Source organism: Zalophus californianus, chromosome 13 (genome assembly GCF_009762305.2).
Source record: "Zalophus californianus isolate mZalCal1 chromosome 13, mZalCal1.pri.v2, whole genome shotgun sequence".
Lineage (NCBI taxonomy): Eukaryota > Metazoa > Chordata > Mammalia > Carnivora > Otariidae > Zalophus > Zalophus californianus.
The window spans coordinates 94,054,601-94,125,285 of NC_045607.1; the positions used below are offsets into that span (position 1 = coordinate 94,054,601).

The 70,685-nt window shown below is 54.5% G+C and overlaps 1 protein-coding gene across 3 annotated transcripts; it reads right to left on the reverse strand.

Annotated features, from left to right (window-relative positions):
• Positions 1–6,822: 6,822 nt before the first annotated feature.
• On the reverse strand, positions 6,823–29,436 carry LOC113934024. 3 transcript variants are annotated; one of them, XR_003523573.2, is made up of 4 exons: positions 29,071–29,436; positions 22,764–22,881; positions 9,920–10,047; positions 6,823–8,078 (listed from the first exon to the last, which is right to left on the reverse strand). XR_003523573.2 is itself a non-coding variant. In XM_027614481.2 (3 exons), the coding sequence occupies exons 2-3, from the start codon at positions 9,989–9,991 to the stop codon at positions 7,767–7,769; spliced, it is 645 nt and encodes a 214-aa protein (XP_027470282.1). In that variant the 5' UTR covers positions 9,992–10,047; positions 22,764–23,140; the 3' UTR covers positions 6,823–7,766. The 3 variants fall into 3 exon arrangements, 1 of the variants encoding a protein (XP_027470282.1); XR_004819507.1 differs by lacking the exon at positions 29,071–29,436 and having other exon boundaries at positions 22,764–23,140; XM_027614481.2 differs by lacking the exon at positions 29,071–29,436 and having other exon boundaries at positions 6,823–8,339; positions 22,764–23,140.
• Positions 29,437–70,685: the final 41,249 nt, after the last annotated feature.

Consider the following 70,685-nt stretch of genomic DNA (forward strand, 5'->3'; position numbering starts at 1 on the left):
GGCCCCCCTGCTGCCTTCCGTCGGTCAGGGGGCCGCGCGGCCCGTCCAGATGTGAGGGGAGGAGTGGCTGTGGGGACAGAGGAGGCCGCAGGCCTCTGTTGAAGACAGAGGTGGGGACAGCCTTACCTGAGGGCAGAGACAACAAGTTCACAGGGTCTTCGGGGCCCGTGTATGGTGGGGCGGAGTGAGGAGAAGCAGAGGGACTGCCTGCTGTGGGCTGCAGGCTGCCCCCAAGTCCGCGCGCTGGGGCCCCGGCCGCCATGGGCCGTCTCAGACGCCCTGTGAGGTGGCTCGGAGTAGGCGAGGCCGGAGGGGCAGGACCCTTACAAGAAGAGACACCAGGGCTCTCTCCCCACCCGCGAGGGGACAATGAGAAGGCCCGACTGCAGGTGGGCAGAGGGGCCTCCCAGACCCCAGCACGCCTGCCCCCCGGCCTCGGGCTCCAGCCCCCAGAACCGGGAGGAGTGAACATCTGGCACTCGTTAGGGTGGCCGAGCCGAAAGAGACAGGGACCAGAGGGTGGGCTCTGTGGGGGGGCTCCTTCCCCGACACCATCATGGGGGAGACCCTTGCAGGTTGGTGGCCACCACAGTGTGTGGGGCCCCCACCTCTCCCCTTTGGCACCCCCTCCATTCCCGCTCCAGAACTGGTGGAAGTGACCTTGGCCCGCACTGGTCCCCGCACTGCCCTGAAAGTCTCCCCTCTGACCAAGTTCCTCGCGTACAGTTCTCTTAATGGTCGTCACTGTGCTGAGCGTTGGGTCCCTAGAACTTACTCAGCTGATAGCCGAACCCTGGTACCCGCCGCCCTTTCTCTTCTCTTAGATTATGGGGTTGGGGGCAGCGTCCACGAGTAAAGGCATCCTCTCTACAAAAAAACGAAAACCTTACAAGTTAAGATTCCTGTCCCCACGAGGGCCACACCCTCCTGGCTGCTGCCCCCTCCATGGACGTCCACCCTTGCCTGTCTGGAGCACATCCTTCCAGACACTGAGACATCCTTGCTGTTACATGCGTGCGTATGTGTGGAGAATATATAGGATGGCTTGATGGGGCTTAAGCAAGTCTCAGTTGGGGATTTTCAAATAGAATGGTATAAAGAGCCTGTGTCCCCAGGGCACAGCCCCACAAACCCCCGTCAGGGCCACTCTTGACACCTCTGTGCCCCCTGCCCCAGTTCCAGCCAAACCCCGGGAACAGGGTCTTATCGCTGTCCCCGAGGTAGCGCTCCTCTCCCCGGTACCTGCACCATCCCAACAGCACGCTTAACAAAGTGAGCAGGTTTTCCTTAATGTCACCAAATGCCCCGTCAGTGCTCAGAGCAACCTGCTCGTTCCCCAACATCCTGCTGTGGTCCACGTGTTGACTCGGGATTTGCTGGGCTGTCAAGGCGCCAGGGGATCATGTTTCTGCACCTCACCATGCAGGCCACTTCCTCCAGTGTGTCTCGGAGATCCGTCCTGTCCAAACCTGCAGGGAGCCTCAGAGGGCTTCCTAATTTATTTAGTGACACCTCTATTCACGAAGACACATTGAGGCTGGTCTGGGGTTTTGCTACAAAAACAAGGCTGCAATTAACATTCTTGTCCCACTCTCTGCGTCTTCTGAGTGTTTTTCTAGGGATGACGGCTGGCTCTTGGGCAAACCACTTCTTTCTGAGCCTCGGTTTCCCCTCGGTGAGGGCAGGAATGCACAGATATTCTAGGAGGCTCCCCGAGGTCACACCTGCTGAGCCCTCATTGTTCTCTGTGAAGGGAGAGAAGGCACTGCTCTCTAGCTTGGAGGGGAATCACCGCACGGCCCTGTCTCCCTCTGCTCTTTGGCAGAGATCCGTGGCTGATGAGGCTCCTTTCAGTTCTGGGCTGTTTTCCGTCCCGGCCTCTCCGGGCTGATCTCAGTATGGGCAGACCTGGGCATGGGGTCGGCGCTGGCCGACAAGGCGAAAAGGAGGCCTAGGGTCTGTACTGGTTTCTCATGGTTGCTGTGGGAAAGCACCACCAGCTGGGGGCTTTTGACAGAAACGTAACTTCTCCCAGCTCTGGGGCCGGGAGTCTGAGATCGAGCTGTTGGCAGGGCCAGGCTGCGTCCGGGGGCTCCCGGAGAAGCTTACCTCCAGCCTCTTCCTGCTTCTGGTGACCCCAGTTCCCCGGGCTTGCGGCTGTGTCCCTCCAACCTCTGCCCCCACGGTCACAGGTCCACCCTCTTCCCGTGTGTGTCCGCCTCCTCATCTCTTCTAAGGACACCTGTCACTGGATTTAGGGTTCGCCAACATAATCCAGGATGATCTCATCTCAAGATCCTTAGCTCATGACATTTACAAAGACCCCATTTCCAAATAAGGTCACATTTACAGGTGCCCGGTGGGGGTGTGTGTGACATCTGGGGGGGACACCCTATTCAATCCCTACAGGTGGAAGAGGGACCTCTGTGTGTCTTCAAAGCTACAAAGGTGCGGCCACATACCTCGTGGCCTCGACAACACAGACTGACAACGCCACAGTCTCGGCCAGGGGCCCGGCGGCCTCTCCACTCCCCCTGTGGTTGGCAGAATTCAGTCCTGTGCAGCGGGGGAGTTTGGCAGTCCTGGAGACCACCCCTGTGAAACAGTTCACACCATGCTGTCTGCACCCCCCAGGCCATGGCGGGGCATCTCTCTGACGGTTCACCTTCTTGAAGCTGCTGCCCCCCATTAGGTTAGGCCCACCCAGTACAGTCTGCTCAGTGATGTGGTTAGTCACAGGTCCTGCCACGGTCGCAGGAGGGCCCGGGAGTGGGCCCTGCACCAGGAGGAGGGGCAGTCGGGGAGCGGCGGCTGGCGGGGCAGAAAGAGGTGGCGTAGTCTGCTGGAGGAATCACAGAAGGGGTGTCTCCCACAGGCCGGCAGGCATGCCCTGAGCTGCCAGGCTCTGATAAGACCATCTGCAGGAGGCTCCCAGGCACCTGGGGCAGGAGGGAAGGTGGTACCAGAGCATTCAGGCCCCGCAAGGCGAGACGCTGGTTTCCGAAGTGAGGCTTGGTCTGCAGCTAAGCACCTCCATCCTGAATGAGGGAACAGGAGTTCTGGAACACACCCAGGTGTGGTCAGAAAATACCTCCTCTTCACTTTCGCTGTCACATGAGAGGAGGACCCTTCCCTGGCCCCCTGTGCAGGCCCAGGGCTTGTGAGGGGCTCTGGCCAGCACCAGGTGGGCAGGACAGGTGAGTGTCTTTCCCAGCTTGACCCCAAACCTCCTGCACCCTCTATCTCCTGTCCTGTCTTGGCCCTTGCAGGAGACCCGGTGCTGAGGCCCTGAGATGTGTCTGGAGCCCGGGCAGGAGGCTGGGTCCCCAGGCACCACATGCCCGCGGGAAGGAGTCTCCACAGACACGGGGCCTCGCAGGTGCAGCACCAGTAGGAGGGACGACCCCAGGCCTAGACACACAGCCCCGGAGCAGCCCCTGCCTCCTCTCCTCATGCGGCATCCTGCCCCTGCAGAACAAGACGACCCAAGAGTGACCAGAGATTAAGGAGCCTGCCTGGCATTTCCTGGGCTGGTCGGAGGGCAGTGGGGGGGATGTCAAAGTTGCTGCAGAGATGGGGGCCCGTGGCAGCCCCTACTCTGAGCCCACAGGACAGTAGCTCCCCCCGCACTGCCGAGTCTTGCCACGGAGACTTGGAAACCCTACAAATCAAGGTCGCCCCCCCCACCCCGGGGAACTTGTCCGGGCCCAGCTCCGAGGCCATGTCAGGGCGTCACTGGTGGCCCAGACACAGACACCTCTGCTGTTCCGTCTCCCACACTGGGTGGTAACCATGAGCCAGGCAGTGTACTCCCTTTCACGAGGCTCTGAAAGCTTCCTTGACTTACGGAACCGTGTCACCTGCAGGACAGAATGACGCCTGAGGCCCATGGAGCGGGTGGTCCCGAGTTGCCACGCTGTCTCCTGCAGCCCTCTGCCCACCTGCGGGCTGCGGGGGCGGGGGGGGGGGGCAGGCTCTCTCCAGGACAGCCTCTCTCCTGCCCCGCCCGCCACATTCCCTTCCCCTGACATCACCTGGCACAGGCAGGTGGCAGCCCAAAGCCTCAGTGGCAGGCGGACAAAGGGCAGGGATTAGGCCTGAATGACAGGCCCGACAGCGCCTTGGGTAAATCCTTGCAGGGGCTGCTCCGCCCCGAGAGACGTCTGTGGTCGCTCCCTCCCAGGGTGGCCCCAGCCTCCTGGAACGCTCATGTCCTCACCCGGCCACCTGCCGCCCCCATGGTCCTGCTACCTGTGCCGGTCACCTGGCTGGAGATGGGCAAGGACAGGATCTGAACCCGGGACCGACCCCGAGGGCACGACTCCGTGCCGCCCTGATTTCTTCTGGAGACCCCCCCAGGCAGATGAGCAAACGGAGGCGGCCCGGCCTCTAGGTGTGTCCGTGGCACCTGCTGAACAGAGGCCAGGGATCCAGGCGTCACGGCGCTAGAGGGTCCTGGCGTGCCATCGGGAGCTGCCCCCCCAAGCATGTCCATCCGGCCCTGGGGGATGTGCTCCCGAGGGAACCCGGGGAGCCCAGTGGCCCCTTCAGCACTGAGTCGAGCCTGTGATGGGGAGCGCTTCTCCAGCTCCCCAGGCTGGGGTTCAGGTCAGCCTCTGAGACCAACTGCTGCATTTATGGGGGCCCCAAAGTCCACCCATGATAGCCTGGGGGCTCCCAGGTCTGTGTCCCTCTGTAAAGGGGGTGGCCATTCCTGCTTCGCTGGGCCATGGTGGGGACAGCCAGGCTGCAGACACAGGGCCCAGGGGCAAACAGGTACCGGGCCAGGGGGTGCCTGCCGCCACACCCAGGGCCTCCTGCTCCTTTCGCTGAGTCTGCTGGTCCTCCATCCCCCTCCCCCGACTCCTCCATGTCCTCCTCCCCCGTCCTTCCACACCCCCTGCAGCCAGTCTTGAGCTCAGACGTCCTCCTGGCTGAGCACCCCACCGTCTACGGTGAAGCTCCCTCGTGGGTCCCCAGACCCCAAGCTGGCAGAGCCATAAGGACTCGAGTAGCCAAGCCAGGGCCTGCGGGCAGGCCTGGTGGGCACGGGCATGTCCTCCCAGGAGCCGCACCACGGCCTGCGCTAGCTCTGCCCCACACGGTCCTCAAGGGCCCCAGCTCCTTCCCCAGGGAGGCTCTGCCCACCTCTCTTCCTGCCATCCCTGTGCTCAGCCGGCAGATGAGCCACACGGGGCGTGTGACTGAGCTGTGGAAGGCCTGGGTGCTGCCCCTCAGGGGCAGGGCCGCCTCTCTCCCACCGGGCACCTCTCGTACCCGTAACCAGCCTTCTCTGCGTGGGCCCAGCAGCTGTCTGGCCAGGGTGCTGATGCCTGTGAGCTGTGGACTGGGCCTGGAGGGGTCACTTGGTTTGGCTGCCCTGAGGGCAGGACACGCCCAGCCCCACCTCCCCGGGATCCCGCTTGGGGACACACCTGCACAGCCACTGGGACATGGCCCAGTCTAGCTCCTGGCCCTCTGCTCGGGACCTCGGGCCCGAGCTCATGGAACTGAATTCTGCCAGCAGCAAGGATGGGCTTGGAAGAAGGCAGCTGGGCCGGCATCTCAGTGCAGCCCCGGGAGATCCTGGGCAGAGGACCCAGCCGCACCACGCCAGGCTTCTGAGCTGCAGAACCCTGAGCTGACAAATGGGTGTTGTTTTAAGCCGCTAAGCATGGGTGATTCTTGATGCAGCAGAGAAACTGAATAGAGCTCCTGGCCACAGCCGCCTCCGTGGGTCCAGCCAGGGTCCGTGGAGACTGCGGGAGCGGCTACCATAGGCATACAAGCAAAAGGGAGCCCCTGTTGGCTTGCACCATCGAGGTCTAGGTACGCGTTATACCACAGGAGCTGGTAGGGCTTGTTAGCACCTGCCAGCCAGGAGAGAAGGCTAGAGGGACGCAGGCTGGGGAAGTCCACGGGCTTTGAGGGTGGAGGGTAGAGGGTGGGGGTCAGGCAGCTTCAGGTGGTGTGTCTGAGCTGGGGGGGAGGGGAGAAGGGAGGTAAGGAAGGCGGGGGGGGGAGGGAGGGCATTTCTGGCAGAAGGAGGGGCCCCTGGAGGACAGGAGGAGATCATGGCCTTCGGAGAGGAGTAGGAGGCAGATGAGCCTGCTGGTGGGCAGAGGCAGGACCTCGAGGGCTTTGGGGGACCTTGTCCCCAGGGTGGCAGTGTCAGCACAGGGACAGGCCATGTCAGGGGACCATGGGGTGAAGGGGAGACAGTGACATGGGGGACCAGGCTCATCTTGACAGCCTCCTCTCCAGGGGCCCTGGTGAAGGTCGGTGGTAAACTGAGGCAGAGCTCTGGGGGTGGGAGGGGTAGAAGAGAGAGGGAGGCCGTGACTGAGGATCGTGGAAGGAGGGTCTGGGCAGCAGTGGGACACCTGCCCAGGGTGGGCTGAGCTTCCCAGGAGGAAGGGGCTGCCTCGGGGGTCGGGCTCCAGCTTGAACCGCAAGCCGGGTCTTCCCAGGTGAGCTAGGAAATGGAACCGCAACACACCACTGCCCCGGCCGCTGAGAAGGGGCAGACGCACAGAAGCCCCTACCAGCATTTTACAGTCGGGGAGACTGAGGTCCGGAGGTTGGGTGACCTGCCCAACATCAAACACGGCCTGGAGCGTCCAGAGCGGCGGGGGTGGCCCGGGGCGCACGGCGCGGGGCTGGTGAGGCTGTCCTGGCGGCGGCACCCAGGCCGGCTCTGTGGGAGGGGGGAGAGGGGCCGGCGCCCCTGGGATGCGCAGGCTCCACCCGAGTGTGGGACCAGCAGTGATGTAATGGTTTGGAAAGCAGGAGACCACACGAGAAACCAATTTTTGCCTCCACTTAGTAAAACAGAATAAAATGAAGTAACCCAAAGCATTTGAAGTTCTGCCTGCCTTGGCTGCTTTGCCCGCGGGCTGGGTTGGCACGGCCTCAGACTGGGGTCCCCGAGCACCCTTCCCTGCGCCCCGCCCCTGCCCGGCCCGGCCGGAGCCGGCAAACCCGCTCCAGGTTCAGAGACTCACCGTCAGGTGTTGGGGGGCAGCGCCCGGGAGCCTCAGGAAGCCGTACAGCTCCCGGCCTCGTGAGAGGGGGCCGGCGCCTCGGCCGCCGCTGCGGTGTCCCCCCGCCACGTAAGCGAGCGGCGTGCGGCCGGAGTAGGTCCTGGCCAGCCCGGCTCCTGGCTGCCCGCGCGGACACGCTCCTCTGCCATCAGCCACGCTGCCTGCTGGCCGTCTGGGAGGGTCAGGAGCCCCGCGCAGGCGCTGCCTCAGTTTGCAGCTGCCGGTGGTCCAGTCCCCAGACTTCTCCCTCCTCCCCCACCTCTCCTTCCTCCTGCTGCTTCTCCCGGTGCCGGCCTGAGCTGTGTCCCGCAGGACGCGTGGGTTGGAGTCCCAACACCCGCACCTCTGATGGGACGGTGTTTGGAGACGGGGCTTCACAGAGGCGATGAAGTTAAAATGAGGCCGTCAGAGTAGCTCTGATCCAACAGGACCCGCGTCCCCGTGAAGAAGAGCTGACACAGACACTCACGGAGCCACGACCGCGTGAGGACACGGACACGCACAGAGCCACGACCGTGTGAGGACGCGGGAACACGTGTCAGCCCGCCAGCAGAGAGGCCTCCGGGGACACCGGCCTGCCCACGCGGGACCTCGGACTTCCGCCTCCAGGACCAGGAGAGGATAGTTGTTTAAGCCGCTGGGTCTGTTTCTCGAACAGCCCCAGAAACGGATTCTCTCCCCGCTGCCGGCCTTGGGATAAAGCTGCTCCGTGTCCCACGTTCCTCACCCCTCCTCGGCGTCTTGAGCTGAGAAACACCTGGTCCCGTGAGACTTGCAGGCAGATGGTCTGGGCGCCCTCTGCTCCTTTGCCGTCCGGCCCGCCGTCTGGCCACTGCACCGCCGGTTCCAGCCCCAACTCCGGCACCCGCATCCCCATCCCCTCACCCAGAGCCGCTCAATCCAGGCCGTGCTTGCCGCCATCAGCACGTGGGCCACCGTCCCTCCAGCTCCACCTGCTCCTGCCGGACCCCGACGCCAGCGCCACGCACCCCCAGGTCCGGCACCAGTCCTCTCCTTGGTACCAGCCGGGTTCTGCTGCAGGAACAAATGGTTTTCAGGCTTCAGCCCCGAAGGCTTATTCTCACGCACGCTCCACCTTGCACACAGCTTGCTGGGGCCGCAGGCTGCCGGCAGCAGCACCACAAACAGGAGGAAGCAGAAGTGGGGCCTGGCTGCACTGTGCTCCAGCCCAGAAGTGACACCGGTCACTGCCTGCCGGCCATGGGCCAAAACCGGGTCCTGACCCAGGCCTGGCCACAAGGAGGCTGGGGATTCCGAGTGTTTGCTGAGCTTGAGCTATTTTGTGTGGAAAGCCAGACAGACATCCACAGAGGCAAGCGGGGACACCGGGGTAGCCCGTCTCCCGTCCGCACCTGCCCAGCATATATAGGGCCCAGGGCTGCCCTCCACCCGCCCCAGCCCCTGCCCCTCACCTCAGACTTCTGGGTGTCAGGCCTGGCCATCAGGAGCCTCAGCTCCGGATCACGTTCAAAACAAAAGCCAAATCCAAAGGCCCACACAGGGTCTGCTTTCTGAAGCCCAGGGCCGCCCGCCCGCTCCTGCCCTTGACGGGGAGACAAGGGGCTCTGGGGGGAGGGGATCTGCAGGGCACCTGGTCCGCCCGCCCCCAGGGACTGCCACAGGCCCCGGGGCTGGAGTCCACACGTCCCTCCTGCCCGTCCCCACGGAGGGGCTGTGACCCCACTCTGCAGACGCAGACCTCCGCGTGTGTGGTCCGGGGCCCCACGGGGCGCCGTGTGCACGTTCTCTGTGCACTTGACCCTCAGGCTCCCTGGGAGCTTGCTGTGATGCACGAGGGGCTGTCCTGGGCCACAGCCAGCTCCAGAGGCCTGTTCCCATGCCGTGCCCTGCCTGTCCGCCCCAGGCTCTCCCTGCCCCCTCTCCACCCCTCCCTCCAGGACCCTGTACTGTGTCAGCCCCTGTGCTGGTTCTGTCCCCCCAAAGCCCTGATAGTGGGAGGCAGGGCCACTCACAGTCCTAGTGCCAGGAGGGCAGAGGTGGGGGCTCCTGGGCTGGCCCCTGGAAGGCTTCCTGGAAGAGGAGGGAGTGGGCCCAACCAAAGGGTGAGCAAGAGGGGCCCTGCACAGGGGTGGGGCAGGAGGGAGGGAAATCTGAGTGGAGCAGAGAGCACGGGTCCTCCAGGAAGAGAGACCCCTGCGTCTTGGCAGATGCCTCCTCCTGCCCAGGGCCCTGACACTACCTCCCACCAAGCTCCCCAGGCCCCCCAGCTGCCCCCGCCCTAGGTGCCCCTCTCAGCTCCAGACTCACCTGCTGTTCCTTTGCCTCTTGCCACCGTGGGCCTGGTGCCCCCATTCAAGGGACATGCGGCCTCCCCTGTGCCCATCTGGGCTCCTGCCAGGACCGGGACTTCAGCCCAGTCCTTCCCCCGAGCACGGCCCACCCGGCCTGGCCCCCACCTGCAGAGGGGAGATGCACCCACCCCTGGCTCCATGGGCCTCCCCCAGGCTGCGGAAACTGCCCATTACACCCGGCCGATAATGGCCCCTCAATTGAATTAAGAGAGTTCACGGGAAGCCCAGGCATGAAATCTGTTTCCGTGAAAGTCCAAATTTGGGAGAGCAGTAGGAGCAGGGGTGGGAAGGCACTGTGGATCCACCAAAGAAAACACCCCCGTGCATTTGTTTCCAATTGCCTTCCAGCACGCTCGCGCCCTCCCTGCTTGCCCGAAGACCTTGGGCGTGGGGCCAGACGCTGCGTTGTAATTCTGCCTCATTAATGGGTAATTTCCCCTTGAGTGGAGGAGGAAGGAGGAAGAGCCTTGAGGGAGGAGGAGGCAGGCAGCACGCGGCCCTCCCACGGGGAGCCTCAGGACCCAGTGGGCACAGCCGACTCACCTCTTGGCCTGCTCCCACTGGGATCCCGATGAACACATGGGAAACTGAGGCAGCCAGCGGGCGGCTTGGCATTCTCTGAGTTCTGTGCTGTTAACAGTGCCAGGAAGCAGGAGAGAGGGACCAAGAACCTAGGAAAGGTGCAGAATGGTCAGATTTCCAAATTACCCGCCTCAGCGCCTGAAACCATTCTCCGTGTGGGATGGAGAACCGCGTGGAGGCCCCGGGCAGGAATCCCGGCTCCCCTCAAGGGCTCTGGGCAGCCGGCTCGCCCACACTGAGCCGTGGCTTCTCCGGGGGGCCTGCCCCTGGCTTGGCTGAGTCAGACCGCATGAGGCTCCTGCCACCCGGGATGCCCACAGTTCAGGCTCTGGGACATCTTCCCCTGCCCACTACTCACCACCCCAGAGCCCCACCTGCAGCTTTGCAACCGTCACCTCCAAAGACGCTCAGGAAATGGCCATGGGGAGCCCCGTGTGCATCCCGTGGTGGGTGTTGTGTGACACACACAGGCCGGAGCTGGGAGCAGGCAGGAGAAGCCCCACAGGAGGGGCAGGAAGGGGCGCAGAGTGCCGAGCTCAGAGCCTGTCCAACATTGGTGGACCAGGCTAGGTGCAGCCTCCCACCCAGTGCAGACCCATTTTGGAAACCAAGTGAGTGCTGTGGATCACTGTCTGCCTGAGACAAGTGTCCCGCCTGCCCGTGGCCAGTCTGGCCTGTAGACTCCTTGGCTTCTGGGCCCCAGGTAGATCCCTGGCGGGAGGAATGGGGGACACGTAGGGGAAGCTATTTAAGCCAGGCTGCAGCCCAGCCCGGCTCAGCCCAGCTCCCAGGGTGGCCCAGCTGTGACTCCAGACGGAGGCGCCAGGCCTAGAGCCCTTGGCAGGGCCAGCCTGGCAGTCGCAGGGCAAGCCAGGGCACGCCGGAGGACACTCTGAGACCCGCCGTGGACGGGCAGTCTCCTCCCCTGGCCAGCCTGATAGAGTGTGACTAACGGGCAAAACGTGAGGCTAATGGAAAGCAAACATGGTCGGACAGGCAGCCCACACGGTGTTTACTCAGCAGCTTGCTGCGCGGCCGAGCGGCTGGGCCACGGGCTGCGGCTCTGTCAATCACCGGCGACTGTTTGTCTAACCTCACCAAGTGTGTTTCTCTTTATTAGCAGAACACAGATAGGGAAGGAGATCTCCCCCCAGATGCGCGGCTGCAGAAATGCGCCCTCCCAGCAGAGCAGAGGGCAGCGGGAGGGGCCTAGGAACAGGGGACCCCTCACCTGCCCCGGCTGCTCTGGAGGCCCATGGGCTCTGCTCTGCTGAGCGTTCACCTGGCCAGGCTCTGGGAAGGGCGTTCTACAGGTGCTCCCTCTGAAGCCTGCACACCCCCAAGGGGCTGTCATGTGACCACATACAGCAGGATGCTGAGCTCTGGTGGGCATGTGGCCCACCCAGAGACACACAGCCAGGAGGAAGTGGCGGGCACTGGGGATGCCACCGATTGCTGTCTCTTCACCAAAATCAGCGTTCTGTTCCCAGTGCCGTCAGGCTGACCCTGGCCTGAGTCGGCTGGCTCCTCGGTCGTTCCAGGTGCATCCCAAAGGCTCTGTGCCGGGGAGCCTTCCTCCTGTGCTTGGGCAGGGCCAGCACGCTTCTGTAAAGTGTTTTGCGTGTCAGCTTCTCACAACTACTCACTTTGCTTTTGTAGCATTAAAGTAGCCATAGGGTGACTGTAAACAAAAGTGTGTGGCTGTGTCCCAATAAAACTTTATTCGTACAAACAGGCTGTGGGCAGAGTCCCTGGTGCTAGATTGATTGCTAAAAGTTCTTCAGGCTTTCCTGTGTCCACGTCCTGTGCAGGGCAATGCTCAGCGCCTCCCAAGGAGAAGTGGAGTGTGAGCCCCAGCTACCCGCTGGAAATCTGGGCCGCCCTCACGTGCTTGGTCCGCAGAGGAGACAACAGAGTGTTGGATCCAAGCCCAAACCGCAGGGACTGGCCCACACCCACCAACGTCCTCACATCCTGCCAAGGGTGCCCCTGTCCACACGACTCCATACGCCTGTTGGAGCTGGCCTAGACCAGCTGGCTGAGCTGGTTGGGTGTCTCTGCTGGAAGACCACCTTTCCCCTTTCCACAGTGAGCTCTTTGGAAGGAAGTCATTTTGTCAGTTTACATCGAAGGGTTGGGGAGTCCTGCCCCCGTCCTTCAGGGCAGACTATCTTCAAAAATTATTTGAAATTCTCCTGCACGGAAGGTTTGTAGCTCTCCCCACTTACTAATTCGCTTACTATTCGTATCGTAATGACCGCATGGATATTTATCTTATAGTTTGGGTTACAACCCAGTGCTGCAGTCTTCATCCTGAGGCTCAGGTTGTCCCAGCTTTGGCCACTGGGAGCTTTTCCAGTTGGCTCCTGTGCTTGCACCTTTGAACGCTCATGTGTGCGTGCGTGTGTGTGTGTGTGAGCACGTCCTTGCTTCCTCCCACTGCAAGATGCTCCAGTTACGTCTTGTACATTTCTCGCCCCAGCCTTCAAATCTCTCCTTTCTCCAAGGCACCCTGGTTCTTCTTCTTGGAGGATGGCATTAGAAACCCAGATCCGAGTGCGCGTGCTCGTTGCTGCTGGGGCGTCATTTCTCTTGGGCCCCCTCAGGTGACAGAGCAAACTGTGGATGTCTTCATACTAACGGTGTGTATGCACACATCTATAACTATTTCTCTGTGGACCAGCATATCTATATCAAGTCAAACATGAGTTCGTACTGACGGCTTCCACTCAAATCCGTCACCACGCGGACCGTTACAGCCGCCGCCCCCTGCTTATCTGTAGTTCACCCCCAGTGAGGCTCCCGCTCCCCCACCCACAGCGGTGTAGTCAGTACACTGCAGCGCGCATGCAGAGCCCCCGGGAGACAACCCTGCGGACTAGAGCGTGGCGCTCACGCGCACTTCCTGTGCTTTAGGCCGCTGTGCTCTGTTCACTTCCAGGCCAGCACCTCTCCCCGCCCCTTCGGTGAGGCTGTTTCAAGCATTTGTGACACAGTCCCCTCATCAAGTCTGCGTTCCGTCCTGGGATCCTCGACATCCTAAATGACTAAACATTCTTTTCCACATGTGAAGATTCACTCTTTGATGTGTCAAGTTCTGTGGGTGTGACAAACGCATAGTGTCTTGTATCTGCCATTACAGAATCATACAGAATCAATTTATTGCCCTAAAAACGCCCTGTCGTCCATCCCTCTCCTCACTGTCTCTTGACACCTCCCTGGTTCTGCCTCTTCCAGACTGCCCTACAGGTAGAATGATATAGTAAGTGGGTTATATTATTTCATGACCTCCATCACCCAGTTCTGGGCGCTCCAGGGGTCTTGCTAGTGCAGCCACCTCTGCACTGGCTTCCCTCCCTCTGTCCCTTGCTTCCTGTGTCCACTCCACACAGCCACCAGAGGCAGGCCACCTTCCCCCTCTACTCAGAGTCCCCCCTGAGCCTCCTCTCTGTGTCTGGAAGCCCCGCAGGAACCACTGTCTGACCCCACATCCAACCCCTCTCCCCACTGTTCCCTGTGCTCCAGCCCCTCTCCATCTGCCTCCGGGACTCTGCACTGGCTGTTCCTTCTGCTGTTCCCACCGACACCCTCCCAACTCACTCCTCACCTCCCTCAGGTCCGTACTCATGTGCCAAACCTTCAGAGAGGCTTCTGCTCCCCTTCCCTTGCTTTGCTTTCTAATGGTGTATTACCATTGGAAAAACTATATAGAGAAAATCTTATTGAGATAGAATTCATATAACATTCAATTCACCCATTTAAAGGGTACAATTGAATGGCATGTGACATTTTTAATTCTTTTTAAACAAGGGCAATATACATAAAATTTGCCATTCTAACCATTTTAAGTGAACAAATCCATGACATTAATTACATTCACAATGTGCAATTATCCCCACTGTCTATTTCCTGAATTCTTTCACAGACCGTACGGAAGCTCTGCCTCATTGAACACTGATTCTCCATCTACCTGACCCAGCCCAGCCCCCGGCAACCTTTAAACTATTTTCTGTGCCTATGAATTTGCCCGGTGTAGATATTTCATATAAGTGGAATCATTCAATATTTGTCCTTTTGTGTCTGGCTTACTTCACTTAGCGTAACGTTCTCAAGGCCCATGCATGGAGTAGCAGGTGTCAGAAATTCATTCCTTCTGAAGGCTGAATAATATTCCATTATATGATGATATCACACTGTGTTTATACATTTATCTGTTGACACACACTTGCATTGTTTCCGCCTTTTGGAAAAGGCGGATATTGTGGATAACCTTACAATTAATATTAGCATACAAATATCTGCCTGAGTCCCTGTTTTCAATTCTTCTAGGGATATGCCTAGGAGTGCAATTTGTAGGTCATATGGCACTTCTATGTTCAGTCTTTTTAAGAACTGCCTAACTACAGTTGTCACACCAATTTACATCACCACTAGCAATGTACAAGGGTTCCAATTTCTCCACGTCTTCACCAACACTTGTAATTTTCTGTTCTGCTTTGATTATAACCACCCTAGTAGGTGTGAAGTGGTATCTCATTCTAGTTTTGATTTGTTTGTATTTCCCTAATGTCTAATGATGTTGGACATCTTTTCATGTACTTATTCAACCTTTTAATATCTTCTTGGATAAGAGTTCTTTGCCCATTTTTATTTATTTATTTTTAAAGATTTTTTAAAATTTATTTGGCAGAGAGAAGGAGCACAAGCAGGGGGAGTGGCAGAGGGAGAGGGAGAAGGAGGCTTCCCGCTCAGCAAGGAGTCTGATTCGGCGCTAGATCCCAGGACCCCGGGATCATGACCTGAGCCGAAGGCAGACGCTTAGCGACCTAGCCACCCAGGTACTCCCTTTACCCATTATTTAATTGAATTGTTTGCCTTTCTGTTGTTGAGTTGTAGGGTTTTTTTTAAGTATATATTCTGGATCTTAAACCATTTAATATGTGATTTGCAATATATCTTCTCCTATTCTGTAGGCTGTCTTTTCACTTTTTTGATAATATTCTTTGATGCACAAAAATTTTTAATCTTATTGAAGCCCAGTTTATCTATCTTTGTATTGCTCACACTTTTGGTGTCACATCTGGAATCTATTACTAAACAAGATCATAAAGATTTACCTTTGTGTTTTCTTCTAAGAGTGTTATGGTTTTAGCTCTTATATTCAGGACATTGATCCATTTTGAGTTAATTTTAGATATGGCATGAGATAGGGATCCCACTTCATTATTTTGCTTGTAGAAATTCAGTTGTCCTAACACCATTTTTTGAAGAGACTATCCTTTTCCCAAAAATGGACTTGGCACCCTTGTCAAAAGTCAATTGGCCATAGGATTATGGGTTTACTTCTGGACTCAAAATTCTTTTCCATTGGTTTGCACATCTATCTTTATGCCAATGTCACACTATTTTGTTTACTATAAATTTGTAGTCAGTTTTGAAATTGGGAACTGTGAGTCATGCAAATTATTCATTTTCAAGATTGTTTTGGATATTCATGGCTCCTTGCAATTAATGTGAAATTGGGGATCAGATTTTTCATTTCTGCAAACCAAATGCTATGGAATTCTGATAAGGATTGTGTAGAATTTGTAGAGTCTTTGGGCAGTATAGACATCTTAACAATATTGAGCCTTTCCGTCAAAGAACACAGGACATTTTTCATTTGTTTAGATCTTCTTTAATTTATTTCAGCAATGTTTTATAGTTTTCAGTGTATAAGTCTTTTACCTCCTTGGTTAAATATATTCTTTGGTATTTTATTCTTTTAGGTACTATTATAAATGCGATTGCTTCCTCAATTTCCTTTTTTGGATTGTTCACTGCTGGTATATATAAACACAACTGACTTTTTTTTTTATAAAGATTTTTATTTATTTATTTGACAGAGAAAGAATGAGACAGAGAGCATGAGAGGTAGGAGGGTCAGAGAGAGAAGCAGACTCCCCGCCGAGCAGGGAGCCCGATGCAGGACTCGATCCCAGGACTCCAGGATCATGACCTGAGCCGAAGGCAGTCACTTAACCAACTGAGCCACTCAGGCGCCCAAACACAACGGACTTTTATGTATTGATCTTGTACCCTGTAAATTTTGCTGAATTTTTCAATTAGTTCTAGTAGCTTTCTTATGGATTCTTTGGGATTTTTTTCTATATAAGACCATACCATCTACAATAGAGATCATTTTACATCTTTTTAACTTGAATGTCTTTTTATTTCTTTTTCTTGTCTAATTGCCCTGGCTAGTCCAGTGTAATGTTGAATAGCAGTGATAAAAGAGGGCATCCTTGTCTTGATCATAGGTTGGACCAGACTTTCACCATTGTGTATGATGCTTGCTGTGGGTTTTTCATAAATACCCTGTATCATGTTGAGGAAATTCCCTTCCATTTCTAGTTTTATGAGTATTTTTATCATGAAACGGTGTTGGATTTTGTCAAATGTCCTTTCTGAATCAGTGGAGATGATCAGGTGGTTTTATTCTTTCCTTCTATTAATGTGATGTATTACATTGATTTTCTTATGTTGAACTAACTGTATTCATAGGATAAATCCTACTTAGTGTATAATTTTAAATACTCTGTTAGATTCAGCTTGCTAGTCGTTATGGACTTTATGTTTGCATCACTTCCCTATCACCACCAAATTCGAATGTTAAAGTTGTAACCTACAGTCGGATGGCATTTGGAGGTGGGGCCTTTGGAAGGTAATTGGGTTTAGATGAGGCTGAGGGTGGGACCCTCATCATGTGATTAGTGCCCTTATAAAAGAGGAAGAGATTTCTCTCTCTGATTCTTTCTCTCTCCCCCCCTCCCTCTCTCTCCCTCTCTCTCTTCCTGTCTCCCTCCCTCACGCTCTCTCTTCCCCCTTCCCTCCCTCTCTCCCTTTCTCTCTATACACATGCACTGAGGAAAGGCTATACGAGTGCACAGTGTGAAAGCGGCCATCTGTGAGCCAGGAAGAAGTTTCTTACCAGAATCCTAACATGCTAGTACCCTGACGTTGGACTTTCAGCCTCCAGAACTGTGAGAAAAATAAATGTCTGTTCTTTAGGCCACCCAGTCTATGGTATTATGCTATACTAAGACATTAGTATTTTGTTGAAGATTTTTACATCTTTACTCATAAGAGTCATAGTCTGTAATTTTCTTTTCTCATGATGTCTTATTTAGCATTGGTATCAGGGTAGTACTGATCTTATAGAAAGAGTCAGGAAGTGTTCACTCCTCTCTTGTTTTCTTTTTTTGAAAGAGAGTACTCATAGGGAGGAGGGGCAGAGGGAGAGGAGAGAGAGAATCTTAAGCCGGCTTCACACCCAGCATGGAGCCCAATGCGCAGCTCAATCTCACGACCCTGAGATCATGACCTGAGCCTAATTCAAGAGTCATATGCTTAATTGACTGAGCCACGCAGGCGCATCTCTTCTCTTCTCTTTTTTTGGAAGAATTTGATAGAGTAGGAGTTCGATCTTCTTTAAGTGTTTGGTAGAATTCACTAATGGAGCTATATGGTCTGAATTTTTCTTTGTTTAGTATGTTGTGTTTTCTTTTTTAGTAGTCTCTACATATTTTCTGATTTCTCTTATTATTTCTTCTTGACCCCTTGGTTGTTTAAGAGTGTGCTGTTTAATTTCCATAATATTTGTAAATTTCTCAGACTTCCTCTGTTATTGATTTTTAGCTTCATTCCATTGTGGTCAAAGAAGATACTTTGTATGGTATTTATCTTTTAAAATCTACTGAGACTTGTTTTGTGGTCTAACATATGTTGTATCCCAGAGAATGTTCCAGAGAAAAATGTGTATTTTACTGTTGTTGGGTTGAGTGTTTTATATGTTTATTCGGTCTACTTGCTTTAGAGTATTGTTCAATTCCTCTATTTTCTTATTAATCTTCTTGTCTATATGCTCTATCTCTTATTGAAAGTGAAATTTTGAAATTTCCAATTATTAATGTAGAACTGTCCATTTCTTTCTTGAAATCTGACAAAGTTTCTTCTTATATTTTTTAGCTTTGTTTCTTCCAGCTTTATTGAGACATAATTGATATATAACATTGTGTAAGTTTGTGGTGTATAACATTATAATTGGATACACATATATTGCAAAATGATTACCACGATAAGGTTACTTAACCCCTCCATCACATTACATAGTTACCCTTTTGGTAGTGGTGAGAAATTTTAAGGCCTACTCTCTTAGCAACTTTCAAATTTACATTACAGTATTGTTAACTACAGTCACCATGCTGTGCTTTAGATCTCCAGAATTATTCTTCTTATAACTGGAAGTTTGTACCACCTACGACCTTCATTCATTCCCCCCAGTACTCACCATCCCACCCCTGGCAACTATCAATCTACTTACTGTTTCTAGCCTAGTTTTTTACGATTCCACATATAAGTAAGCTCATACAGTATTTATGTTCTTCTCTCTGATTTTTTTTTTTTACTTAGCATAATGTCCTCAAGCTTCACCCACGTTGCTGCAAATGGCAGGATTTCCTTCTTTATTATGGCTGAATAATATCCCTTTACATCAACCCCATTTTCTTTATCCATTTATCTGCTGATGGACCATTTGGTTGTTTCCATGTCTTAGCTATTGTAAATAGTGCCACAATGAACATGGGAAGGCAGATATCTCTTCAAAACAGTGATTTTGTTTCCTTTGGATGTATATCCAGATGTGGAATCATTGGATTGTATGGTAATTACATTTTTAATTTTTTAAGGAGCTTCCATACTATTTTCCATAGTGGTGGTACCAATTTACATTCCCACCAACAGTGCATGAGGGTTACCTTTTCTCCACATCCTTACCAACATGTATTATTTCTTGTCTTTTTGATAATAGTCTAATATGTGTGAGGTGATATCTCATTGTGGTTTCGATTTGTATTTCCTTGGTGATTAGTGACATCGAGCACCATTTCATGTACCTCTTGCCCATTTGTATATCTTCTTTGGGAAAAAATGTCTATTCATGTTCTCTGCCCATTTTTTTTTAAAGATTTTATTTATTTATTCATGAGAGACAGAGAGATAGAGGCAGAGGGAGAAGCAGGCTCCCAAGGAGCAGGGAGCCTGATGCGGGACTCGATCCCAGGACCCTGGGATCATGACCTGAGCCGAAGGCAGATGCTTAACCATCTGAGCTACCCAGGCGCCCCTCTCTGCCCATTTTTTAATCAATTTTTTTTGCTATTTGATTGCATGTGTTCTTTATATGCTTTGTATATTAACCCCTTATCAGATACATGGTTTGCAAATATTTTCTCCCATTCCATAGGTTGACTTTTCATTTTGTTGATTATTTCCTTTACTGTGCAGAATAATTTCAGTTTGATGAAGCCCCACTTTTTCATTTTTGCTTTTGTTTCTTGTGCTCTTGGTATCATATCCACAAAAATCATTGTGATGACCAATGTCTGGAGGTTTTTCCATATGTTTTCGTCTAGGATTTTTACAGTTTCAGTTCTTAGATTTAAGTCTTTAGTCCACTTGGAGTTAGCTTTTTGCTAGTGGTGTAAGATAGGGGTCCAATTTCATTCTATTGCATGGGGATATCCAGTTTCCCCAATACCATTTATTGAAGAGATTATCTTTCCCCCTATTGAGTATTTTTGGTACCCTTGTCAAATTATTAGTTCACCAACTATACATCGGTTTCTTTCTCAGATATTGATTCTGTTCCATTGGTCTGTGTGTCTATTTTTATGCCAGTACCATACTGTTTTGATTACTATAGCTTTATAATATAGTGTGAGATCAGGAAGTGTGATGCCTCCAGCTTTGTTCTTCTTTCTCAAGATTGCTTTGGCTATTGAGCTCTTTTGTGGTTCTATACAAATTTTAAGATTGTTTTTTCCATTTCTGTAAACAATGCTATTGGACTTGATAGGGATTGCGTTGAATCTATATACGTATTTGGGTAGTGTGGACACTTTAACAATATTAATTCTTCTAATCCATGAACACAGGACATATTGGCACTGCCTTCTGGCTTCCATCTTTTTTTTTGTTTTTAATTTAAATTCAATTAGCCAACATATAGTAATCATTGGTTTCAGATATAGTGTTCAACAATTCATCAGTTGCATATAACAAGTAGTGCTCATCACATCACGTACCCTCCTTAATGCTCATCACTCAATTACCCCATCCCCCACCCCGGCCTCCAAGATTTCTGATGAGAAATCAGCTGTTGATATTATCAAAGATCCCTTGTATGCAATGAGTCACTTTTCTCTTGCTTTGCTTTCAAGATTTTTTCTTTGTCTTTGTCTTTTAGCAGTTTGATTATAATGTGTCTCAGTGTGGGCCTTTTGAGTTTATCCTTCTTTGAGTTTGTTGAGCTCCTTGGATTTGTAGATTTAGCAAATTTCTGAAATATTTGACTATTATTTCTTCAGAGTATTCTTCCTACACCTTTCTCTGGCTCCTCTCCGTTTGAAACTCCCATTATGCATATGTTGGCCCACTTGATGCATTCCACAGGTTCTTTAGGCTTCATTCACTTTTCTGCATATTTTCTTGGTCTCTGTCTCTGCTCTTCAGATTCAATAATTTCAATTGGCCTATCTTCAAGGTTTATGATTTTTTTGTCTGCTAAAATCTGCTATTAAACCCCTTTAGTGAATTTTTCATTTCAGTTATTGTACTTTTCAGCTCCAGAACTTTTAATTTCTTTCTACAATTCCTTTTTCTTTATTCAAAATCTCTTGTCATTTATATATTATTTTTCCAATTTTCTTTAGTTCTTTGTACAAGTTTAAAGTCTTTGTCATCTAGTAAGTCTGGTGTCTGGGCTTCCTCAGGGGCAATTTTTGTCAATATATTTTTCCTTTGAATAGATCTCTCTCTCTCTCTCTCTCCACCACCCTCCCTCTCTCTCTCTCATATGCCTTGTGGTTTTTTGTTGTTGTTGTTGAAAACTGAACATTTAATGTTATACTGTGGTAACTTTAAAAATCAGATTCTTCCTCTTTCTTAGCATTTGCTGTTTTGTTTTGATTGTTGAAAGATGTAGCTTTGGTAGTATATTTATTTAGGGACTCTCCCAAAGTATTTTTGCAAAGACTTTAATTTTTGTCATGTGTGCTTACTGAACTCTTGTTCCTTTACCTCATGTTCAGCTAATATTTTGACAGAGATTTCCTTGTATGCCAGGAACTTAAAGAAAAGGAGAGAAAAAACACAAACACAAACAGTAAACAAAAACAAGCATCTCTCCCAGTGTTTGCAAATTGTCTCTGTGCTGAGGCTCCCCAACACTTAGGCAGGCTTGCACTCAGCCTCAGGATAATCCCAACATGAAAGCTTATGGTCTTCTTGTCATTTTTGAGCAAGTGTCTTGTCCTGGGTATTTGTGTGGCTTTCAATAATCCTCTATATTTTTGGTGCTTTTGAATATTCTATTTTCCCAAAGAATCGAGAATCTCCCAGTTTTTCCTCTTGGGCCTTAGACAGTTGTTATATGTCTCAACCATAGTCTTTTGTCTGAACCATCTGTGGGTTGTTAGTTTGCCTTGCAAAGCTAAAGGCAATGCTCACCCCTCTTCTGGCCCGAGGTCCGAATCAGGGGAGACAGAGATGAGTTCCTTGTGTCAGTCCCCCAGGTGGCCCCCAGACCAGTTAGAACAGACATACACAATAATGGTCAAATAAGGTCTTTCTGCTCCCATGAACCAGGGACCAGGATTTCAGACTGGAAATTGGGCTGCTGCCACTTGAAGACTATCCACTGCCCCAGGGGAGAGGTACATAGGCCAAAGGCAAGGAAAATGCCCCAAAGCTTTCCTGCTGTTTTCAAGTTGTCTTTTTCTTGATTCATTGTTCATTTGATTGCTGTAAACCTTTGACTGTTTTCCAGAGTTCTGACAGTTTCTGCTTGTTTCTCGATGATTCTGCAGAAGGACAGGCGTTTGGAGCTCCTCTGCACCATTTTGCTGATGTCCCTCTCCTCATGCATTCTTAACTTTAATTATGGATATCAAGTCCTACCCTTATTGGCCCCCTCTCCTTTCTGCCCATCCACGCACAACGACAGTGGCTGTCTTGCCGGTCCCCTCCTCGGTGCCTGGTGAGCCCAGTGTCATAGCAGCAATTCCTCATCCTTACTGCTCCAGAGGGGAAACATCCTCTGAATCCTTCGCAGGAGCACAGTCAGTGGGAGGGTTTTCAGGACTTAGTAGAGGTTGTTCCAAACACACCAGCGGCTCAGAGTATCTGATCCCAACCACATCACTGAGCCAAGGTACTTCTGACATCTGCAATCTCATTTAGGCAGGCCACCATTTCTTCTAAGCTTCCAGGAGCCATCCCAGTAGGGTATTAAGACCAGTTCCGGGCATCCTAGCTGGTGGGATCTTAGTTTGCTCAGGCTGCTATACTAAAATGCCATGGGTTGGGGGCCTAAACAGCTCCAGAAGGGGGTACAACCTGGCCAGCCTCATGGTTTATCCCTGGGAACCCTGAGAAGAGGACCCAGTTGAGTCCCACCGACCTGGACTCCCGACCTTCTGGCCTATGCAACAGAGAGAGGATGATTTTGTAACTCCCAGCCTCAGGGTCCCCTACGGAAGCTGAGAATTCAGGCTTCCCTGTGATTTGGCCACTCTCAGTTCCTCCCAGTCCACTGTCCAGCTGCAGGCAATGAGAGGCCGTGAGGCCTGAGCAGGGAGCAAAGGAGACAGATGGACTGTCCTCCAGAGCCCTCTGGTGGGGATGAGGCGCTGAGTGGCCATATTGCCCCACTTTGTTGAATGAATAAAAGGACATTGAGACATTCCCCCGTTGGGTCACTTACTCATCTGAGCACACCTGCCTCTTCTGTCTCTGATACCCAGCTGTGTACTTCCAGCTTGGAAAAGAGGGTGCTCTGTGAGTCCCGGGGTTGGCTGGGAGGAGGTGCTGAGGAAATCTTCCTGGAAGAAGAGGTAATGGATCTTTTATGTAAAGACAGCAAGTAAATCATCCTGCAGTAGCAAACGGGGATCCCTTTGCACCAGAGGCCAGGAGAGGCCTGTGAACTTGGTGGTGATGGGACCACCCTGTGACCTGCCAGCTCGGTTGGCCAGGGAAGTCACCAGCCGCTGGACTTCAGTCTCTGTACCCATAAGGGCAAGGAGTTGGCTGCGTTGGAGCAGGGGCTCAGAGGCCCCTAGGCTCCATCACAGGGGCAAGTGTGTGACTGTGGCCAGGTATCCCAGCCTCACAAGCTGAGTTCCCTGCTTTGGAGCCCCGGGGCCACTGGGAAGGCTGAGCACAGCCTGCCAGGGCCTGGGGCTGCCCGAGGCTCGGTACCGTGCGAGTGTGCAGGCTTGTAAGTGGGTGGTGTAGGTGTGTGGTGGGGTGTGTGTGTGTGTGTGTGCATGTGTGTCGTGTGTAGATGTGGTATGGACGTGGATAGGTACACGGGCGGTTTGCAGGTGTGTGGTGTGTATATATGCACACGTGTCATGTGTCTATGTGTGTGGTTATGTGTGGTGTGTGCACATGTGTGTTGTGTGTCTGTGTGACTCATCCCTTACCCTCCTGTCCTCCCCCAGGTGAATCCTACAAGCTGCAGGATCTCGGCCGGGGCAGACAGTGGCCATGCCACGGTCTACTTCGGCCCCTTGAGTGCAGGTGGAGCCCGGGGCCCAGGGCCTGGTCTGGGAGGAGAAAAGGCAGGACACAGGGGCCAGGTGGGGCCAGGAGCCCAGCCTGGCAGGTCGGCTGGCATATCCTCCCCACAGGGGCAGTCCATCGGGGCAGGGCCCCCCAGCAGGCGTCTCCACTAATGTGTGGCAGACATAGGAGCTCCGGCTCCTCCTCAGCCCTCCCCATTGCCAGGCTGGGACCAGGGTAGGGGCTCACAGAGCAGAACACGGCCTGGTCTCCTATGCGCCTTCCAGAGGTCTCCACCCACAGCTCCAGTGCTCAGGGAGCCCGGGGCATGGCTTCGATGTCGGGGGTTCTTTCCGTGCAAATGCGCCCACTTCTCAGGTGCCAGAGGCCTGCACTGGCTCTGAGGCGTTGCTCCCAGAGCCAGGACTCCTGGTGGGAATGGGCAGAGGGAACCAGGCCGGAGGCCAGCCCCACGGTGTAGACCGCATCCCACTGCAAACGGCCCCAGGAGCTCGCAGTCCGGGTACCACGCTCGTGCCTCACTTTGACAGTGTTCACAGGTTCGTGTCTTTTATGCACAGATTGTGATTATTTGTGCGTAAAATGGTAATTGCTGTCACCTGGGCGACTTAACCAGAGCTCCCAGTGCGCGGCTGCTTCGGACGGTGCCTTGTTTCTGCACCCCACCCCGGAGGCCTGCTCTGCTGTGCTTGGTTGTCGCTGTTTGTTTGGGCTTTGTTCTTTGGACACGCAGTGTCTCGTGCATGAGAGTTTTCGATTTGGGTTATTACTTTTTCTGCTCACTCCTGTGCCTGTAAGCCTCATCTCTGCCTCCTACCGCGGCTCAGCCCTCTGAGCTGTGTGCCCACCGAATGCAGCCCCCGTCCCCCAGCCACCTCTGCTCTCAGCAGGCTGTCCTCACAGCCCTCCTGGACCCCTAGGACCTGCGGGAAAGGGGGACGTTCTTAGAAGTAGCCGAGGCCCTCTGTGTCCCGGCGAGCTCAGAATGGAGTCCCAGTAAAGACTCCCATGTCCTTTGGCTTTGAGCTAATGGCAGCCAGGCCCCTGGGGAAACGTTTGAGACAAATGTGGGCTCTGGAATTAAAACCCCATAGGGCTGGTGTGATAAAGCAAGTGACACAAGTACACACGTATCACACGCAGAGACTCACATATACACATGGATAGAAGCACACACACACAGGACTCATACACATGCACACATAACACATGGGCACACAAACACCACGTACACACATTCACACAAGCTTGTCCACACACATGCACACGAGCATGTGCACACGCGTACACGACGCACACACACAGGCACACGCCCACGCCCTGAAGGCTCGCCTTCACTGTGGTCTCCCCACCGCACACCCACCGTACACACCCAGGGCTAAGCACTCTGTCTGTCTCACTGAGGAAGTCTGAGGGAATTTAGGACCATCTGACAAGATGAGAAAGACGAGGCCCTGGGAGCTGGCCTGCCCTCACTGGGTTCTTCCTGGGGGACACAGGTGGCAGATGCTGGGCAGAGATTCCTTGAAGGAATGAGGGGTGGTCTCAGCTTTGTTTTGGGGGATGGGGGAAACATGGAGCACCCCCCCACCCCCCACCCCCCCCCCCTGGTGCGGCAGGAAGAAGGGGATGCAGATTCCAGGCCAGAGGTCAGAGGTTGGGGTGGGGGTGTGCCCCTGAGGAAGTGGCCTCTGGAAGGGAGGGGTGTCAGCACGAACTTCCCCACAGACAAAAGCACGTTCAGGGCTGGGGCAGGCACCCAGGGGCCCTGAGGAGAGGCGGCCCCAGACTCTGCTGGCCTCCAGGGATGAGGGACAAGCAGGGACGGTGCCTGGACCCAGGCCCCTCAGGAAATCACTTTCAGATCCCTCTCCAGCTCACTAATGTGAGTGCTGCTGGAGAACTGCCTTTTACCTAAATTGCCTCAATTTTCAATTTGCTTGACATTTGAGCAGCACGAGGCTTTCTGGCTCCCTTCCTGGAGCAGCCCCCTGCCTGGAACATCCCAGGGCCCAGCAAGTGGGGTGCAGGGCACCTGGGGGCCAGAGGTGCCTGTGGGAAGGGCGCACGACCCTGGCTCCCCCTGAGCTCCTAGATGGAAGTCAGGCCTGCACCTCAGCCTGGCCGCCCTACCCGGGACCCCTCCCACCCCGCTGTGGCCCGCCCTCCCTCAGCCCTCCCCCATGGGCTCCTCTGCAGCACCCAGCCTGCTCCCAGCTCCTTTACTGCTGAGGCTGGGGGTCTGCGGGAATGAGCAACAGGCTCACTCACTCCACAGACAATGTGCAAGCCAGGGAGTGACCCCGGAAATAAGGAGACTGTTCTCCCCCCACCCCCAGCCCCCACGAGGAGGGGAGCTGCAGGGGGTTAGAGGGGAGTGGAGGGGAGGGCTTGAGGGCTGGTGTTAGGACCTCCAGCAGATCTGGACCGCAGGTGGAGGAAGGCAAGGGGTTGCCCCAAGGCTTGTGTCCCCCAGGGCGGGGCAGGCTTCAGGGCAGAGGATGCACTTGTAATGCAGGCATTTCCTGGCCTGAGAGAGAGACCGGGAAGCCAGAGGGAGAGAGAGGGAGGTGAGATTCAGGGAGACCAAATGAGAGAGAGACCAACGAGGTAGAGAAACTCCATGCTCTCCCTCTAGAAGAAGGAATGAAGAGAAGGGGAGGAGGGAGGAGGGAGGAGGGAGGAGGGGGGAGGGAGGAGGAGGGAGGAGGGGGGAGGGGGGAGGCAGCCAGGCGGGCTGGGCTGTCTCCCGGGAGCCCTGACCCCACTGGGCGCCCGAGGCTCCCCTCCTGGCCGCGCTCAGGTTTCCGGGCTGAATGCAGGCAGATTGAGTAACCAATGCATGTGCTACGCATTATGAAGAAAGCCTTAAAAAGCCCTCGTTTATCGCTGTTTACGTTCCGTGATTGAGGGGAGAATTTGCCAAGACCAAAGGTTACTGCTGGTGTTTCTGTGACCAATATTACCTCAAACTAAAGCAATTAGCTTCAAGGAAACACGGTTGTCTTTGGGGGCTTTCAAGAGCGACCTGTAATGTGCAAGATGGATCGCTGCCCCGCACAACCAGCTGCCCAGCGCCGCCACCCGCAGGAGCTGGGCCTGGTCACCTGTCTGGTGGGCCTCGGTTTCCCTCCCTGTGGGATGGGGACCCAGATTCGAGGCTCCCGGCCATGCACCTAATTTCCCTGGTTTAGCTCCCAGAGCATGTGCTTTTTGGCTTTTCTCCCTGAGGCTGTTTCTACTCACATTTGGCCATTAAAATCCTTTCTTGAGACAATTACGGAGAAAGCTTGAAGGGTAATTAGTGACTGCTAATTAGCAAATGCTCTCCTTCCAAGGAGGGCAGACGTGAGAAATCTGCACCGTGTGTCTCTGCTAGGCTTCCCAGGCCAGGGCTTTGTGGGGGACGGCTGGGGGCAGGGACTGGCTGTGCCTCAGTCTCCCGTCCATTGGCAAGCCGGTGATGAGGGCGCCTGCACGGGGTCCTGAGGAGGGAATGGGAAGGGCACCAGCTGCTTAGAAGAGTTCCCAGCAAGTAGGCAGCGTAGAAAAACTTATTCCCACTGTTGTGCCCACGAACCTGGAGGAACTGGCCAGTGCAGCTGCAGGCACAGAGGCGAGGGAGGCAGACACTCCCCAAGGGGAGGGGAAAGAGGCCAGAAGCTGCTCTGGGGGCCGGGGGTGGTCCTGCCACCTGCTTCCCACCACCTGTCTCCACACCTCTTGCAAACCAACCAGCTTAAGCCACTTAGTAGCTGCCACTGTGCCCCCCATCACAGCACGTCTCCTGCCTAGCCGTGAGCCAGAGACACCAGCCCCCAGGAGGCGCCAAGGGCTGGACTGACTCTGAAGGCACAGACATCAGCCAGGCGGCTGGGCCCAACACAGCTCTGCCCCACACTCTCCGGGCACCTCACCGGTGGGAGCTCCTCTTGGGGATATAGGACTGATGATCTCTCTCCCTCCTAGAGTTGTCAAAAGTCCTAGCGGGTTATACAGGGCATGGAGCAGTGTGGGCAGCAAGGGGCGAACCCTGCCCCTGGGGAGGGAGTCAGACCAGGCCCAGGGGGCCCACAGACAGACACAACCACTCGGGTCTTCATGCTGGTGGGGAAACCCTCCCAAACAAGTGACCTCTCACTGCGGGACCTGGAAACAGAGCAGCACCCAGACCGGATTTGAGGAGGGGTCTGGGCTGCCCTCCAGGAGGACCCAAGACAGCCTGGCGGTCACACTCTTACACTTCACCAAGTCTCTGGGCTGACCACAGAATAAGCAGGATGGCCCTCAAGTGGGCCAGAGCCCTGAGCCTGTAGCCCAGGAGCAGAGGTACGGGGGTCACTGGGGGCTAGGAGTCCTGGAGGCTCTGTCCCGGCCCACGTGCTCTCAGGTCCTCTGCGGTGTGGAGAGTGTCCACTCAGGGACAGAGTCTCAGTGCAAGGCTAGATGAAACCGTGAGCTGGACAGCCAGGGCTCCACGGCCAGCAGGGACACGGGTGCATACCCTAAACTACAAGAGGGACATCGGGGCTCCCCAAATTGACCATCTGTCGTTTGCTCCTCCCGTTATTGCCCCATGTTATAGATGACGGAACCGAGGCTCAGAGGGGATAGAACTATGCATTCATGGCTTGGACAGACATTCGCCAAGTTGCTGGATGGTTTCAGGCCTCTTTGTATCTGCCCCGTATCCCCAGCCTCTTGGGGCCCGGTCCATCTGCAAAGCCCACCGGGCACCCTCCGGTCTTCCCCACCTGCAGGCTCAGTGGCACCCCAGCTCCATCTGTCGAGAACTGAGTGCAGGCCCATGCCCATCTGCGCCGGCCCTGACACCTCCTCTCTGACGTATCTGAGCTGGGGGACAGCGGTGTGGGGGGCTGGCCCCCAGCAGGCTCCTGCCTTCCTGCCGGGCACTCTCCACCGGACCTGCCGAGGGCTCCTGGGCAGGGTTCGTCTTCAGCTGCTCGTTGATGCACCCAGCCCAGGGCAGCCTCGGTGTCCCCAGCCCCTCTGGTCAGTGAGCACCAGCTCAGTAACCTGAAGACGCCCCGAGGGACCACCACCCCTCTCGCACTCTGCTCCCACCTCCAGAGAGACCCGCTCATTCTTCAAGGACGCCACTCACCCTCAGCATAAAGCGCCCATTCTTCACCAGCATGGGGCTGGGGTGGGAAAATATTTTCCAAAGGTCAGTTTTCCAATTATACTTAAAATTTGAAAGCTCATTTTTTTCTTTTTTGCCTCCCCTCGGTGCAGCCACGTTCTGCTAATTTCATAAAGATACCATTTAGCTGAGGTAGGTGGGATTCTGGGCATCAGAACAGCTTCCCAACGTCAACAGCCAGCCTAACCGTAACCACCGACTTCCCATCATTTGTGGGGAAAAAAAAACGTTTCTCTCCCCAAAAATTATGGCCTGTAGGAATCAGACAACATCCCCATTGCCCAGCGGGAAATTACAGAGATTTTCTTGCGTACTTAACTTTAAGCCACGTTTATGAAGTCCTGCTCTGTCTTAATGACTCGTGCCCGGTCCTGGGGAAGCAGGAGGTTTGAGCCAGTCCCTGGGGCCTGTGATGCAGGTGAGCGCCCCTGTCACAGGTCAGCACAACCCTGGACCCCCACTCACGGGCCTGCGTGCAGGTCGGGGGGACAGAGCAGGGCAGACAGGATGGTCTCCGCTAGGCCCCTCCAGGGGGAACAGGATGAAGGGTCCACAGGCAGCAACCAGGGGATCCGACCCGGACGCCCCTCTCCCTCTTCTGCCTCCGCTGATGCCCAGACGCCCCTCTCTCCCTCCGCTGACCCCCGACGCCCCTCTCTCCCTCCGCTGACCCCGCTGACCCCCAGACGCCCCTCTCTCCCTCCGCTGACCCCACTGACCCCCAGACGCCCCTCCCTCCGCTGACCCCGCTGACCCCCAGACGCCCCTCTCTCCCTCCGCTGACCCCGCTGACCCCCCGACGCCCCTCTCTCCCTCCGCTGACCCCGCTGACCCCCGACGCCCCTCTCTCCCTCCGCTGACCCCCGACGCCCCTCTCTCCCTCCGCTGACCCCGCTGACCCCCGACGCCCCTCTCTCCCTCCGCTGACCCCGCTGACCCCCGACGCCCCTCTCTCCCTCCGCTGACCCCGCTGACCCCCGACGCCCCTCTCTCCCTCCGCTGACCCCGCTGACCCCCAGACGCCCCTCTCTCCCTCCGCTGACCCCACTGACCCCCAGACGCCCCTCCCTCCGCTGACCCCGCTGACCCCCAGACACCCCTCTCTCCCTCCACTGACCCCGCTGACCCCCAGACGCCCCTCTCTCCCTCCGCTGACCCCCGACGCCCCTCTCTCCCTCCGCTGACCCCCGACGCCCCTCTCTCCCTCCGCTGACCCCGCTGACCCCCAGACGCCCCTCTCTCCCTCCGCTGACCCCGCTGACCCCCAGACGCCCCTCTCCCTCCGCTGACCCCCGACGCCCCTCTCTCCCTCCGCTGACCCCGCTGACCCCCGACGCCCCTCTCTCCCTCCGCTGACCCCGCTGACCCCCAGACGCCCCTCTCTCCCTCCGCTGACCCCCAGACGCCCCTCTCCCTCCGCTGACCCCGCTGACCCCCGACGCCCCTCTCTCCCTCCGCTGACCCCCGACGCCCCTCTCTCCCTCCGCTGACCCCGCTGACCCCCAGACGCCCCTCTCTCCCTCCGCTGACCCCGCTGACCCCCAGACGCCCCTCTCCCTCCGCTGACCCCCGACGCCCCTCTCTCCCTCCGCTGACCCCCGACGCCCCTCTCTCCCTCCGCTGACCCCGCTGACCCCCAGACGCCCCTCTCTCCCTCCGCTGACCCCGCTGACCCCCAGACGCCCCTCTCCCTCCGCTGACCCCCGACGCCCCTCTCTCCCTCCGCTGACCCCGCTGACCCCCAGACGCCCCTCTCTCCCTCCGCTGACCCCGCTGACCCCCAGACGCCCCTCTCCCTCCGCTGACCCCCGACGCCCCTCTCCCTCCGCTGACCCCGCTGACCCCCGATGCCCCTCTCTCCCTCCGCTGACCCCGCTGACCCCCAGACGCCCCTCTCTCCCTCCGCTGACCCCGCTGACCCCCAGACGCCCCTCTCCCTCCGCTGACCCCCGACGCCCCTCCCTCCCTCCGCTGACCCCGCTGACCCCCAGACGCCCCTCTCTCCCTCCGCTGACCCCGCTGACCCCCAGACGCCCCTCTCCCTCCGCTGACCCCCGACGCCCCTCTCTCCCTCCGCTGACCCCCAGACGCCCCTCTCCCTCCGCTGACCCCCGACGCCCCTCTCTCCCTCCGCTGACCCCGCTGACCCCCGACGCCCCTCTCTCCCTCCGCTGACCCCGCTGACCCCCAGACGCCCCTCTCTCCCTCCGCTGACCCCGCTGACCCCCAGATGCCCCTCTCCCTCTGCTGACCCCCGACGCCCCTCTCTCCCTCCGCTGACCCCGCTGACCCCCAGACGCCCCTCTCTCCCTCCGCTGACCCCGCTGACCCCCAGATGCCCCTCTCCCTCTGCTGACCCCCGACGCCCCTCTCTCCCTCCGCTGACCCCGCTGACCCCCAGACGCCCCTCTCTCCCTCCGCTGACCCCCGACGCCCCTCTCTCCCTCCGCTGACTCCGCTGACCCCCGACGCCCCTCTCTCCCTCCGCTGACCCCGCTGACCCCCAGACGCCCCTCTCTCCCTCCGCTGACCCCGCTGACCCCCGACGCCCCTCTCTCCCTCCGCTGACCCCGCTGACCCCCAGACGCCCCTCTCTCCCTCCGCTGACCCCGCTGACCCCCAGACGCCCCTCTCCCTCCGCTGACCCCCGACGCCCCTCTCTCCCTCCGCTGACCCCGCTGACCCCCGACGCCCCTCTCTCCCTCCGCTGACCCCGCTGACCCCCAGACGCCCCTCTCCCTCCGCTGACCCCCGACGCCCCTCTCTCCCTCCGCTGACCCCGCTGACCCCCAGACGCCCCTCTCTCCCTCCGCTGACCCCGCTGACCCCCAGACGCCCCTCTCTCCCTCCGCTGACCCCGCTGACCCCCGACGCCCCTCTCTCCCTCCGCTGACCCCGCTGACCCCCAGACGCCCCTCTCTCCCTCCGCTGACCCCCGACGCCCCTCTCTCCCTCCGCTGACCCCGCTGACCCCCAGACGCCCCTCTCTCCCTCCGCTGACCCCACTGACCCCCAGACGCCCCTCCGTCCGCTGACCCCGCTGACCCCCAGACACCCCTCTCTCCCTCCACTGACCCCGCTGACCCCCAGACGCCCCTCTCTCCCTCCGCTGACCCCCGACGCCCCTCTCTCCCTCCGCTGACCCCCGACGCCCCTCTCTCCCTCCGCTGACCCCGCTGACCCCCGACGCCCCTCTCTCCCTCCGCTGACCCCCGACGCCCCTCTCTCCCTCCGCTGACCCCGCTGACCCCCAGACGCCCCTCTCTCCCTCCGCTGACCCCGCTGACCCCCGACGCCCCTCTCTCCCTCCGCTGACCCCGCTGACCCCCGACGCCCCTCTCTCCCTCCGCTGACCCCCAGACGCCCCTCTCCCTCCGCTGACCCCAATGACCCCAGACGCCCCTCTCTCCCTCCGCTGACCCCGCTGACCCCCGACGCCCCTCTCTCCCTCCGCTGACCCCCGACGCCCCTCTCTCCCTCCGCTGACCCCGCTGACGGGAACTGGGAACCTGCCTTCTCCCCGCCCCCACCCTGTCGGTCCCCACACCCCATTCTCGCCCTTAGCCAGGTTTCGTCCCTCCCGGTCCAAACCTCCAACGCCTCAACATGGCTCGGAGCGAGGGGGCATCTCCCCAAGGCCTGCCGAGCCGCCCCTCTGGCAGGTCACGGGGGCGCCCGCTGAGGAGGCAAGGGATGGCGGGATTTCAGAAGCCACGGCGGCGGGGTGGGGCGGGAGTCGGTGAGGGCGCCCGGGGGCGTGAGCCCATCCTGCGGGAGGGAGGCCAGTCCTTTCCCAGGGTGGGGAGGGGGCAAGCTGCGGGACAGGATGCGGCCCCCAGTGCCCTGGGGCGGTCACCCCTGGGCCGGGCTGGCCGGGGCACCTCCAGGGAGGAGGAGCCTGCAGACCCCCAGGCCTGAGCCGAGCGGAGCCGAGGCGAGCCGAGCGGAGGGGAGCCGAGCCGCCGAGCCAAGCGGAGCCGAACAGAGCCGAGCCGAGCCGAGCCGAGCCGAGCCGAGCCGAGCCGAGCGGAGGGGAGCCGAGCCGCCGAGCCAAGCGGAGCCGAACAGAGCCGAGCCGAGCCGAGCCGAGCCGAGCCGAGTTTAGCTGCGAGCCAGGCTTAGCTGCGAGCCGAGCCGAGCGGAGCCGAGCGGAGCCGAGCCGAGCGGAGCCGAGCGGAGCCGAGCCGAGCGGAGCCGAGCGGAGCGGAGCCGAGCGGAGCCGAGCCGAGCGGAGCCGAGCGGAGCCGAGCGGAGCCGAGCGGAGCCGAGCGGAGCGGAACCGAGCCGAGCCGAGCGGAGCCGAGCGGAGCCGAGCCGAGCGGAGCCGAGCGGAGCCGAGCCGAGCGGAGCCGAGCCGAGCGGAGCCGAGCCGAGCCGAGCGGAACCGAGCCGAGCCGAGCGGAGCGGAGCCGAGCCGAGCGGAACCGAGCCGAGCCGAGCGGAACCGAGCCGAGCCGAGCGGAGCGGAGCCGAGCCGAGCGGAACCGAGCCGAGCCGAGCCGAGCGGAACCGAGCCGAGCCGAGCCGAGCCGAGCCGAGCCGGAGGAGAGGCCGCGGCTGGAAGGTGGGAGCGGAGGAGAGGCTGGAGCTGGCAGGAGCAGTGAGAGCACAGGTGCCACGAGGGGCAGGGGTGCAGGGCCTGGATGGGCAGAGCCCACCCCTTACTGCAGGCCCAGGCGGGGGAGGAGGGAGACCGGTGCCCAGTGTGGGGGGCGCCGCTTCTCCGCGCCAGCCAGTGGGCTGATGGCACCAGCAATGTCAACGTTTAGAAGCTGGGAATCTAGCTCTTGATAGGAAATACCCCGTTTTCCAAGTTTGGCCACGGAGTCCGTGTTCTTAAACACGGGGCTTGCCAAGCCGCGCCTCCGGTCGCTCCCCGGACTGCCGCGCTCCAGCCGCCTCCCGTCCCTGCCCCAGGGTCTTTGCACATGCTCCTTCTCTGCCCAGGGACTGCAGGGCTGGTCCTTCTCCATGCGGAGGGCACTGGCTGCCGCCGCATTTTGTTTTCTTCCCCGCCCGCCCTGTCCTTCCCTCACCTCACGCTGTATACTTACGGGGTCCGCTATCTTCTGTCTCCCCCCACCCCAGCCCCAAAGTGAAACTGCGCCTAAGGCAGTCTCGTTTGTTCACTGCTTTACCCCCCAGGCCCAGAGCAGTGTCTGACACAAGCGTAGGCAAGTAAGTGTGTGAAGTCCTGCTCCTTCAGCCCATGGCCGGCCCGCACGCTCTTGCCGCCCTCACTCCCCTTTCTTCCTGGGAGCCGGGGCATCTCCAGCCCTGGGTGCTGCGCTGGGTCCCGCAGGAGAGGCCCCCTGCCCTGGAGAGAAGGAGGGGCCTAACCTGGGGCTGAGGTTGCTGGAAGCCCCTCCTGCCCTACCCCTCTGCCCCCTAACCCTGTCTTGCTTTGCTTGCAGAAGTGTTCACTATCTGAAATGACCAGGATTACCAAGCCTGTGTGCTCAGCTGTCCTAAAGCAGACCTGGGCTAAGCACAGCTGTGGGGTGGTAAGGAGGCCCATGTGTCTGGGTGCGGGCGTGAGGGCTCCAGGGGGGTGGTGAGGTCATGAGGCCTGTGGGCAGGGTAAGGAGCTGGGATTTTTTTTCTAGGGAGTCATTGAAGGGTCTGATGCACACCCTGTGGGGTACAGAACAAAATCTGATAGCTGCAGCCTGTGTCCTCAGCTTCCAGGTGGTAAAGACATAAGTAGAACAAATTCATTCCTGTACAAAGACGCAAGATAAAGGAGGTATGGCCCTGCCTTCAGAGCTAAGACCCTAGAGAGGCAAATAGGGTAAACATTAATTCTGATATTTACCCACCCACTCACCCACCCACCCACCCACCCATCCATCCACCCACCACCCATCCATCCACCCACCCACCCATCCATCCACCCACCCACCCACCCATCCATCCACCCACCACCCATCCATCCACCCACCCACCCATCCACCCACCCACCCATCCACCCACCACCCATCCATCCACCCACCACCCATCCATCCATCCACCCACCACCCACCCATCCACCCACCCACCCACCCACTCACCCACCCATCCATCCACCCACCACCCATCCACCCACCCACCCACCCACTCACCCACCCATCCATCCACCCACCCACCCACTCACCCACCCATCCATCCACCCACCCACCCACCCATCCATCCACCCACCCACCCATCCATCCACCCACCCACCCACCCATCCACCCACTCACCCACCCATCCATCCACCCATCCACCCACCCACCACCCACCCATCCACCCACCCACCCATCCCATCCACCCACCCACCCACCCACTCACCCACCCATCCACCCACTCACCCACCCACCCACCCATCCATAATCCACCCATGTACTCATCCATCCATCATTCACTCATCCATCATCCATCCACCCAGGGAGTTCCCTGCAGGACTTGGCTGCACTGGCTTCCCAATTGCCTGGATACTTTCCTACACTCACTCTGTCAAGATGAAAATTGCAAAGAGAGAAAGGAAAAGCTCCAGGCTTAGACCAGGCTCTCCCCTGCTCAAGCACTGGGCGAGGAAGAAGAAAGGAAAGAAACAAGACTCACCAAACACCTACACTATAGCCTGGACTGTGGTAGGCACTTCAGAGGGATGACTTCTTCTCAAAGCTACCTTATGAGGGAGGGATTATCCTCTATATTTTTCCCGGAAGAAACTGGAGATTAGAGAGACCAAGTGGCTTACTTGAGGCCAGAGAACTAGTCAGTGGCTGAACCAGCTTTCATACGGAAGGCTAGCTCATTCCCAACCCCCGAACCCCCAGTGAAGACCAGGGGTTCAAGGCAACCTGTGTAATCACTGTTAGGCAAGCGGTCTGTAAGCCAACGAGTAAAATGAGCACTGCCACACTAGGATCTTTTATGCCATCATTTTAAAAATTGATATAAATACATGCACAGGTAAAAAAAAAAATAGCTCAAATACAAAAGATGAACAATAAAAGGGCCCCTGGGTGGCTCAGTTGGTTAAATGTCTGCCTTTGGCTCAGGTCATGATCCCGGGGTCCTGGGATCGAGCCCCGCATCAGGCTCCCTGCTCAGTGGGAAGCCTGCTTCTCCCTCTGCCTCTGCTACTCTCTCCCTCGCTCGCTTTCTGTCAAAATCTTAAAAAGAATTTATATATAAAAAAGGTGAACAATAAAGAGGAAGTCTTAACCCCCAGCTCCAGTCATGAAGTACTGAGTGTAAGATTTACCCTCTCCCACAAGCAACTATAAAACTAGATAAAGTATATATGAAGCAGCTGTTTCAAGTACTAGGCATCAGAGAAAGCAGAGCTGTGATTTTCAAGAGAAGAAAAACATGCAAGGTGAGCTCCACATTCTGGCTTTGTGCCTGACGCACTCACCCCCCCGTGGCACGGGGATATAGAACCTAAACAGACAGCTCACTGGGAAGAGGGAAGAGACTGGTGCTCAAGACTCTACTGAGGTAAACTGCAAGGCACGGTGTGGAAACAAGGAAGCTGTGCAGAGACACACTGGGTAGAATCCTGCATACGGCACCTCTGAGTCAGCAGAATACTGGCTGCGAATGCCCAGGGCTGTGCTCCGCTAGGTTTAGCAGAGAACAGCTAGTGGGCGGCTGAGAGCTGGATGGGGATCCAGGAGGTTGCACAGGGCTCAAGGACACTGGTGTTCTGCTTCGCCATTGTGAGGGGCTTCTCTGGACCCACCCTAAAACACTTACCTGCAAACCTCAACAGGATCAATTTCATCTGCCAGTAAACTAACTGCCTGTCAGAAAACCAGTCAACACTCTCTCAAGAAAAATAACATCTCGACACCTTTGAAGGGTTACCAAAAAATTCAATCTAGAATTCTATAGCCAGCAAAATCACTCCTTAAAAATAAAGGGAAAATAAGGATATTTCATGCAAACAAAAGCTGAGATAATTCATCTTCAGGCAGATTTAAAATGCAAATGTTAAAGGAAGTTCTTCAGATTGAAAAGGAATAATAGCAGATGCAAGCTTACTTACATGAAGCAGTGAGGAGTGCCAAAAATGACAAATATGTGGGAAAATAGAAAGGACATTGAAGTATCACTAGAGGAAGAGAATTGATTCATAATGATAAAAGTGGATTCTTCAGGAAGATACAGCCATTCTAAACATTAATGCACCTAATAACAGATGTTCAAAATGCAGAGAAGCAAAAAACTGAGAACTAAAGAAATAGACACATCCACAGACACAGATTTGAACTTCCTTTCTAACTGATAAAAAATAGACAATCCAATAAGGATATGGACGATCTGAACACCACATTAACCTAACTGAAATCCATAAAACAATACTGAAGAATACATTTTTTTTTAAGATTTTATATATTTGACAGAGACACAGAGAGAGAGAGAGAGAGAACACGAGCAGGAGGAGTGGGAGAGGGAGAAGCAGGCTTCCCGCTGATCAGGGAGCCCGATGTGGAGCTCGATCCCAGAACCCTGGGATCATGACCTGAGCCAAAGGCAGATACTTAATGACTGAGCCACCCAGGCACCCAAGAATACACATTTTTAAAATGCACATGGAAATTCAGCAAAATGAGTCATGCTCAATTAAAAAGCACTGCAATAATAGAGTATGTTCTCTAGCTACTAGTAGAGATTAAGAAATCCATAGGAAGTTAATGAGAAAATCCTCAAATCTTTAAAAGTAACACACATCTAAATAATCCATAGGTCAAAGAAGAGATCACAAAGGAAATCAGAAAATATTGTGAAGTAGTGAAAATTAAAACAAAACATATCAAAATCTGTGGAAGGAAGCAAAAGCTGTGCTTAAGAAGAAATTTACAGCTTAAATGCCTACAGAAGAAATGCCTACAATGAATTATCTAAATTCTACCTTCAGAATTTAAAAAAGAACATATTAAAATCAAAATAGAGGGAAATAATAAAGAACAGAAATCAATAAAGTAGAAAATGAACAAACAATAGAAAACAATCAAGAAAATATAAAGTTGGTTATCTGAAGATCAATAACATTGACAAAACCCCTAGCTAGCTCAATTAAAGAAAAAGAAAAAAGGGGCGCCCAGGTGGCTCAGTCGTTAAGTGTCTGCCTTCAGCTCAGGTCATGGTCCCAGGGTCCTGGGATTGAGCCCCGCATTAGGCTCCCTACTCGGCGGGAAGCCTGCTTCTCCCTCTCCCGTTCCCCCTGCTTGTGTTCCCTATCTCACTGTGTCTCTGTCAAGTAAATAAATAAAATCTTAAAAAAAGAAAAAAGAAAAAAGAGAAAATACAAGTTGCTGTTATTAAGGATGAAAAAGGAGATGTGATTACAGATCCTGAAGACAGTAAAACAATAATAAAGGAATGTTATGGACAACTTTATGCCAATAGATTTGATAACTTAGATAAAATGGACAAATTCCTTAAAAGGCACAAAACTCCATAATTCACATGTGTGCATGTACACACACACACACACTCACAGTACACATGTATAGCCCTACACTTACTAAAACTTTGAATTTTCCCCACAAAGAAAAGTCTAGGCTCAGATGGCTTCACTAGTGAATTATATCAAATATTTAAAGAAGAAATAATACCAATCTTAGACTAATTTTTTTCAGAAAATACAGGAGGAAAAACTTTCTAACCATTCTATGAGGCAATCATAACCTTAATAACAAAACTAGAAAAAGACATTATAAGAAAGTTACAGACCAATATTCTTTAATAATATAGACACAAAATTCTTAACAAATATTAGCACATCAATTGCAGGGGGAAAAAAGTGTGTGTGTGTGCATATGCATGCAAGTGCAGACATGTTAATACCAGAAATGCAAAGTTGCTTTAATATTTTAAAAATCAGTACATTTTACATTAACAATGAAGGAAAAATATATTATCACTTCAATAAATGCAAAAAAAATTTTGAAAAATTCAATACCTGTCTAAATCCCATGATGTGGGGTGAAAACAAAACTCTAAGCAAATTCTAGGAACAGAAGGAAACTTCCTCAACCTGATGAAGGATATCTATATGAAACCAGCAATTAGCATTGCATGTAATGGTGAAAGATTGCGTGCTTTGCTTTAGATTGAAAAGAGGATAGGGATGTCTGCTCTCATCCTTCTATTTAACATTGTACTTGAGATTATAGCCAATGCAATGAGGTAATAAAATAGAAATCAAATGCATACAGATTGGTAAGTAAGAAACAAAAATATATTTTAAAGATGACACATTGTATACATAGAAAATTCTAAGGAATTTACCCCCTCCAAAAAATCTACTGGAAATAATAAATGAATTAGGCAAGATTTCATAATACAAGATAATACAAAAATCAATTATATTTCCATGTAATAGAAATGAACAATTAGAATATGATTCTTAAAAAAAATCAGTACTATGTAGCATCAGAAATGTATAAGGACTAGGAGAAAACTTAGCCAAAGTTGTGCTGGACCTGTACACCGAAAAGTACACAACATTGCTAAGAGAAATCTAAATAAATGTGGATACATACCATGCTCTTGGGTTGAAAGACAACATTGCTAAGATGTTGATTCCCAAACTGATCTATAGATTTAATGCAATCCCAATCAAAATCTCAGTAGCTCTTTTCTTAGAAATTGACAAGTTTATTCTAAAATTTATGTAGAAATGTGACGTACCTAGAATATCCAAAGCCATCTCAGAAAGAAGGGAAAGATTGGTGGACTTACACTATTTAATTTCAGGACTCATTATGGTATTGGCAAAAGGATGGACAAACTAATCAATGGAATAGAAATAGTCCAGAAATAAATCCATTCTTACAGAGTTAACTGATTTTTGACAAGAGCTCCGAAGAAATTCAATGGAGAAAGAAGGCCCTTTTAACAAATAGGTCCAGAACAACTGTATTTTTATATGAAGATTCATTGCCAGTCACCAAGATAGTGCTGGCAGCCTTAGGTGAGAGCTGAAGTGTACTCTTAACACCTGGCTGAGGCCACACCATATGCCAGGCCTTAAGATGTTCCTGCCTACCATAGGTGAGGAAATAGAAAGATATCTGGGAGAAGATATGCCCAGGACAGAGCTTTGTTCAGATACCAAAGGGGCCAGAAATGGGTCCTTCATCCCAGAGATGAGGTAGCCATACCCCCATGCAGAACCCTTCCTGCCAAATCTCCAACCACCCTGAGCCACAAGACTAGGGCAGTGGCTGCAAAAGCAGAGACCTTCCTGGACCAGGAATCATGAGTCAAATCCCAATGTGCCTGAGTGGAGACCTCCTGGTCTCTCTCTTCTTGCTTGCCTCCACAGTCATCTCTGAGTCTGATCCAGCCCCTTCAAACTCCAGCCTTCCAGTCCACCCTCCATGCCTCCGCAAAGTAATAATATTTATGAGATTTAACTTATGAAATTAAATAATGAAAAGACTTCTACTTCTGGCCAAGAGAGAGTAACAGTCTAGATTTACCTTCCCACATGAAACAACCAAAAAATAAATAACATGTATGAAACAATGGTTTTTCAAGACATAAGACACTGAACATCAGACAATGAAGGAAAGTGATTGATCTCTAAGAGCCAGGAAACAAAGGAGATGAGCCCTGTGATTACTCCAGTTTACTGCCTTTGATAGTTTCCAGGTCATGATGCAGGGAGAGGGAAAAGATAGAGTATAGTGGTCTGAGAGACGGAGCTGAGACTGGGGAGACCAGATGTCATTAGGTAGAATACTAGAGTCATTAGGTAGAATACTAGAAGAGTAGAGACCTGCACGGAGAAAGAACTTCAGAGGGCTCCCTTCACTGATGTAGCAGAGGGAGAGTATGGGTCAGCATATGCATGTGAAGAAGCTATTCAGGAATGGACAAAGGGCCACCTGAGAAGATTAGAGGCAATGATGCCCAGTACTCTCACAAGACCAGGAAGGGGGCTTCTGCCCATCGGCTAGATTGGAAACTCTCATGACTTATAGGGCACTGTAAAGAATACAAGAAAATCTTGCCTTGTCAGTAGGGAGTCATTTGCCCTAGAGGGAATGCTGTTGTGGCCCCACCGAATAAATCTTAAAGCAAGACTTCAAATCATCAAAGTGTTTCCAAGTAACTTAACTGTGTTCCAGAATGAAGCACAATAATATTTGTAGAAATGCAAAAGTATTCAGTACCCAACAAGGTAAAATTCACAATGCCTGGGATCCAGTAAAAAATTACCACGCATTAAAAGAAGCAGGAATATACAACCCACAATGAGGAGAAAAACTAATTAACCAAAACTGACCAGATGATATGTGAATACTAACTTTCTGAAGTTAGGAAACTTAGAATGAAATTGAATTTAAATTATTATGATACTTCAAGTACAAAGTGAGACTTTCTTTGTATTTATCCTTGCATTCAATCCACATATGGACATAATAGACTCATATTCCATTTCTAGGAATATTTTTCACTTTTTCAAATTAATTCAACATAAATATATTTTCTTCTCAAAGATTTAAAAAACTGAAAGTGAAACATATTAACATTAGCAGAGAAGAATATTAAAGCAGTTATTGTAATTGTATTCTTTATGTTTAAACAGTTAAATAGAAACATGGAAGATATAAAAAAAAAAAAAGACCCAGGGCGCCTGGGTGGCTCAGTTGGTTAAGCGTCTGCCTTCGGCTCAGGTCATGATCCCAGGGTCCTGGGATCGAGCCCCGCATCGGGCTCCCTGCTCAGCAGAGAGCCTGCTTCTCCCTTTCCCTCTGCCTGCCCCTCTGCCTACCTGTGCTCTCTTTCTGTCAAATAAATAAAAAATATCTTAAAAAAAAAAAGACCCAAAGCCAAACTTCTCTAAAAAATAAAAACAAAGTTAAAGGACTAATACTAGCTGATCACATGATTTATCATAAAACTATAGTAATCAAAACAATGTGATATTGACACAAAGATTGTAAGGTATATTGATGTCCAGAAATCAATTCTCAGAAATATATAAATATAGTTAGCTAACTTTTAACAATGGTCAAAGTCAAGTCAGGGAAGGCAGGATAGTCTTTTCAACAAATTATGGTGCAACAATTGGATATAAGTAGGGAAAAAAATTGAAGTTCCATCCAAAATTCATATCTATAATTAAACTCAAAATGGGATCATATACTTAAATGTAGAGCCCCAAACTATAACACTTTTAGGAGAAACCTTATGATCTTGGGATAGGCAAAGATTTATTAGGTACAACCCAGAAGTGCCACATATAAAAGAACAAACTGATAACTTGTACTTCATCAAAAGTAAAGACATCCACTTTGCAATAGGCACTCTTAAGAGAATGAAAAGACAAACTACAGACTGGGAGAAAAACTTTTCAAAGCATATATCTAATAAAGAACTTATAGCCATAATAGATAAGGAATGCTCAAAACTCAATAAGAATCCAACTTAAAAGAGGGCAAAAGCTTTAAACAGGCACTGCACCAATGAACATATGTGGAAGGCAAATAGGCACAACACCATTAGCCATCAGAAAATGAAGTTAAACACGTGAGGAGATACCACTACATACTTATGAGAGTGGCTAGAATTGAAAAGACTGACCAGAGACGGACTGAGCCTGCAGAGAAACTGGGACTAGTAGGAATGCAACATGGTACAAACACTCGAAAACAACTTGGCAGTTCATTAAAACGTTATGGCGTGATGTCAGCATGAGGAGCTCCATGGACTCACTCACCAGAAAAAAATATCTGGTAATAGCTATTTAAAAAAACACAATTATTTAAAGTCTCTGGAAGTTGTCCTGAGGGCATATAAAAAATGAAGAAAAGTTTATTCAAGGAACCATACTGAAACTTGGTAAGAACAGCACGAATCTTTGATATTTGAGCCATGGTCCATTCCTTATTTCCTTCTCCACTCTCAGCTTCTTACCCTCCACTCTGGGTAAGTGAGGCCAAGAAGATGGTGCCCCCCCCCCCCCCCGCTTCCCCTTAGCTCCCAAACAAGTCTTAATGTCCCTCACCAGGAAGGGCAGGCCACCAGCATTTCTAATGCCGTCCAGTTCCAAGTTGAGGAATTCCTGGTGAGTGTGGCCGAGAGGTCAGGAGCTCCCTTCCTCCACCATCTCCCACCCATAGGATAGAGGCTCTGCCCTAAGTACAGCCAGCCAAGAATACTGGGGCCCTCAGCACCCTTGCCCCAGATTAGGGGAGAGTTTCCAGAATAAGAAAGTCAAGTCATGCAGACCGGAGTCTACTGCCCTATTCGGGGCTCAGTAGTAGATCAGAGACATTGTCCAGGAGGAGAGGCTTCCCATAAGAAAAGAGCTCCAAAGCTCTCCACAAAGGAACTGACATTGTTTGAAAAAAAGCATGGAGAAGTTTAAGCTTAAGGTGGCTTAAATTAAGAGGACAACCGTTCCTCTTGGTTAGGAGCAATAAGCTAAACCACAGGCCATCTAGTTCATAAGCACAGAGAGAACTAGGGAAAGGTTGAAAACTATAAAGCAAGCAATTGGTGATCAGTTGCACCTAAGGGGTGGAGAGTAACACCAAATGAAGATGACAGCCTAACAGAACTCAGAGAAAGAGACGATTCAAAGAGAGCCCCACCAAGCCACCACCATCCCAGGGGAACTATGTATGTGTTCAAGGCTCTGCCCCCAGAGGAGCAGCAGCAATGCCTTCATGCTGCAAGGAAAGCAGACTTCACTAAAATAGTCTAGCCAAGTCACAAAACAAATAGCAAAAATAAGTCCAAGAGGAAGGGCAATCCAAAGTTCCTAAAACATATTACCTAAAATGTCCAGTTTTCAACAAAAAATTATGACATCCAAAGAAACAAGAACATTTTTACGTAGAATATAAAGAAAGAAGAAAGTGCTTCTAAGAGGACCATTAGGTCATATGCAACAGACAAAGACTTCAAAGCAACCATTATAAATATGTTCAGAGAACTAAAGGAAACCATGCTTCAGGAACTTAAGGGAGCTATGAAGACAATGTTTCATCAAATAGACAATATCAATAGACATGGAAAGTATTAAAAAGAACCAAATATGGGGTGCCTGGGTGGCTCAGTTGGTTAAGCGACTGCCTTCGGCTCAGGTCATGATCCTGGAGTCCCGGGATCGAGTCCCACATCGGGCTCCCTGCTCAGCAGGGAGTCTGCTTCTCCCTCTGACCCTCCCCCCTCTCATGCTCTCTCTATCTCATTCTCTCTCTCAAATAAATAAATAAAATCTTTAAAAAAAAAAAGAACCAAATAAAAATTCTGGAGTTGAGAAGTATAATAAATGAAATGAAAAATTCATTAGAGGGGCTCAAATAGCAGATCTTAACTGGCAAAGAAAGAATTAGTGAGCTTAAAGACAGAATAATAGAGATTATGCAATCCAAAGAACAGAGAAAATAGAATGGAGAAAATTGAAGAGAACCTCAGAGAAAACCAGGACACCTTTAAGCACAAGAACATACATGTAATGGCAATCAAAGAGAAGGGGAGAGAGCAGAAATAATAGAAGAAATAATGGCTGAAAACTTCCCAATTGCTGAAAAACATTAATCTACACATTCACAAAGTTCAGCAAAGTCCAATCAGGACAAATACAAAGAAATCCACACCCAGATATATCAGAGTAAAACTGCTGAAAGACAAAGACAAAGAGAAAATCTTGACAGCAACAAGAGAAAATGACTTGTCACATACAAAGGAATCCAAATAGGACAACAGCTGACTTCTCATCTGAAACAATGGAACCCAGAAGACAGGGGTATGACATAGTCAAAGTGCTGAAAGAAAAATAGTGTTTAACTCAGAATCCTATATCCACCAAAACTATCTTTCAAAAATGAGAGTGAAATAAAAATATTCTCAGGAACCAAAACTGAGCAAATTTTCTTCTGGGAGACCCATCTTATAAGAAATATTAAAAGAAGGTTTTTCAGTCTAAAAGGAATTACACCCAAATGAAAATTCTAATCCACATGAAAAAAAGAGCACTGTTAAAGGTAACTATGTAATTACCCAAAACACACACACAAAACAAAACAAAACAAAAACACAGAATACATATTATTTTCTTCTTTCTTCTCTTAACGGATTTAAAAAACAATTGTATGAAACAACATGCATATCAATGTATTGTTGGGCCACAAATGTCATATATTTGACAATAACAACATAAATGAGGTAGGTAGGAGCTGAGTTATATTGGAGTAAGCAAACGACACCAGATTGTAACTCAAAACTGCATGAACCAATTAAAAAAACCAGAAATGGTAAATAAGATAAATAGAACAATTCAGTAAATACATACTTGCTCTTTCTATTCTCAGTTTTTTTATATAAAAACAGCAATTATAACAATGTACTACTATTTGGTTTGGAACACATAAATTTTTTTTAAGATTTTATTTATTTGACAGAGAGAGAGATAGCAAGAGCAGGAACACAAGCAGGGGGAGTGGGAGAGGGAGAAGCAGGCTCCCCGTGGAGCAGGGAGCCCAACATGGGGCTCGATCCCAGGACCCTGGGATCATGACCTGAGCCGAAGGCAGACACTAAATGTCTGAGCCACCCAGGCGCCCCATGGAATACATATAAATTTAATATGTATAACAAGAACACAAAAGGGCAGAGAGGGAATAGGTCTATTTAGGAATATCATTTCTATATCACATTGAAATGAAGTTAGTAGAACTCTAAATCAGATTTTTTATGATAGGTGTGGTAGGCCCTAGAGCAACTACTATAGTAGTAACCCAAAAAATTTAAAGAATCACTAAAGGAAAATGTTACACTAGAAAACATTCACTTCATACAAAAGAATGAAGTAAAGAAGAGAGGAACAAAAGAAATAAAGGAGACAGAGAGTAAGGAAACAGTCAAAGTCTAACTATATCAATAACCACATTAAGTATGAATGGATTAAACAATCCAATCAAAAGGCAGAGACTGTCATAGTCAATAAAGAACATCATCCAACTACATGCTGGCTATATGAGACAGCATTAGATTCAGATTCCCATAGGTTAAAAGCATAAGGATGAAAAGAGTTATATCATGTGTATACCAACCACAGGAAAGCTTGAGTGGCTATATTAATATCAGATGTAGTAGCTTTAACATTTTTTTACTAGAGACAAAGAGGAACATTTTAAAATGCTAAAAGTGTCCATCCATAAGGAAATTATAAAAATTGTAAACATATATGCACCAAACAAGAGAGCCCTGCAATATGTGGAGCAAAGGCTGATGGAATTGAGGGTAGAAATAGACAATTCAACAATAATCATCAGAGCCTTCAATACTACACTTTCAATAATGGATAGAACTAGGCAGAAGATCAACAAGGAAACAGAAGATTTCGAACAACAATATACACAAACTAGACCTAACTAATATGAATAGAACACTGCACCTAACAAAAGCAAAATATACATTTTCCTCAGGCATACATGGAACATTCTACAGGACAGATAATATGGTAGGTCACAAAACAAACTTCAATTCTTAAAAAAAACTAAAATTGTACAAAGTATGACCTGCAGTCACAATGGAGTAAAACTGGAAATTAATAACAGAAGTTGGGAAATTCACAAATATGTGCAAATTAAACCACATACTACTAAATGCCAATAGCTCAAAGAAGAAATCACAAAGGAAATTAGAAAATACTCTGAGATAACAAAAAATTTAAAAAATGACACATGAATATTTCTGAATGCAGTTTAGAGAGCAATTTATAGGTATAACTTACAGCGAAGAAGAAGAAAGATTGCAAATCAATAAACTTTCACCTCAAAAACCTAGAATAAGAAGTGCAGACCAAATCCCACGCAAGCAGCAGGAATGAAATAATAAATACTACAGCAGAAATTAATGAAATAGAGAACATAAAATCAATAGGAAAACCAACTAAACCAAATGTTTGTTCTCAGAAAAATCCACAAAATTGATAAACCTTAAGCTAGACCAAAGAAGAAAAAAAGAGAGGCGCCTGGGTAGCTCAGTCATTAAGCGTCTGCCTTTGGCTCAGGTCATGATCCCAGGGTCCTGGGATCGAGCCCCGCATCGGGCTCCCTGCTCAGCGGAGAGTCTGCTTCTCCCTCTCCCTCTGCCTCTGCCTGCCTCTCTGCCTACTTGTGCTCTCTCTCTCTCTCTGTCAAATAAATAAATAAAATCTTAAAAAAAGAAGAAGAAAAAAAGAAGACTCAAATTACTAAAGTCAGAAATGAAAGAGGGGACATAACTACTGACCTTACAGAAATAAAAATAATTATAAGAGAATACTGTGAACTGTATACCACAAATGAGATAACTGAAATGAAATGGACAAATCCCTAGAAAGAAGAACTAAAAATGACTCAAGAGGAAATAGAAAATCTAAATGGACCTATACAAGTAAAGAGCTTGTCTTAGTTATCAAACAACATCCACACAGAAATGTCCAAGACCATATGGCTTCATTGGTAAATTCTTCCAAATATTTGAAAAGGAGTTATTATGAATCTTCATGAATGCTTCCTAAAGTAAAAGAGAATGGGGCAGTTTCCAACTAATTCTATGAGACCAACATTGCCCTTATATCAAAACCAGACAGACATCACAAGAAAATGGCACCATTCACTTACATTTTCTTATGAATATAGACACAAAATCCTCAACAAAATCCTATTAAATAGAATCCAGCAATGTATAAAAAGAATTATGCACCATGACCAAGTGGGATTTATCCCAGGAACACAATGTTGGTTTAACATCTGAAAGTCAGTTATATAATATACCACATCAATAGAATAAAGGGGAGAAAATCACATTATCATTTCAATTAATGAAGAAAAGGTATTTGACGAACATCTTTTCGTCATAAAAACACTCAACAAACTAGAAATAGAAGTAAATTACCGCAACTTAATAAATGCCATACATGAAAAATCCAGTTAACTGCATAGGTAATGGTGAAAAAACAAATACTTTCCCTTACAATCAGAAACAAAACAAGGGTGTCTTCTCACCACCCTCTGTTTAACTTGTATTGGAGATTCTAGCTAAGGAAATTGGGCAAGAAAATGAAATAAAAGCCATCTAGATTAGAAAGGAAGAAGTAGAACTATCTCTAGTTGCAGATGATATGGTCTTGTATGCAGAAAATCCCAAGGAATCCACTAAAATCTATTACAGCTTATAAACAAGTTCAGCAAGTTTGCAGAATACAAGATGAATATATAAAAATCAAATATATTTCAAAACAATTTTATTTACAACAACATCAAAGGGAATAAAATAAAATATTTAGGGGATAAGTTAAACAAAAGTAATATAAAACTTTTATTCTGACAATTGAAAAATATTGTTGAAAGAAGTTAAAGAAGACCTAAATAAATAGGAAGACATGTTTTGCGCTAAACCCACGTTCGTGGACTAAACAACTTAATATTGTTACAATGCTGATATTCAACACAATCCCTACCAAAATCTGAGTTCTTTTCAGAAATTGACAAGCTGATCATAAAATTCATATAGAAATTCAACAACAATCTTGAAAAAGAGCAGAATCTTGCCCGTTTCAAAACTTACTACAAAGCTATAGTAATGAGGACAGTGTGATGCTGACATAGGAAAGACATGTAGATCAAGGGAACAGAATTGAGAGTCCAGAAGGAAACCTTCACATTTTACAGCCAATTGATTTTCTATAAGGGTGTGAAGGTGATTCAGTGGAGAAAAAAAAAAATGGTCTTTTTAACAAATGGTGTTGGGACAACGGTTTACCCTCACATCAAAGAATGAAGGTGGATTCCTACCTTACACCACATATAAAAAGTAACTCAAAATGGACCAAAGATCTAAACACAAGAGCTAAAGCTATTCGAGCCTTAGAAGAAAACAGCACTATAAGTCTTCCCAACCTTGGGGAGAAAATGGTTCCTTAGATAGGATCCTAGAGGAATAAATGACGAAAGAAGCGTAGGCTGGAAATCATCAAAATTAAAACTTGTTGTGCTTTAAAGGGCACCGTGAAAAAGGTAAAAAGATAATTGCAAAGTGGGGTAAAATACATGCAAATCCTATATCTTATAAGGGACTTGTATCCAGAATATATAAAGAAGTATTATGACTAAGAAGATAACCAATTTAAAAATGGGTCTGAATAGACCTTTCTCCAAAGCAGATATACAAATAGCCAGTAGGAATATAAAAGGATGCTCACCATTATTGGCCATCAGGGAAATGCCCATCAAAACTATGAGACACCACTTCACACCCACTAGGATGGCTATAACCAAAAGGACATGGCAGCAGGTGTTGGCAAGGATGTGGAGAAATTGAAACCCTCACACATTCCGGTGGGAACATAAAATGGCGGGCTGCTTTGGCAGGCAGTTCGTTCCTCAAAAATCTAAACATAGAACTACCATATGACCCAGCAATTCCACTCCTAAGTATTTACCCAAGAGAAATGCAAATATAAGTCCACACAAAGACTTGCATAGGGATGTTTAGAGCAGCTTTAACAACCAAAAATAGTAGCCAAAACCTGGAACCAATGTAGGTAAGTTATCCTTCAGTGATTGGATGGTAAACAAACTGTGGTCTATTCCTTCCATGGAACAATGTTTGGCAATAAAAGGAATGAACTTTTGATACATGTAACAACGTGAATGAATTTCCACATAACTATACAGAGTGAAAAAAGGCTGTACACAACAAACTCCAGGGTGATAGACATGTTCGGTATCTTGAGTGCAGTGAGGGTTCCATGAAGGTAGATTGATGGGGGGGCAGGGAGGGGGGATATGTATGTCAAAACATATCAACTTCATCAAGAAGATGAAAAGACAGCCTATAGAATGGAAGAATATATTTGCAAATCATATACCTGATAAGAGTTTAAGAGCCAGAATATATAAAGAACTCCTACAAACTCAACAAAATGTCAAACCACCTAATTAAAAATGGGTAAAGGACTTGAACAGACATTTCTCCAAAGAAGATATACAAGTGGCCAACAAGCACGTGAAAAGACACTTAACATCATTAGTCATTAGTGAAATGCAAATTAAAACCAAACGAGACACCACTTCACAATTACTAAGATGGCTATAAGCAACAAATGAAAAGTGACAAGTTTTCAAGAGAACACGGAGAAATCGGAACCCTAGTGGTAATATAAAATGGTGCAGCCACTGTGGAAGACAGTTTGGTGGTTTGTCAAAAATTAAACATAGCATCACCATATAGCCCGGCAATTGCATGCCTAGGTGCACACCTAGAAGTACTGAAAACAAAACAGATGCTTGTATGTCCGTGTTCAGAGCAGCATTAGTCACAATAGTCAAAAGGTACAAACAACCCATTCCCACTGACAGGTGATGGATAAACAAAATGAGGTCTATACCTACAGTGGGATATTACTCAGCCTTAGAAAAGGAGGTCCTGGCACCTGCTACAGTGTGGACAGACCTTGAGGACAGTGTGATGATGGAAGTAAGCCAGACACAAAAGGACAATACTGTGGAGTCCATGCGTACGAAACATCCAGGCCAGACAAATTCACAGCAACAAAGTGGACTGGGGGTCGCCAAGGGCTGGGTGGGGGGATGGGCAGTTGATGTCTAATGGGGACAGGGTTTCTGTGTGGTTTCGTGACACTGTGAACATAAACAAGGTCACTGAGTTGTATACTTGAAATGGTTAAAATTGCAAATTTTATGTTGTACATACCTTACCATAATTGAAAATAATGTGATATACCAAACCCCATTGACCTTTAAATGGGTGAATTGTTTGTGAAAGGTATCACCTTTTTCACTTTACGTTTATGCATTTCATTGTATGTCAATTATATTTCAATAAAGCAGCTAACAAAACTATGCATGTGTTACTTTGATAAAAATATTAAATTTTAAGAAAAAAATTTATGAACGCAGTCTCTAAGTAATTCCATAAATACAGATCTCCACAGAGCAAAATCTCTCTCTCGCCACGTCCCTGCTGCGCTGGGAGTCACTCACTCAGCTAAGAATGAGTTGCAGGCCTTCACGCAAAGCCAGGAGGCAGGTGCTGGGTGCTGAGACGCAAGGGACAGAGTGGGACCTTGCCTTGTTTCTTCTTCCATGAAGCAGGAAGAGCAATAGTGACCACTTCAAAGGATTTACAGAGGCATCGTAGAGAAGGCTTAGCTGCATGCAGCGCACATCAGCTCTGAGTAGGGGGTCTCTGGCCCTCAGACAGAGCTGAGAGGGGCCATGTCTCCCACGTCAGGGTACAAAGGGGAGGGGAGGAGATGGGCCCGGTGGCCCCAGAAGGTCCTGGAGCGGTGGGCAGGTGAGTAAACCCGGAAGGGTGTGTGGTGCTGGGAGGGGGGGTGGTGGGAGCTGTGCCCTGGGGACCCAAGGTGGAGACCAGGGTCCCCATGACCACGAGCTTCTCAAAGTGCCTTCAGGCAGTGCTGGACTCTGCCCCCCATGACGAGCCCTCACGGGCCCTCCGCTATTGTACTGGATTCAGCCCCATTCCGCCATGGGATGCACACCACTGGCTCTTGCCCTCAGCCTCCCTCCCCTCCTCCAGGGCCCGGCCGCGCCCCCTGCTGCCCTCTTGGAACTGCCACCCCACCAGGCCCAGGCCCCCGGACCCGCCTCTGGACAGCCGGCCTGGGCTATGAATAGCACACAGCACTTTTCCTTTCCAAATATAAAATGTTTGCTTTCAATCAGGGGCGTCTGGGGAAATGGAAATTATAGGATTGGAGAGTGTCCTTGGGTAAAGAAATACGTGGAATGCCGAAACCTCGCAGGGCCTCTGATTAGGGCTGGAATAATTCCTGCTGTAATATAAACAAGGCTTGCTCAGCTAATGGGGGGCGGGGGAGAGGGGCCGGGAAATAGGGCGCACACGGCCTCTTTGTTCTCTCCCCCTGGCACGCCCCGGCAGCTGGACCCAGCAGCCAGGCCAGGGTCCAGAGCAGACCAGCTTGGGGGCCTCAGGACAGCAGAAGCCAAGGTTTCTGGGGTGCGGAGCGACCGCGGAGAGAGCCTGTCCAGTGGGGCTTGCTGTTCTCGCCGTGGCCCGTGGGATAGATGGGTTCTGCGGGTGGTGCTCCTAGCCCCACGGTCCTATCCAGGCTTTGGCGCCCTGGGCCTGCTCTGGGGGCTGGTGGGGTGCAAAGGTGGAGGCCAGCTGGGAAGATGGCCAGGGAGAAAGGAGAGGAGCCTGGGGAAGCTAATCTGAGCAAAAGTTTCCCAAAGAGCCGGTCAGTCGGTCAACAAACGCTTGGTAGCATCCCCTGGAGGCATGAGGATGTGAGGGGGTGAGGACCCTCTCCCCACCCTCAAGGGGCACAGGGTCTGACGAAGACACCACCAGCGCGCTAACCGCAGACCTGGAAGCCGTGGCCCCAGGCTCCCAGGTCGGGTCAGGAGGGATGGCCCGCCATCACTCGGAACAAGAAGGCCAGGCCTCGGAGGCCATCTGTGGCTTGAGCACCGTGCCGTTGCCCTGTGTGAGGGCTGAGGCTCAAGGCGGGCCAGGGTCGGCGAGCACCCCGGTTACCCGAACAGATCTTCCTGTGTGCAGGGGAACCTGTCAGCTGCAGCTCCTGGTAACCAGGTTCTCAGACGTCCGGCCCCACCCCTGCGCAAGCCCTCGGACCGACGGCGCTGAGAGCTTCTCATCAATGGGGGCCCTGGGACGCGCCCTAGGAGACGTTTGTAAAAACTCACAAATCAGAGATGTGTGGCCACGCGGGTCAGTTCTCCCCGAGGAACCGGCCGCAGGGGCTGCACGTGGGCCTGCTGTCTCAGGGGCCACGGTCTCTCATCTGTACAATGGGTTCGGATGGCAAACAAAGCCAGCTGAGGTGACCCTGAAAAGGGAGGCTGGGCCCACAGGTCCGAGGCCTGTGAGGCCCCCCAGCGTACCCCGCAGCGGCCTGACCCGGCCCCACACCTGGCTCTGAGGCCCTACCAGGGGAACACGTGGGCCCTGGACGGGGGTGGGGCTGGGAACGCCGATGCCCTCCAAGACTCCCCCGCAGGGTGGCTGCCAACGGGTGCAGAGCCCAGAGGGGGGCGGGAGAGGGGGACGAGGTGGGGACCCCCGCCCAGGGCTCCCCAAAGGTGGTGACCCACCCAGCCAAAGGGGCCCAGGGCTGCTGAGTGACAGAGTGACGGGACTCGAGCCTCATGTCCTGCTCAGCGTCTGAAGTGAGAACATGTTGAAAGCCCCGCGTGTGGGGCGGGGGTGCACTGAGGCCTGGGAGCCCGCCTGGGGGCAGCCCTGCAGCCCGGCCAGTCAGTCGGTGGGGGGCAGGGGCGCTGCCCAGGAGCGGGGGCAGGCCCCAGGAATGTGGCAGCCTTCTCCTCTGCAGAGGGCCCCCCCGCAACCCGGGCCGCCAGTGGTTCCGTGTTTACACTACATTAATAATGGTTTAAACGTTTTCATAAATAGATGCTGATTAATTGGCAATCCATTTGCTGCAGCCCGGCCTGCCAGACGGTTTCCTGGAGGCCCGCTCCACGTCCCTGTTTACTCGCGGGCAGGGAGCAGGGCGGTCGCTAATGCAGGGGGCAGGCGACGCCGGCCTGGGGGTGCCAGCCGTGTCCTCTGAGCTGGGTCGGTAGGTAGTCCCCACGTCGGGCCAGGTCCTAGCGCCTCAGAAGAGCTGGGTCACCCGGGCCCCGAGCCTGCTGCTTGTTCATTCACCCATGCGTTCATTCATTCATGCCTTCAGCTGTTAGTCATTTCTTCGTTCAGTGGAGTCTGCCGCTAGGCAAGGCCTGGAGAGGGCCAGGGAAGGGCCTGGGGCTTGGCCGCCCCTTTACAGGCCCTCGGACTGCGGGAGGAGGCCTGGTGGAGGGAGTCCTTCAGGCAGGGGTGAAGCGGGGCCCAAACTCTGCGCCCCACGAACGGGGGCTTGGCTGAGCACCCCTGCCCGCCAGGGTCCTCTCATGGCCCGTCTGCCCTGCTCTTTCTGGTCTCCGTCCCACACCCCCAGCCCGCACTGCCCCCTTCCTGGCTGCCAGGCAGACGCTCCTGTGCTCATGGCCCAGCCCCAGCCCCACTCTGTGGATGGGGGGCCATGCGGCACCTCGTCCTGGTCGTGGAGGGCAGAGGGAGGGCCCGGCCCCGGCCCCACACTGCCGCCTGGAGCCCTGCATCATCCTGCAGGACCTGAACCCCACTCACCAGCATTACCGAGCGCTGTCCTCACAGGCCACGTACGACCATCCCGCAGAGGGGACACAGCAGCTCTCTAGTCACCCGCCCAAGGCCCCCGCAGACCTCGGGTCGGCTCCAGGGGGCTCTAACCACCGGGCCATGCTGCCGATTCTGGGTTGCTGAAGGCGTGACGGAGGGAGGGGTGAGTGCATGAATCCCACCGCCCAGGTCCCCGGGAGGGGGTGGGGAGGGCCTCCCTGGTGATTGGTTTTTAAAGCTCAGCAGACCCAAGCCCAGTGGGGAGGTCAAAGGTGACCGCTGATGGTTGTCACTCAAGCAAAATAGGCCCGTTTTCATTTTTCACTTGGGCCCAGACCCCTCCAAACAGACAGTGATTAGGCCCTGATTGAGCCTTTCCTCTGCCTGATGACTCCCACATGTGACCCGCTCCCAAATTACATGCAAATGTTCCACGCTGAGCTGCTGAGAGCCCCGAGGCCCCACCAGCTCCTGCCGCCGCCGCCGCGGGCACCCGGTGCACAGGTGTGTGCGGGCCCGGGACGCCAGGGGAGGCACCTGCGGCCCACGGGCCCGGGGCCCCTGGGTCTGGAGCACCTGAGCCTCCCTCTGCTCCTCCGAGGAGAGGGCAGGGCGCAGCCAGGGTGAGCGTGGATCCTGCCGCGGCGCCTGGGCTCCTACTCCCAAGTGCCTGCCTGCAGAGGTGTTGGGGGCAGGGCAGACAGATGCGTCAGCTGCATAGAGCTGTGCTGGGCATGGCCACGCACGGTCACTCTCACCGTGCCTTCTGGGGACACAAAGAGTTCAGCGCGGCACCCCCGAGGGGAAGCCTGGAGCCCGTCCAAGGGCATCTCGCCACTCCCTACACAGGCTGCCATCCCTCGAGATTTCTGACCGACCAGCCCTGGAGGGGAGGGTGGCGACACTCAGAGTCTCACTTTCGGAGAGGGACGCAGTGGCCTGAGTGGCCCACGGTCACACTGCTGGTCAGGGGCGGAAGCGGCCTGAGGCCTCAGCCGGCATGTGGAACCTCAGAGCCCAGGCGCTGGCCGGCAGATGGCAGACACTGCTGGGGGTGTTCTGAGGACAGTCCAGAGCCCTCCAGGTCATCCCACCCAGCCCCACACAGGGCGGGACTCCCCTCTGCAACGCCCAAGTTCTGGCTGCATGCCCCCAGCGACGGGGAGCTCAGTCCCACGCCTGCCAGAGCCCTGCAACCCTGAGCTGGGGGTAAAGGTCTTCCTGTTGCATGAAGCCCCTCCCGATGGTCCTGGGTCTGTGCTCTGAAGCCCCAGTCGGACCTTAGATCTCTTCCTCTCATTCATTCATGCATGCACACATTCATTCAGCACACCACTCTGCCCACCCATCTAGTTGTCTCCTCGCCCTGTGCATGCTCCACTGTAATCTCAGTGCTCATTCCTCTCTGAGGTGATCTGCTTCATGGGTTGGGGGGCTCTTGTCTGTGTCCCAGTTAAAATGTTAGCTGCACCAGGGTGGGACCCCTGCTCACCCCCTCGCCTGGGTCAGGGTCACTGTGAAACACTGGAGAGACACAGAGAGACGGGAAGGCGAGGCAGAAGAGCAATTTGTGCTTCGGACCAGGGGAAGTGGGGAGTGAGCTGGGGAGAGAGGGAAGCCAGGCCTTAGGAACAGTGAGCAGGTGGGTGGACGGAGGAAGCAGGCCTCTGTGTTCAACCATGTGAGGGGACCAGACCCGCCTCTGGGGTCGGGCTGAGTGCGAGGTGTGGGGAGGTGGGCCGCAGAGGCAGGAGCACAGGGGCCGTGTGGAGTCCCCCCATTTCCCACTGTGCCCCCACTGCAAGAGGGGCGTTATTTCCGGAATCCCACAGAGGTGCCCTGAAGCCGGCAGGGGCCTTGGGTGGGCCCCCGAGCAGCCTGCCTGGAGGATTGTCCGTCTTTGTGTTTTAGGGTGAGGAAGATAGGACCGCATTGGTGGGGGGTCTGGAGGGAGGGCTGGGGGCTCTTCCCTTGGTGCCTCCATGCCCCTCCTCCAGGCCCACAACCACCTTCAAGGGGTGGGGGGGCGGGGGCCACTACCCGCAGCCCTGGTCAGCCCCAGCCTACACGGTCCCCTCTGGTCCTGGGCAGGAAGCAGCTCGAGCTCAGCCCCTCCTTTGGCAGCAGGTGGGTGGCCCCTCATCAGCCTGATGTGGAAAGTGGAATAACTCCTCCCAATTACCCTCGAATCTGGAAACTTTTTGTGCCTCCGACATTTCCTCTAGCCCAAGAGTTAATCAGCCCCTTGCCCGCCCCCCTCGCCGCCGCGGGCTGGGGCGTGGGGGCACAGGGCAGTGTGCCCCAGAAAATTATTTCTCATCGCCAATTATTACCCATTAGAGCTAATGGTTGCGCTTAATCACCACACACTTATCTGGGGTTTTTAAGCCACTGGAACGGCCCCCTCCCCCACCCTGCGCTCCCGACAGCAGAGCTCCAGCCATTGCCAGAAAAAATTTTTTTCACCAAATCACACATCTGATACCGTTTTGTTTGAAAAATGAGTTGCCCTCCCCTTTCTCGTGAATGCTGGTCACACAGCCAGTGAAGTTTGGGGACAGAGATGGGACCTCCATGGGGTGCATTTCCAGGCCTCTGGGGGAGGGGGGACCCCCCCAACGATCCCACCTAGCCCCAGTTACAGAGGAGGAGACCGAGGCGAGGGTGCGGGGTGAGGCCATACAGCGCATGCAGACCGAGCGGGGGCCCAGGCAGAGGGTCAGAGCTGATGCGGGTGGGCATGGGCCGCCGGGCAGGCCCAGGGGACTTTGAGCCCCGGGGGGATTGGGACGAGGCAAGTTGGGAGGCTCTCCCACGTCAGCCTGCTGTGCCGGGACGTCCGCTGAGGAGTAACCCGTGTTCAGGTGTCCATCTGAGAAGTGGAGGGGCTCCGAGGGGGGCAAGGCTGCCACTGCCCCTGCACAGACGGGGAGCCTGGCCCCTGGTGGGCGCTCTATGCGTCGGGGCTGAAGCCCATGGGCAGAATCTGCTCCATGACCTCTTTCCACAGGAGTGCCAAAGCCTCTCGGAGTTTGGTTTCCTAATCTGAAACATCGGGCTCTGGATCCTCCACGGGCAGGGCCGCCACGGGGCCTCAGTGCTGGCCCCACTGTCAGTGTGGAGGCCCCGTCCCCAGGTGGCCACCCCGCTAGGGAGAGAGCTGGGAAGCAGGTACCCGGGACACACGCTGTGCCTGGCGAGCTCGTCTGCCACACAGGGGCTGAGCCACCCAACCCAGCCCACTGGCTTGTTGTGTGGACCCCCACTTCAAATCTGTAACCTCAGGCAGACCTCGGGGTCCACAGAGGCACAGCCTCCCAAAGTCCACCTTGGCCCGGGGCACGCTGTGCAGGACGGGCTGCCCTGCCCTCCTTCTGGGGGACATGGGATGGGCTAGGGGGACACGTTAGCACAGCAGACTGTCCCCGAGCGCCTTGCGTGGCCCAGGACAGGGAGGGAGGCGGCAGCCCGATGCGGTGTGTGCACACATTCGTCAGGTCTGTGTGCCCAGCTCTGAGCCATGAGGGATCCGCGAAGCAAAGTCACCCCCAGAGCTGCGAGCCCGCCCACGCCCAGGGAAACGAACCCGGGGTTCTCGGAATATAGCCAATTCCAAAGTTGGGGCAGGGTGGGCACAATCCAAGCCTGGACTGTGTGTTTCATGTGTTCCGTGGAAGCACTCGGAAGACCCACTGGCCACTGTGGAAGGTTAGGGGAGCCAGCTCTCGGGGGCCCGTGGCCGCATCAGAGACAGCAGCGGTGATGAGCAACGGACCCTGTGACTCAAGACCCGTCCTTGTGATACGTAGATAGCAGGGAGGGGTCTTTCTTCCGAGGCAACTCCCAGGTCCTGTTACCAGCTGGTGAATGTGGGGGGACCTGTGTTGAACTCAGCGTCTTGCTGCTTCTGTGACAAAGGCAGTTTCAGGCAGGGGTCCCCTCGATGCTAACTCCACCGGAAACGGCTACCAGCAGCAGGATGTCGCATGCTCCTGCGAATCCGCCCACAGACTGTGGATCAGAGGCAAGGAAGGCGAGCGGCTCAGAGCGAGAGGGCTGGCAGCACCTCAGCGGGTGATGACATTCACCATCGCGAAGGCCTCCGCGGCGCCCGAGAAGGACACGTCCCTCACGTCACTCACACCCAGCTGGGAAGACACAACCTGAACCCAAACAGGAGGAAACTCAGACCCACGGGAGGAGCACTCCACGAAAGAGACTGCATTCATCCAAAACGCCGCTGCCAAAAAAGAAAAAAAAGGCGTGGGCCCAGCTTCAGACTGCAGGAGAAAGGAGAGGGGACGGCCCTGGACGGGGGCCAGCAGGCCTGGGAGGGACAGCACGGGGTCAGCTGACAGCGTCGGCGTGCGGACGGCAGAGTGTGGCTCCAGGGCCGGCTTCCTGCAGGGAGAGCAAGCTATGGGCATGCTGGGGGCCGGGGCCCCGATGCCCGGGGCTGCCTGCAACGCCGGTGTGCGCAGGACAGAGGGGATGGAGCCAGTGGCACCGTGCCCACAAAACAGACGGCCGTCCGTGGGGCCCATGTCCATGTGCTAAGTGGTTTCCAAATAAACGGTGAAAACAGAATGCCCTGGAGAACAGAACTGGGAGCCCAGGAGAGACGGGGAGGGACAGGCATGGGGAGGGAGGGGCGTGTGATCAGAGACACCAAACAGGGCTGGGAGGGCAGCGCCACAGGGGATGAGCTCTCCGTCATGCAAGGCATGTCCGGAAGGGCAGATGCCTACACTCTGGGGACTCTGCACAGGAAATTCCTGGACACCAAGGGCTTTTGTGTCCCCCAAAGTCTGCATTTGCAGCGGGGCCTGGAGAGAGGGCTGGCTCCCCGTCAGGAGCGGCGCCCTCCCCAGTTCCAGTGGGCGACCCCTAGGCGTTCGAGCCCCGCTCTGAGTGACCTTTGTTCTCTCCCCGATGGCAGGAGATGCAAGGAGGACCTAGCTGGTTGTCTGTGGTCAGGGCAGAGGCTGCAGGGGGACGGCACACTGGGATCACTTGGGGGGCCCTGGAGGAGTCAGAAGACTCAGCTGCTCTAGATGGACTCCTGGAGGGCCTGGTCGGCCTGCGCACTGGTTGCCACCGTCCCCGCCACTCTCTGCTGCCCCGCAGGAGGCCTTCTGCCAGCCGGCACTGGGGCTCCATCTGTGTCCAGGAGAGAACCCGGAGGGCTGCCTGGTGACGGCATCAGCAGGGTGTGAGTGGACAGTTGGTGGGTCTCCCTCCACCCAGATTCTTCTTTTGCTAAAGCGCCCGATGTCCCTCGGGCCCGCTGGACATGGCACCTCTTCAGGGAGGGACCCATCCGTCAAGGAGCCGTCAATGGTGAGGCACAATCCACACACCACCCAGAAGGGGCGGAGGTGGCGTCAGTCCAGGCCACTGTGAGCCGCCGGCCTTGCAGGCGTGATGGATGGGCGCCACCCAGCCACTTTAGGACCATGTTTACGGGACGCCCAAACAGCAGTCAATCCTCCAGGACCATCACTCACGCCAGCTACCAGGCGTCCCTCCACAGGCCCCCGGTGGTCTTGCTGGGGTCCGTCCGGCAGCACTTAGCCTGTCAGCCCGAGGGTCCTGTCCAGCCACGGCTGTGACAGATGAGCACAGAGCCCCCAGGGGCCCGTGGGGCCAGGACAGGGCTGCCAGCCCAGCCGCCCCACACACCCACTGCTGTCCGCTCGTCCTTGCACACCTGGTAACCAGGGCCCTTGCCGGGGACAGCGCTGTTGTGCGGTTTAACCTAACTTCTGTGTCAGGGTCGACACAGGGCCAGGGGGTCAGGTCCTGGCTCTGAGGAAGTACTGTCCCTCCCCGCCTCCTTCCTTCCTTCCTTCCTTCCTTCCTTCCTTCCTTCCTTCCTTCCTTCCTTCCTTCCTTCCTTCCTTCCTTCCTTCCTTCCTTCCTTCCTTCTTTCCTTCCTTCCCTCCCTCCCTTCCTTCCCTCCTGGAACCCGGGAGCCTCAGTTTCCATCCCCATAAAGCAGGACCGCTGACTGCTGATGCAGGGCTGTGCTGGGAAGGGGACAGGGCGTATGACATCTCCTTCCTCATAGTGAGCATCCTCCCAAAACCCAATGGCCACCGTAAACCAGCCTCACAGGCATTCCTCATAAAGTACGGCCTCCAGGAGCCAGCCTTCCAAAGAACAGACCCACATCCGCAAAGATGAACTCGAAATGGATGGAAGGCCAAGTGTAAGAGACGAAACTATGAGGCTCTTACAAGAAAACGCAGGAGTAAATCTTTACGACCTTGGATTTGACGGCAGTCCCTTGGATGTGACATGAGAAGCATGCACAACAAGAGAAAAAATAACTACAGTAGAAATCATCAAAATCAAAAACTTTTGTGCTTCAAAGGGCCCCATGATGAAAGTAAAAGGACCACCACAGAATGGGAGAAAATAGCCGCCAACCGTGGATGCGCTAGGGTCTCCCGCGCAGAACATAGACTCTACGGCTGACCTCAGGGACATGCCTCCCACGCGTGCGCAGGGACGCCACCCGCCCCCAAAGCTCCAAAGCCCAGTGAGCAGCAAGTGCGGGCGAGGACGCAGAGCCAGGGCGCTGCTGCCCTCCTGGCGGTTCCTGCACGTGGGAAACGCAGAGCTGCCATGTGACCCAGGCCTTCTCCCCCAGACGCGGGGCAGGGCGGTGAGGGAGGGCTGCTGGGTGGCGCCCCCACACTGGGCGTGGACCCAGGCCCACGGGCCGGGCGTCTCCCAGGCCACCTCCGGGCTGGGGCGTCTCCACTGTGCCTCCCCACCTCCCTTTCCCCCAGATGGATTCACTTCGAGGGTTATGGTTAGCACCGCCAGGAAACCCATACCCGGAAGCCTAGCCGGGAAAATAGGGTTAATTCCAACTAGAGCCTAGAGCTGGGGGGCTTGCTCCCGGAGCCAGCGGAGGTCCCCAGGGCGCTAGAAAGGGGGTGGTGCCCCACCCCCGGCAGGGCACCCACACCGAGCCCCAGCCCCTCATGTGGCCCCTCCCTGCTCCTCTTCCTGGGGGTGGGGGCTCCGGGCAGCGTTTTGTTCAGCCAGCGTCCTTTGTGTGGGGCAGCCGGGCTGCGGGTGGGGGGCTTTGGGCGGGAGGTTGCACCCTGATGTCAGAAGCCTTCCCCAAAAGCATCTCGCAGCTGTCAGGGCCGCCTGGGCGGGCGGGGCGTCCATTAGTGGAGGCAGGGGATTTGCCCTGCTGCCTGCTACTTGTGTAAACACAGGGCTTAAGGGCCGGCTGGCCCCGGGGGGGGGGGGGGGGGGGGCAGGATGCACCTGGGACACCTGAGCAGAGGCGGGGCCAGGTGCCACCTGGGGGGGGAGCTGTGCACCTAGGAAGATGCAGGGATGAAGATGTGCCCAGCACGCCCCTACCCCGCCCTGCAGAAGCCCACCCCCACGGCACCCGAGCGGCATCCCCTCCCGCACCGGCCTGGCACCTGGGCGCCCCAGCCCTGTGTCCAGATGGTGTCGAGTCCTTCTCAGCTCAGGGGTTCACGTGGCAGCTCTCTGCCCGCCGGCACTTACCACATGGCCTGATGGTCTGTTTACAAGGCTGTCTTCTGCACCAGACGGAGGGGCTCTTGAGGGATTTTAATGACCTCCACCTCCCCTGTCAGCGCTAATCAGTGTTTCCTGAATGAATGCGCAAAGGAATGAATGAATTCTTGAGCACACCACCCCCCACGCCCCACCAGGCCCTGTGTGGAGGCGGGAGCAGCGCATCAGGGGGCAGGTGGCCTTCCTGCCACAGGAGACCCTGGGGGAGCACTGGGGTCAGCTGGGGTGGGGCGCGTGCTGGGAAACAGACCTGAGGAGGTGAGGGCAGACATCTGGAGAAGTGGGATGCAGGAAATGGCCTGTGCAAAGGCCCTGAGGCAAGACCTGGGGGTTCTAGGAACAGTGAAAATGCCGGCAAGGCTGGAGCCCAGGGAAGGAGACACAGGGAGGCAGAGAGCAGGGGAGGTAGGTAGGGGAGTAGGGGAGGAGCCCTGCTATGGGACCGTCCAGCCCCACTGCTAGCCCCAGCCCTCTCCCTCCACTCATTGTCAGGGAGAAAGGGCCAGACCCTCACTTCACCTTGCAGCAAAGCAAGGTGGAGTGTGGCAGGCAGTTCTGGCCACTGAGATGTAGGGAGAAGGCCCTGAGGAAGGGGTGTCTGAGAGGTTGATCCTGCCCCAAAGATGAGACAGTCCCGACCCAGGTGCCACCCGTGCCTGCCATTTGGCTGTGATCCTGTGGGCACGAGCTCTCTGGAGTGCTGGCAGCCACCTTGTGCTCATGAGGCACTGCACCCAGACGGGGAGAAGAGCTGCACCCCGGTCACCTCAGCCCAGCCGTGACCTGTGTGACTCCTCCTCACCATCCCCGTCTCTCTCCCTCGTCAGCTCAGGGTGCCGGGCTCCCATGTGTGTCTGCTGCCCAGAGCAGGGGCCGGCACAGCATGGGTGCCCCAAACTATCCAGTACACAGATGAGTGCTCAGCTGTGCGTGTGTCCCAGGGCCGCCGTCCACTCGGTCTGGCCCTGATGGAGCACCCAGGGGCTTCATGGGCACCATGCACGCACCTCCTCCCATGGGATGCCCCAGGCTGCAAACCCTACAGTGGGGGCCAGGCCACCATCCAAACCAGCGACCACAGGACACCCAGGCGTGGCCTGCAGGCACGACCATGGCCATCTCTGCAGGGGCCCAGGAACCACTGAGGGGCCACAGCCGTGGGGCCCCCACTGGCCCTTCCGGAACCAGCACCCGGCCTTGTGACACCCGTGACCATCTTGGGGTGAAGTCAGTAGACAACACAACCTCCCCCTCCACGTCATGTGATGTCTCAGCTGCAACAGAAACACTGAAAGGAAGGGACACTAACGCTGTTAAATGTGCGGTCCAAGGAACAAATGTGTAGGAGGCCCGGCCACACCAGGCAGCAGGAGGTGCCCCGCTGCAGGCCCGGCGCAGCAAGTACAGACCCGAGCGCGCATGGCATTCGGCTCGGGATGGCCGACCCCATTTTTATCTACGTGAAATTCGGGGCTTGGGGCTCGGTTGTGACACGTCTGCATGACGCGGGCCCCCAGCACGCGGGTCCGGGTCTCCTGCAAGGTGAGCAGCGACTTGGAGGGAGTTACAGCGTGGGGAGCTCTTGTCCCTCACGACCCCGGGCGCCGAGCTCCTGGCACGCTCAGCATGGGCCGGGAGCGTGGAAAAGGCTGTTTTCATGTGACACAGGGCTGGGGGTCCAGGCCAGGGCCCTGAAGGGACTCCCACCACATGTGTATAGGGACCCTGGCAAGTGTCCTGGCCCAGTACTTGCTGCCAAACCCGGACATCCCCCACTGGCCTCCAGGCTGCCCCTAATCTGCACCCCAACTTCCCTGCCCCGGCCCCATCCAGGCTGAGTGGGCAAAGCCCCAGAGCCCGCCCATGTTGAATGGCCCTGCCCTTGGGAGGCAGGCCCGGCCCTCCAGCGGGCCCAGCTGGGCGGGAGCCCCCCGTGTCAGGCTGCGGCCGGCCGGGCAGGCCTCTGCCCCCCCACGTGCCCCCCCGCCCGGCCCAGCGAGGGGCAGGTGGTGATGGATGGGCGCAGGAGGCTCCATTCTGCGCAGACATTCCTCCTGCAGATAAACGGCCTCGAGTGGCCGCCCCCACAGCGGCCAGTGGAGAGGCCCTCTTGAAAGGCAGGAGTTGAGGGGCCTCTGTATATAATAAAGGTGAAAGAGTGTCATCCAGACATTTTTATGCTCTTCCTGAGGCCCCAGCTGCTGCGTGGCCGGAAGGACCTGGGGCTTTTAACCGTGGCCTGAGGAAGCGGCTGCTTTTAGCAGGTTCCAGGCCTGAGAGGGAGCTTGGGGTCGGGACTTGGGCACGGCTCAGGGCCCCTTTCCCACCTCAGTCAGCCGCACCCCTCCTTAGAAGGAATTCGGAAGGACACACTAGCCGTCGGGGCTGAACACTGGGGGCGTTTGGCGACTGTGGGCCCCGTACTGGTCAGAGCCTGCGGAGCGCATGGGTCGTGCGTGCCCCCCACAGGGCCGTGGGCTGACTCCCAGTTTGGCACAGGCTGTCTGTCCCCGGGGCACCTGGCCGGGCAACATCACCATCCCCAATACAGAGGCTCAGCGGTCTGCCTATGACTCCAGCCCCTCCTCGTGGTCCGAGGGTCCACAGGAGTGGGGTTGGTGGGCCCTCTCACCAGGCCCGGCGCGGCATGGGTGCTCACTGACGCTTCCTCCCGCGCCCCTCCCCAAGTCTGAGTGTGCGGGAAAGGGGTGTCCACCACACCTGTGAGAACACCAGGCTCAGGGCGGCCACGCCACTTCCAAGCACACCTCGGGGAGGGGACAGCAGAGCGGGGCCCCCCAACAAGGGCCCAGGCACTCGAGTGTCCAGGGCGGGGACCCCCACAAGGGCCCAGTCTGGGTGCATGTCTCAGGACTCAGTGGTCAGCCTCAAAGACTGGGTGCACTCTCTGGCACCCCAGGGCCATTCAGCCTACTTCCTGCCTTGGTGTCTTGGAATCCCCTGTCCCATCAGCTGTGACTCGGGGTGCAGGCATCCTCCAGCCCCCTCCAGGCCCCGAACACAGGGGACAGGTAACATGCACCAGGCTGTAGGGGCAGGGGTGATTGGACCCACAGAGGGGAGGCCCCAGGCCTGGTGCGGCTGGCAGCCCCTGTCCCACAGAGAGAGCCCCAGGCTGGAGGCCAGCGGGCTCGTCACACCCTCCCAGCGGCCCTGCATCTGTACAGACTTCTTTGCACGCCCTGCCCCTGCCCCTTCAGCGCCCGGCACGTGGATGAACACTGAAGCCGCTGCAGAAGGAAATGAGAATGACCTAGCGTTGGATTAGCAGTGCTGACCAGGTCCTGCGCAGAGCTCTGAGTTTTCTGGAAAAGCAAATGGAGAGAGAGATTGGTTATGAGCTGTTCAGGAGAGGAAGAAACAGCATGATCTTCCCTTTTTCTTATTAACCGGAGCCCGACGCTCGGTCCCAGCCCCTGCGTCAGCCTCAGCACCCCAGTCGCAGGGGTGCCCAGGCGCCACGGGTCCCCGGCTGAGCATTGGCAGGGCGCTGAGCCCCCTGCTGAGCCCTGAGAAGCCCACAGTTCCCGCTCAGCAGCCTGGCCATCCTGGGGTCCATCTCCCGGACTCCCCTGTCTTCTCTGCTTGCCCTAGAATCACCTTTGGTTCCTTCCCCTTGGCCCCTAGGACACCCAGCTCTGTCTTTGCAGTGAGTCTGAGGTTCTCCAAACCCAGAAGGGGCTGCTGGGGAGGAGGGGTCCTGCCGAGTGTGGGGACGATGGAGGGTGGGGCGCCGGGAAGTGGATGGGGACCCTCTCCAGAAGCGATCCCTCTGCTGGCTTCTCTGCAAGACCAGCCCCCTCCTTTTTCCTGAAACCATGGGGCTGGGGGCCCCCGCCCCACCAGGCCTGTCCTGGAGGCTGAGACCGCTGCTCTTTGTGACAAGTAGCAGTGGGTCCTTGCTTGATGACTCCCTGCTCGGCTACGGGCAGGTCTCCTTGACTTTTCAAAGCTCATGAGATTCTGTGGCCAGGAGCTCCTGGGCCCCCTGACCCTCAGCGCCTTCTGGCCTCGGTGCCACCAGGTGTCTCTGACCTTGGGGAGAGGTCAAACCAAGAAGTGAAGAGTCTTGGCTGTTCAAACATTTTAATAGGCAACACAAAACCTGGTTCAAATTCAACACCAAACCTGATTTACCAGTGACAGACCCCCACCCCGCCCCTCAACGGTCCTCCCTTGGGGGCACTCTGGGGTGCACTGGTGTCCCCATGGGACTGAGGGGCAGCTGCCCACACCACACCCTGCCGGCCGCCCCTCCCTGCCCCACCGCTGCTTCCTGGAATCAACCCCCCCTCCCCGACAAAGGCCTGGCTTCTCAGAGAACAGCAACCGTGTCGCCCCCCTGCACCCTCTTCCCAGCCCAGGCCTGCTCCCTGCTCACCGGCTAGTGAATCTGAGCCTGGGAGGTCCCAGGGCCCAAAGGCCCTCCACCTGGGCCTGCTGCCACCCCCCAGCCCGCAGGCCCTCCAGCGCCCTCCACCCAGGCCCACCCCCACCCCCACATTCTCAAAAAGGACCCTCCAAAGGCAAGAGACTGGGGCTGCGGGAAGCAGAGTGCAGGCTCCCTCGGGCTCCCTGCTGCCCTCGCTGTCCTCCGCAGGCGCTCAGAGACCAGAAGCACCAGCGCGGCCCCCCACCCCGCCAGGCACATGGCCGGCCGGCCCCAGCAGCCATGTGCTGCCTGCCCCCCGAGATGGGGGCTGTCCCCTCTCCACGGACGAGGGGTCCAGGCCAGCTACTCCGGCCTTCCGCCTGGGCCAGCACCAGGGCCACCCCACTCCCCGGGCCAAGCCCCACCACTGGCCCAGGTCAGGTTTCCCTCTGCCACCATCAGGCAGATGTCAAGCTCGAAGGGGCAGCAGTAATTTGGACAATTACAGTCACTATTATTGCTTCCTCTCCTTAAACAGGGGCCCCAATTACTCAGACACAGCCACCAGCCACTCTCCAAGGCTGGGGGGGGCTGGGGGTGGGGACATGGGGAGGGGGAGGGACTGGGGAGGGAACAGCCCATCTGCTGCGGATTGTCCGGTCTGAGTGGCTGCCTACTGTGTGAGCTGGAAGGTCACTCCACCATGGGCCTGGCAGTGCCGCGGGCAGGGGAGACTGGTGGTCACTGCAGGATGCAGGGGGAGAGGGGGCAGGTCTGTTTGAGCACAAAGTGCTGCGTGCGGTGTCCTCCTCCGAATCCCAGGGTGGGTGTGGCCCTGAGCTGGGTGGAGGCTAAGTGAGGAGCACCTCTGGACGCAGGGGAGCCGCACGCTCACTGCCTAGGGGCTGGCATCCCAACGCCAGGATGCGGTCACTAGGGCCAGGCTGACCCAGGAGCCCTTCTGCTGGGAGACAGAGCCTGGCCCCAGCTCCCCGGGGGGGGACCCGTGGGGCTCCCTGAGGTGGTGTGTGGTACAGGGAGAAAGATGACCCCAGACCTGCCCCCTTCCCAGGGCTCATCAGCCACAGCCCGCAGGGCCCGCCTGATAAAATGAGCACTTATGTAGTCCCTGCTGTGTGCAGCCAACCTGGTTTACAGGGAGTCGTCATTAATCCTCAGCCCCGTGAGGTAGGCATTTCCCATTGCCCTGACTCTCCAGAGGAGGGCTCCAGGGGAGCAGCGAGGGGTGCAAAGGGGCCAGAGGAGAACGGTGGGGTCGCAGGTAGGGGAAGGGCCAGGTGAGCAGGCAGAGGGCTGGGGTGGGTCCTGGCCGGCACCAGGGGCTCCCCGGGACTCCAGGGAGGGGGGATAGGAGCCACGGTTAGCTACAGCACATTCCCCGGCACAGCGGGGCCAGGCTGAGCAGCTGCTCTGGTTCCCTGTAGGAGGGGAGCGGGCCGGGCCTCCCCACGCTCCAACACCAGGGACCTGCAGGCCTGGCAGAGGGTGCCGAGCACACTCCAGCGTCTGAGGCTGCAGCCCGGCGGGGGCGTCCCAAGGAGGAGCGGGGCCAGGATGGCAATGCCGGTCATGACCTCCGGGGTACGCCGTGAGCTCCCCACCAGCTTGTGCCACTGGCCCTTCCCGTCTGTGGGGCCGCGCGGCACACTCATCCTGCAGGCCAGGCGACCAAGGCTCGCCCAGAGCTCAGACTGGAGCCTCTCCTTCCAGTGTCCATTCCTGATGGCAGGCCCCGTGGTAAATGTGCATGAGTGACACAACAACCTTGTTAATGTTTCATATCAACTCAACAAACATTAGTGCCTCTTCCTGACGCACTTGCCACACATGCAGAGAAATCCCGCCAGCAACAGAGGCCAGCAGCTCTGTCCTCTGCGTGTGGGCTTGGCAGGCGCCGGGCCGGGAGGGACAGCCCAGGGTCACGTCCCGAGTGCCACACTCACAAGCCGTGCACCCAGGCCCAGCGGCTGAGGCTCGGTGACTCGGCGTTTTCATCTATAAAATGGCACGATGACCCACCCCAGAGTTGTTACAAGGACTGTCTTCATGCGTGTGCAATGTAACGAGACACCACATTTGCATCTGACTCTCAGAGGCGTGGAGGCCAGCGAGGCGGGGACCCTGTGGGAGCTAATCTGCGTGCACACAGGGCCCCTCGCCGTGTCCTCACGTGGTGGAGCCGAGGGGCCCAGGCTTTGGTGCCTCTTCCCCCAATGTGGGCCCAGACACGTGACCTCATCTTAACCTAATCACTCCCCAAAGCCCCCTCCAGACACCCAGCCCACTGGGGGTGGGGCTGCAATGTGTGGCTTTGCGGGGACACAGCATTCGGTCCATTGCAAGGATTAAATAATAGAATCTCTATCAAGTACTTTGAGCACAGTGAGCCCCGCCTGGGTCAAAGCAGGTCATGACAGCATCAAGTCACACAGGCCTGGGCGTGATTCCTGGTCACCCCTTGCCCGCTGTGCGGCCGTGGGCGCATCACAGCCCTCTCTGAAATCAGGTCCGGGATAGCTGACGGGCGCTCACAGTCATCATCAGCTCCTGGTGTGGCACAGCAGGTCTACCCGAGCTGTGCCATCCCCATTTGCAGAGAATACCAAGGCGTAGAGATGTGAGGTGGGTGGCCAAGGTCACCTAGCGAGTGGTGGTGTTGGGTGTGTGCTTGGGTCTGGAACTCACTGTCCCCGGGGCAGTAGCTCAGGAAGGCAGTGCCAACCCCATACCCATTTCCCCGTCTGGGGGTCCTCCCCAGGACGCATGCCTCTGGGCCCGGAGGAGCCAGGGGAGCCCAGGGTCACGGACTTCCCTGGCAAGCATGCCCACTCCGTGGACCCAGAGAGGACCCATCAAAGGCGCGGGGAGGCCAGACTTGAGGACGTCATCCTGAAGGTCGTGCGGGCTTTGAGAGAGGCTTCAGGACGGTGTGGGGTCAGCACCCGCTGTCTCCGTTACAGCCACTGCTGCTCTCGTGGGGTTGACCCGCAGCCAGGGCGCTGAGACAGCCCCTTTCCACAGCCTGCGGAGTGGGCTCTGCCTCCGCTCCCCGCGGACATACCCGTCTGCTGTCTGGCCCCTTGTCGGAGGCCTGCTGACCTCCCTGAGCCTTGCTCTCTTTGTCTGAATCCTCACATCTGTCCCCAGCTGGGTGACCGAGGTGCAAACAACGCTTTGCCAGCCCCGGGGTTTCACGAGTGTAGCTGTGGGACCCCAGGCGGGGTCCTGTATCTCCCCACGCCCAGGTCCTCATCTGAAAATGTGAACTTACATGCTTCTGCCTCGTAGGGTTTGTGACATAATGTGGGGACTCCATGAGGGGCCTGGAGGTTGTCCATGACAGCGGCACAGCGAGGGCTGATGTGAGCTCCACCCTTGGTGCATTATCTCATGAGGACCCCACTTTGCAGGTGGGGGGACTGGGCTTCGCTACCCCAGATCACACACCAGGAGTGGCTCAGGATCTGGCTGGTGGGTGTCCCTGACTCAGAAGAGGTGTCAGTGGACAAGGTGGCCGCAGCCCCTGAGCTCAGTCCTGTGAGCTCAGTCTTGTACATGGAGGATGGAAGGCGCCCACTTGGCTCCTGGCTGGGCTCTGGACTTTGTGGAGCCCACAGCTCCCGGTCCGGGGCCCCTATCGTGGGGCGTGCAAGGGGTCGCTGGGACCAAAGGAGGGCCAGGCCCTGCCGGGGAGGGTTCCCCAAGAGGTGACCTGAAAGCCCGGGTGGGGCAGGTCTTGGGAGGGGCCCATCCAGAATAAAATCTCATCTGTTCTCTGGAAACGCTGAGCGGGTGGGGGTAGGTGACATGTCCAGGTCCACACAGCAGGACTCACACTGCTGCCTGAAACAGCATCTTCAGCTGCTCCTGGGTGCCGGGTGGCGGTCCTGGGGGTGGTGCCAGGACATTCTGAGGTTTGCTCCCCTCTCTAAACCATGGTTTTCCACCAGTGCGAGTATTTTCAGACCTCCAACTCCTGGCTACGTGTAAACTGCTGTGGATTGTTTGCCGATGTCCCACAGGTGACCTCCAGAAAAAAACAAATGTGCTGAGTCACATAAGTAAGTTTGAGTCGGGCGTTTGGGCCCCTGAGACGATGATGTCGTAGATTTTAACATTAAGGCCACTGTGTCTTTGTGGGAAATGTCTCTCCCACTCGTAAGCCGTGCTGACCCTAAACAAAGGGGTGAGGTCTGGCCTACGCTGATGCACAGAGGAGGAAACAGGAGGCCTCATCGTCACCCCAAGGCCAGCCGCGGACCCTCGGGAGCAGGGGGTCCCCAGCCTGCAGCCCCTCCCTGGGGGTCCCGCCTCCTGAGGGCACCAGGACCACACCACCGGAGCTGTCTTGGAGGATGAAGCCTCTTTTCTGTACTGCCTGCTGACCCTGTGAAACAAAGTCCTTTCGCTCCTCGGGGTGAAGCAAGGACCTCAAGCCGCACATTGGCTTTCTTCTGGAACAGATTGGAACTGGGCACACAGGGTGCTCAGCGGTTGGTGGGTCTCCAAGCCTGCTGTTGGCTGACGACTCTCAGAACGAGCTGAGGCCCAGGGGCAGGGGTGTGGGCCTCGGCCTGGAGCTGACAGCAGCCCGGGCGGGGTGCGGGGGGCCCACATGTGTCCTGCCCAGTGAGGCCGGCCGTGTGCAAGGACCCTGGGCTTCTGGCTCACAGGCACCCATAGGCCCACAGCAGGACTCGCGCTCAGGCCACAGCCTCCAGCTGAAGCCCCACCCTCTGGGCCTTGCCTCCCCAGGTGGTCCTTAA

Bases quoted from the DNA above. Each gene is read 5' to 3' on its own strand.
- LOC113934024 (XM_027614481.2), bottom strand. From the start codon at position 9,991: ATGCCAAGCCGCCCGCTGGCTGCCTCAGTTTCCCATGTGTTCATCGGG. The intron at 8,340-9,919 runs GTGAGTCGGCTG...CACACAAAATAG, and splicing joins CAGTGGGAGCAGGCCAAGAG to CTCAAGCTCAGCAAACACTC.